Raw genomic sequence first — 72,089 nt, 5'->3', positions numbered from 1 at the left:
TATCTCATAATATGAAATTCTTTTTCTTACTTCGTTTCTTCTATGAGAAACTAGACTTAAATATATTTAATCCCATATTTTTTTCATCCTCTAATTTGATTTCCAAAATTTATGGTGATTTTTCAAATTTAGCCTACTGCTACTGTCCAAACAGCAAGCAATTTTGACTTTTCGCAGAATCCCTTATTTTTGTGTTTCGGGTACACACCTGGTTTTGTTTGATGCTAAAACAGTCCCCGAACACTTCAAAGCCTATAATTAAACAAATAACACAATAATCAGTCTTACCTCGCGATTAATCAAAATCCCAAAACCAAAAACTTACCCATAAAACGATGAACACTTACCGCAAAAACTTCAAATCGGTACATTTATGAAAATCACGAGGAGAGCCTTAATCCTCATGAAATGTTGCTGCCAACACCCCGAAATTAAACTATTGAACGCAAAATATTCTCTTAAATGATACCCAACAACTTACTGAATTTGCACAAGTGTTACTTATGAAATCAAGAGGAAAGAATGGTTTAGGGGGAACAAGGGAATTTTGGCAGTAAAGGAAAGGAAAGAAAAGAAAAGAAAAGAAAAGATAATCGAGTAAGAAGCAAGGAAGAAAAAAATCGGTAGAGATGGGAGAGAGAAAACGTCAAAAAGATGAAGAGATAAACAACTCTATTTTTTCCAAAAAAGAAAAAAGTGATCAGATGTTGGATATTCTCCCCCATAATCCCCTAATTCACTCCTGAAATCACCCCTCACTTCCCACTACACACCCACCATTCAGAAACCCAATTTAGCACAACTCTTACCGAAATTAGGAGAAAAAATACAACTTTTGCCGTCCCAGATATTCGAACCCATGACCTCCCTCACACCAACACTCCACTTATCCACCAGACCAGCAAGCCCATTCTATTAATTATTTGCCAACTTTTACTTAAAAGCCTACTGGCCAAAGATAGGGCTTATTCATAAAAATACCAAAATTTGCCTAAGTCCTGGCTTGAACTTAGGACCTCCCAAGCACTCTTAAAACACATAACCACTAAAGCTGGCAGATGTTTGTGTCATGCATTCACAATACCCAAAATTAAAATTTTGGGACGTTACAACATTAAATCTCAACTTTAGCTAGTGAGTATCTAATAAGAAATTTTCATTGAGAACAAGCAACAAATGAGAATTCTTTAAATTAAATAATCTTCTGGTTCTTTAATGAATGTCCATATGAATTCTTAATTAATTTTTGCATCTTATATGATCCAGGACGGTCTAATTGGTCACGCCAAGTAGTAAATGCATTTGTATTAGAAGACTTCTGGTTTACTTTAACATGCATTTCAATTGTACTGATAATGTCAATATAAATTGTGGCAAATTGATAATTTTATTGTCATTCCTTTTACTTTGTATCCACATATAAGTACTATTGTGACATTTACTACTGGAAATGTCCAAATCAATGTGAAGTTTATAATGCCACTAAGTCAACAAAATAAATATAATTTCCAAACAATTATATGCAATATTCACTTCAGGGAATATGTCAAAATCTTCAAATATCCAAAGAATTTATGATAAAATTTATTGTAGACATTCACTTCAAGGAATGTGCAAAAAGTAATTCAGACAATAATGTAAGAACATGTCATATTTCTTACTAATAAGATTATATAGATATCTTCTGCTTCAAAGAATGATAAATTAATATAAATCATTGAACATTTTGTACTAAGAATAAACATTTGACTACATTTTGAAATCATTCATCTTCTTTTTATCTATTTGTCAATAATGACAATAAGTTAAAATTTCATAATTGTTATGAATTGCTACATTCACTTCAGGGAATGGAGCAAAATTGGTGTAACAAATAACTTAATATTTTGTTTAGCCATAATGAGATATGAGATCAATTAAAAATACTTTTAAAACTCTTTTAACAAGAGTTTTGCATAATCAATTAACTACCAAGAATAATTGGCTAGGTCATGTATAGAAACAAATCTAAATTAAATATATCAATAAAAGTCACATCTCAAATATAAAAATATGACATAATGAAAAACTAGCAATTTTTTTCTTTCATAGCTATCATCATAAACATGCATGAAATTTAATTCAAAATCCAACTATTCATGCTCATAGAACTTTTCATTTACAATTGCTTATGTTATTTCTCTCAATAGTTAACACGTGGAATAATATAAAACGTGCGAACTACTACCTTTAACAATTCTTTGAACTAAATCAAATCTGAATAACTATAAAATTCATTAGTTTATTAACACAAATTTGCATACTAGATATGTTTTAATCAAATATATTATTTAATTATAAAACCTACTATAGCAATATAAATAAATAAGTTAATATTCATTTTCATGAACAAATGAGATGCTTAAAACAATATGTAACCATGTAATCAAAACTGAAACAGAAGACCATCTCAAACATTTACACCATATATCAAGTCGATTTAATATTTAAAAATGTACAATTTTTTTTTCTATGTTGAGTCTTAACGATTTTATCAAGAAGTAAGCAAATTAAACTCCAATATTAGACTTTGAATCCAATCAAAATCTATTAATAGCAAACTTTGAGAGTGAATCTTATTTTCTAGGTGTACAATATGTACATAACCAATGACTTTTCATACATAAGTTCTCCCTTGCAAGTTCTCATCAATAATATTTTTCCACATAATTTTAATTGAGTACTTATTCTGAATATTGTAAAGTTATACTCACAGTTTTAAAGAAAAACTTGCAACTTCAAGTGCATCCAACCATAATGAGCTTTAGATAGAATTACCATATTCTGTTGCTCATAAGTAGATCTTTTACAGTCAAATATTTTGCTTTCAACCCCTTAATGGGGATGATGACAAAAGAAGATCACAAAGATAGCCACAATCAATTCAATTTAATAACAAAAGTAATTAATAACTCAATCCTCCCTTTTTTTTCATCCTTTCAAAATATATATTTATAGCAATAGTGATTCATATGAAATATAATCTTTTCTTCATTCACAATATCAATATGATATCCATTATAATTAATATCTTTTAAAACTAATGCATTAACCATCACAAATTTTTTGCCTTATAGATATTGATGTATTAGCTCTTCTGAAGCTTTCAACTAATTTTGTATTATCAAATATTGGAATTACATTTGTTTGTTTCAGTACCAAATAAGATAAATATTTTCTATCCGTAATGATAGAATTTATTGCTATATTCTGATATCCTTCCTCAAAGAATATTAACAGAAACAAAATATTTGGGCATACGCCACATATGTAGCCAATAATATTTTATATCACATTGATAACATAAGTTATCTTTAGCCTTTGAAGAGTCATCTTGAGAACTCTCATTGTTCTCTTATTTATTACCATGTTCCCACTTTTAGTGGTCAATGATTATATTTTTTATTTTCTTTATGTTTGTATTCACTTCAGAGAATGCAACAAATCTAGCAATACATACTTCTAAATGCCTCCATTGATTTTTTATTTCATAATCACCATTGCAAACATACGTGGATTTCAAATTAGAATCTATCTATTCATGTTGTCATGATTAGTCTCCAATTATAATACACATGATATAATAAATAAATCATAGTAAAATATACCTGAATATCTTTAACATTATCTTCATCACCCACGTAAGGATTATATTAATTTCTTTGGATAATGATTACCTATAGTATGCAGGCCTCAATTGAAGATTGAAATTGCTATAGCTCTAGAAGGCAATTGAAGATTTGGAGTGATCGTATTATAAAATAAAAGAGAATCATGCTGATAACATGTTATAAAATAAAAGACAGAGAATAAAGAACAAAGTGAATGGGAGATCAAAGAGAGAGTGTATTTTATTGGTCAACTGGAATATTTACAATGCTTCTCCAAAGTCTATATTTATAGATATAAGAAGTATAAATGAAATAGAACTCTATTTCTAATTACTATTAGAATTTAAAGTATATTAAAACTTATCTAGATCTTGATGGACATCTACTTAATAAAATATTCATAACAAAAAATATTTTATTATAAATATAATAAATAATTAAATTTTATTGAAACTAATTTTATTTGAAATAATATTATGTATATATATAAATAAAAAATTATACATCAAATATTTCTATTATTTAATTATAAAATTTATTAAATTGTAATAATTATTTATCAAAATAAAAATTTAATAAAAAAATTTAATAAATATTAAAATAATAAAACATCTTTGAAAGATGAAATAATGAAGCAACTCTAAAATGAGATGGGTAAAAGAAGAAAAGAAAAAGCAACTGGAGTTAATTGGAGCAAAATATTCTAGTCTAAAATTCCAACTCCATTGCAATTAAAAAAAAATTATTGGTGGAAGTTAAAATGCCATACAAAGGGATGACAATGATGTGTTTGCACCAAAACCCATAACAATCATGCTGTAATGGAGGCTACTGGACTCCGAAAGGAAGCCTTAATCTCATATCATAAAATAGGCGAGTACCGTTGTAGTTAAACAAAAAAAATTTTAAGCGGTGTAGCGGAAGCGTGGTGAATAGGACATTCAACTAAATCGAAATTTTAAAATTTTTAATCGTTAGTTGAATCAATTTTTTTTAAAAAACCATTAATCAAATTAAATTAATTAGATTAATTTAGTTAGTTTATCGAATTAACTTGTGAATTTTTTTCTTTAATTCAAATAAATTTAAAAGAAGACAAAACAAAAAGTAACATCATCACAACACTAAATTAATATCATTATATTAAAAACATAATAACAACCATTAGATTAAAAAAATATTCATGACGACATTTGTAATACCCTAAAAATTTTTACAGTAAGATATTATATTTGATGTAGTAAGGAAATAAATTGAAAAAAAGGAGAATTTTGAGTTATGACAACATTGGGAAGTATATTATGACATATTAATTAAAGAAAGGATTAAATTGTAAAAGTGAGAAAAGTTTTGTTATCCAAGAGTAAATACTCAATTTGAGGGGTTAAAGTGTAAATATGAAAAATTTGAAGGACCAATAGTGTAAAAATTTTAAGGGTGGAATAATCTAGAAACTAAGAAAAATGGATGAATTGGGACCAAATTGAATAGATGAAGAATTATGAGGGACTAAATCGTAATTTTTCCAAATTAAGTGATGACTCAATGATGGAATTTTAAAAGATCTACAGGACAAAATGGTCAATTAGAAGAAAGAGAAATCTAGAAAAATAATGATGATGTTGGAGATATTTTAGATTAAATAAATAAATATTAGTTTATTAATATTTTAATTTGATTTTTAAATGACATTTTATCATTTTATTATTATTTTATTTAGTATATATATATGTGGAAGAAAAGATGAAGAATCATCTTCCTTTCCCATGCATTTCACGTTAGAAGAGAAGAAAGAAAGTTTTGCTTTCTTTACAATTTGGTCATTCCACAAAAAATTTATCATTTTCACCTAGAAATCAAAAGAATTTCCATACCTACCAAGAGAGAAAATTGTTAAGGAGACTATGGGGAGCTAGAATATCAAGTTAGATTCGAGAAATAGAAGCTGGAGGAGAGAGAAAATCAAGTTAAAGATTGAAATCAATAGAGCAAGGTAAGAACATCAAGATTTCAATATATTTTTAAGTTTGATATTATTGAAAAAGTATGAAATTGATGTTAATGTAGGGTTTTATTATATAAGGTTCTATATTCTTGATATGTTAGTGAAGGGAAATAAGAGGAATTGATAGAAAATATTATAGAGAAAGGAAATGAGGGTGTTATAAATTTAATTATCAACATCTTGCACTAAAACAGTTTTGCACAGCAGCAGTAGGTTAACTTTGAAAAAATCACCATAAATCGTCAAAATTGAATTAGAGGATGAAAAAAATATGGAATTAAATATTATTGAATCTGGTTTCTCATAGAAGAAATGGTGTAAGTAATGGAATTGTAAATCATGAGATAAAATGAATTTTGTTAGATAAGGTCAAAATGAATTCAGGTTCCCATATTTTGATTTGGAAAAATCATTAAAAATTGTATAAATATAATTGTGGGTTATAACTTATATATTTAAAATCCTTAATGAGTCTATTTTCAAAAAAAAAAACAAACGGGAACATCATCCGAATTCTATACAAAGAGATAATTAATTTTTAGTGAAGAGGGGTCAGAACTGTCGAACAGTGAAATAGGGGAATTTTAAAAAATAAAATTTACTTATTGGCCAAACAAAAAATTCTGAAAATTTTATGGTAAGAATATATGTGAGTCTAGTTTCAGGGAAAATTAACGGATCTTAATTTGGAGCTCTGTAGCTTGAGATATAAATAAATTAGTGACTCTAACTTAGACAGATAGCTTGAATTTACGTACAAGAAAATAGTGATTGTATGGATAATGTTGTTTAAATGTGTTATACACATTAAGGTTGTGGAATGGAGAGGAGGATGAGGAAAATTGGGAAATATATGAATTTTTTGTGTATAATTGGTCATATGCTTGATTATAATTGATAAACGATGAAATAGAAATGATGCTTATATTTGTGGATTATTGATCATGGTCTAAGCTCATGTGTGAAAATAAAGTTTCATAGAATGTGTGAATGGTATATTCGGTATATGATTTGACATGAAGTAATGTCATGAATGGTTAAGGAATTAACACATGTTGGTAAGTGTGATACGTGAATAAATGTTGTGCTCATCCATGCTTATAATGTTTATGCTATATGTGTATTTGGCTAATATATTTGGTGTACATGCTTAGGCTTTAGCCAAGTAGTGGTTGGATTATGCCACGTTAAATTTATAAGTTATGCATTGAAATGGTAAGTGCCTAATTGAAAATATGGTTGTGATCATGAAAAGGGAGGTAAGGTTTAAATTATGTAATCTCTAGTGAAATGGTTTATCATGTGGTTAGTTCCAAAAAGAGTTATGTTTAAATACACTAGCTTGCGACTATGGTTGAATGATATGTTTATATCTTGTGTAATGTGCATAGGAAACGAGTGTGGAAAGATAATGAAATAGTAAGTTCATATGTCTTAAATTTAATGATTAAATGTTAATTTCATGAATTATATAATGTATGATGAAATATATTTATTGTTAAAATGAGAATAAAATAAAAATGCGAAAACCGAATAAATGATCAAATTGAGCGAAACGCCGGATTTGAGTACTTCTGATTAGTGACAAGTGATAAGTGATAGCTTCAGCTACACTTATCTGATCAGTGAAAAGTAGCAAGTGATAAGTGATAGCTTCAGCTACACTTATCTGATCAGTGACAAGTGGCAAGTGATAAGTGATAGCTTCAGCTACACTTATCTGATCAGTGACAAGTGATAAGTGATAAGTGGTAGCTTTAGCTACACTTATCTGATTAGTGATAAATGACAAGTGATAAGTGGTAGCTTAGCTACACTTATCTGATCAGGGACAAGTGATAAGTGATCATACGTATGACCATAGTTATACTATGGCAAAGTGGAAGTGAAGTACTCAATTTTTCGTAACCGTTCCCTGATTTGATTAAGGATGGTAAGTGACAAATGGGCCCAAAAGAATTATAGTAAATGGATAAGTGGTAGTGAATTTATACCAGGATGATGAGTTGAATTGATGTTGTTATATAAGCTAAAGTGACATTTTCATTGCAAAAATTGAGAATTTCATAAATGTGTTAATGAATGGTATAATCAATAAATGTTGAGTTAAATGATAAATACGTATTAGTATTGAACTTAATGATTTGAATTGTGAACATGAGAAATTTCTGAATTGAATGAAATGGAAATGATGCATTGAATTATTAAGACTTGTGAATTGCATGAATATGTATCGGGTCTCGTAGGTCCTATTTATTATGAATATAATAATTTGAGGATATATTATGAAGAATTATAAAATCATATTAATAATTTGAAAGTTTTAATTTAGATGAAGTTTTATAACTCGGTTAAATACGTTTACAAGTGTATGTGTTTTGATAATGCCTCGTACCCTATTCTGGTGTCGAATACGGGTAAGGGGTGTTACATTTAGTGGTATCATAGCTATGGTTTAGTCGGTTCTCAGACTAATATAGTGTATGTGAGTCTAGCTATATATATGACGTATTATTACTTGTGATAGCGTGATATCTGGTAATGCCCTATTACTTCCAATCGAGCTTTTTTCAAAAAAATGCTGAAAATTTTATATTGATGTGATTGAAATGTGTTTATGATGAAACAAAACTTAGAAAAGTATGAATAGAAGTTCATGATAAGTATGTGTTAATGTACAAAATGAGATAACCATAAATTGATATGAGAAATGTGGAAACGTAGAATAAAATGAAAGTTTATATGGTGATAAGTCCATCCGTGTTTGTTTGGTGTGCATATGATGTTATGTCCTCAACATATTTGATTAAGTAAATATGGTAAGCAAATATACACAAATAGATGGAATGTGTGTTTATGTACACTTGCTTGAATAATTGTAATCAGTATATTTATTTGACAGAATCTTATATTTAATTGTTAAATTAGAAATAATATGATGTTTTGTTTATGTCTTTATTATTGAACTATAAATATTATAATAGCATGAAAATTGAATTGGAAGATCAAATTAAGTAGAACGTAGGAATAAGTACTTTCGTTCAGTGATATATGATGAATTGACGGAAAAGGCCATGGTTTAACTGTAACAGCCCGATTTTGGGCCTAGTCGGAACAGTGGTTTCGGGACCACAAATCTGATGAGGAAAAATTTATTTTTTATTATATTTTTATGGTCTACAATTTCACGGAATGATTTCGTCAAAATTTCGTTCAAAAATTTCGACGTTTGGGCACTCAATTTAGCCAAAAGGACTAAATTGTTAAAAGTGCAAAAGTTGAGTTCTACATGTTACAAGTTTCGAATTGTTATGAAATTTTAAATTGGAGGTCCTTAAATGGCAATTAGATCATTGATTACATTGTAGACAAAAATGGACATGAGATAAGTGAAATAGAAAAATTTTAAGTTAGGGGTATTTTGGTAATTTGGTAATTAAAATGTATTAAAAAGACAAAATAGGCCAAAAATCATCATCTTCAAGCCTTGGCCGAATTTCACAAGGGGGGAAGCCATTTCTAGGGTTTTCAAGCTTCCAAGTTCCATAGTAAGTGATTCCAAGCCCCGTTTTAGCTTATTCTAGCAATAATTTAATCTAGGGTTTATATTTGGAAAAATACCCATAGGTGAAATGTGTTTATTTTGATGTTTTATGGTAGAATACGAAGCTTTAAATTATGTTAAACAATTTTTGCTAAGCGATTTTAAGTGAAAACGAGTAAAACGACATAATCGGTAAAAATACCTAATGTTCATAAGTAAGTGTTAGAGTGGGAATTTGATGTTGCCATAGAAAGGGAAAATGTTCAGCATGTCATAAAACATAAGAATAAGAGATGAAATTTAATTTCCGAGCTTTGGGGAAAAAGTGTAAATATGCAAAAATTTAGGGGCAAAATCATAATTTTGCCAAAGTTTGAGTCAAGGACTGTTTTGATGAATGTGAGTGTTAAATAAGTTAAATGTGTCATTATAAGTCAAGAAAGACAAAGAATTGACTTTAATTAGTGAAAAAGAAAAGTGAGAAATTCTCAATTGAACCTTCGGAATAAATAGGGATACAAATGAAGTGACAGAAATTATCACATGTGTGGCACAGACTGTATGTAGGCCACTATGTGAAAGTGAAAGTGATGGTTATGTGTGTAGTACTATGTGCAGGCTACTACGTGTACCAGAAAGATAGGTCGCATGTGTAGTACTATGTGCAGGCTACTATGCGTACCAGATAGCTTCGATCACGTGTGTAGTACTATGTGCAGGCTACTACGTGTATCGGATAGTGATGGTCACATGTGTAGTACTATGTGTAGGCTACTATGTGAACCCGTATCATTGATTATAAGGTGGTTGCTAAGTGCTGATTCCACCGTATCCTTGATTGTGAAAGGGGTTGCTATGTGCTGATTCTCCGTATCATTGATTATAAGGTGGTTGCTAAGTGTTGATTCCACCGTATCCTTGATTGTGAAAGAGGTTGCTATGTGTTGATTCCCCGTATCATTGATTATAAGGTGGTTACTAAGTGCTGATTTCACCGGGATCCTTTGAACATGAGGTGGTTGCTAAGTGCTGATTCCACCGTGTAACGGTTAATATTCCGAAGTGTTCAACGGGGAAATTGGATAAGTGAAAATATATGTGAATCAAATAAGTTTACATGATGAATATTGGGTTCGATATTTAATCGACCCTTGAGTAAGATGAAAAGAAGTAATGAAATTATGAAAAGTAAAATGTGCAACAAAACTAGACAGTAACAATAGTGTGACTTTGAAAAATCACCAAAAAATGGTGGAAATTGAATTAGAGAGTGAATGAGATATGACATGAAATCTTAAGGAGTTTATTTTTACATAAAAGAAATAGAGCAAGTAAAAGAGTTATACATTTTGAGATATTTGAATCTTTGTGAGGCAGGGTAGGATTGATTTCGGAATCCCCTATTCTGATTTTGGAAAATCATTAAAAATTGTACAAAAATAATTACAAGTTATAATTTATATGCTTAGAATCCTTAATGAGTTTATTTTCAAAGGAAATAAACAAAAATATCATCCAAATTCTTTAAAATGAGATAATTCATTTTTAGTGAGGAGAGGTCAGAGATGTTGAGTAGTGAAACAGGGGTGACTTTAAAGAATAAACTGTACTAATTGGCTGAGTCAAAAATTCTGAAAATTTTATGGTAAGAATACATGTGAGTCTAGTTTCGGGGAAAATTAATGGATCTTAATTTGAAGCTCTGTCGCTTCAGATAAAAATGATTTAGTTACTCTAACTCAAATAGATAGCTTTGAATTTAAATATAAGTGAATAGTGAAATTATGTATAATGCTATTTAAGCATGTTTTATACATAAAGGATGTGGAATGGAGAGGAGGAGGAGGAAAATTAATTATATATATGAATGATTTGTGTATAATTGGTTATATGCTCGATTATAATCGATAAACGTTAAAATAGAAATGATGCTTACATTTGCATATTATTGATCATGATTTAAGCTCATACGGGAAAATAAAGTTTCATAGTATGTGAGTGTGGTATATTTGGTATATGATTTGGTATGAAGTAAGGCCCTGAATGGTTTATGGATTAACTCATGTTGGTAAGTTTGGTACATGAATAAATGTTAAACTCGGCCATACTTATAATGCTTAAGCTATATGTTTATTTGGCTAACATGTGTAGTGTACACGCTTAAGCTTTGGCCAAGTGGTGGCTGAATTATGCCATGTTAAATTTATAAGTTATGCATTGAAATGGTAAGTGCCTAGATGAGAATATGCTTGTGATCATCAAAAGGGTGGTAATTTTTAAATTATGTAAACTTACCTGAAATGGTTTATCATGTGGTTAATTCCAAAAAGAATTATGCTTAAATGTACTAGCTTGTGACTATGGTTGAATGATATGTTATTGTTTTTTTGTGATATTCGTAGGAAATGGGTGTGGAAAGGAAATGAAGTACTAAGTTCATACTTGAAGAATAAAATGACGAAAAAGGGGAAGATGAGTTGGTTTGATGTTGTTATTTAAGCTTAAGTGATGTTTTCATTGTAATACTAAGAATTTTATAAATGTGTTAATGAATGGTATAATCGATAAACGTTGAGTTAAATGGTGAATACGTATTAGTATTGAACTTAACGATATTGAAATGTACATGAATTAAATGGAAGTTTCTAGTGATATGATTTGAATTAAAAGAATTATTGTGGTATTGAAATATATATATTGGATTGAGAAATTGATTTGAATTGTGAACATGAAAGATTGAATTGAATAAAATGGAAATGAAGCATTGAATTACATGAGTAAGTATCGGGTCTCGTAGGCCCTATTTGTTATGAATATAATATTTTGAGGATATGTTGTAAAGAATTATAAAACCATGTTAAAAATTTGAAGAGTTTAAATTTGAATGAAATTTTGTAACTCAGTTTAATACGTTTACATGTGTAAGTGTTTTAGTAATGCCTCATACCCTATTCCGGAGTTGAATACGAGTAAGGGGTGTTACATTAACCATGGCAACATGTGGAAATGTGATTATGTGATTTTTGTGTAAGACCATATCTGGGATATGGCATCAGTGTGATATGTGATTCCGTGTAAGACCATAGCTGGGGTATGGCATCGGTAAGTGATATGTGATTCCGTGTAAGACCATAGCTGGGCTATGGCATCGGTATGTGATTTGTGATTACGTGTAAGACCATAGTTGGACTATGGCATCGAGAAAATGAAGTACTCAATTCCGTAAGACGTTCTCTAATTTGAAAAATGTCGGTAAGTAAAATGGAAGCCAAGTATTGGAATTTAATTAGATATTAATATTGAGCTCAATTAAGTAAATCCATTGTGTGAAATTGTGAGTGTCAGAAAACATTCGTAATAAATAGATGTGTTAATTTGCTTGGAATGAACTAGGAGGTTATGATGGTATTACATTGATGATGAAAGCTAAGTCATATATATATATATGTATTTATGAGAGTAAGTTAGAGGCTTTACGACCTCACTATCACCCCCTTATCAGTATTGCTTTATGACGAAATTTTTATGAGAATCATGTTGAATAAGCTCATAAATGTGAACTAAAGAAAAAGTTAAATTTGATGAGACAAAATATTCAGGTATGATACCTAAAGAATCTATGTATTAACTGAAATAATGTGAGGTTCATGATAACAAAATTTGTCAGAGAAATGATAATTAAGTGGTAAAGATGCCTGTGTGTGACGATTACAATTGAAATGAACACGATGATATTTTCTGGATATTATATAAATTCTTTTATCCTCAGAGATATGTGTATAATTGTTTAGTTTCTAATGGAGTTCTTATGTTATGAGAATGTTAGCTAATTATGATGTTAGACGAAAACCCTGTTGGTCTGGTTGGTTTATGACTAATTATTATTCTGTTTTGCATGCATATTTAAAAAGTGTATTGTTTTGCTACAATGAAATTCCAGAGCTGAAATGTGGTGATTTTGGTATATGAACTTTTCTGATTTTCGTGCAAGGAATTGTCATCAGTAAGGGTATAAATAATGAGAGTATAAACTTAAAATTGTATGATTGAATTTTTCCTCAGGTAAATTTGATTAAAGTTAATGAGTGCATCAAAATATATGTTTCCTTGAACTAATACTGTTAAAGGATCTTTGGTTTGCATGCTAAAAGAATGTTGAAAGATTGTGTGTTTGAGTTGTATCCTCAGCATGAAGAAAATAGTTTCTTGATATGCTAGTGTTTGATAGTTGAAATCAATACAGTTGTTTTATTAAAGTGAATTGAATTATCGAGATGTGATTTGAGTTATATGTATTTAAGCATGTCCTCAGCTAAGAGAATAAATTTTGTGCATTCATGAGTATGAAGATAGATAGTCGTAATGAAATAAAAAAATAAAAAAAAATTATATTTCGAAAAGTATGATATAGAGATATACGAGATTAAATTGATTAGTGATTTTGGAAAGTTAGTGAAAGTATTTCATGAGAGTTGGAAGTAATTTCTTCTGGTAAGTTTTTCGGGGACGAAAATCCCTAAAGGGGAGAGAGTTGTAACAGCCTGATTTTTGAGTCTAGTCGAAACAGTGGTTTTGGGACCACAATTCCGACAAGGAAAATTTCGAGGACGAAATTTATTTTAAGGGGGAGAGAAATGTAATACCCCGAAAATTTTTACAAAGATATTATCTTTGATATAGTTAGGAAATAAAGTGACAAAAAGGAGAATTTTGAGTTATGACAACATTGGGAAGTATATTATGACATATTAATTAAAGAAAAGATTAAATTGCAAAAGTGAGAAAAGTTTTGTTATCCAAGAGTAAATACTCAAAATTTGAGGGGTTAAAGTGTAAATATGAAAAGGTTGAAGGACCAATAGTGTAAATATTTTAAGGGTGGAATAATCTAGAAACTAAGAAAAATGGACGAATTGGGACCAAATTGAATAGATGAAGAATTATGAGGGACTAAATCGTAATTTTACCAAATTAAGTGATGACTCAATGATGGAATTTTAAAATATCTAAAGGGAAAAATGGTCAATTAGAAGAAAGAGAAATCTAGAAAAATAATGATGATGTTGGAGATATTTTAGATTAAATAAATAAATTTTAGTTTATTAATATTTTAATTTGATTTTTAAATGACATTTTATCATTTTATTATTATTTTATTTAGTATATATATATATGTGGAAGAAAAGATGAAGAATCATCTTCCTTTTCCATGCATTTCACATTAGAAGAGAAGAGAAGAAAGAAAGTTTTGCTTTCTTTACAATTTGGTCATTCCACAAAAAAATTATCATTTTCACCTAGAAATCAAAAGAATTTCCATAGCTAGCGAGAGGGAAAAATGTTAAGGAGACTATGGGGAGCTATAATATCAAGTTAGATTCGAGAAATAGTAGCTGGAGGAGAGATAAAATCAAGTTAAAGATTGAAATCAATAGAGCAAGGTAAGAACATCAAGATTTAAATATATTTTTAAGTTTGATATTATCGAAAAAGTATGAAATTGATGCTAATGTAGGGTTTTATTATATAAGGTTATATGTTTTTCATATGTTAGTGAAGGGAGACAAGAGGAATTGATAGAAAATATTGTAGAGAAAGGAAAGGAGGGTGTTATAAATTTGATTATCAACATCTTGCACTAAAACAGTTTTGCACAACAGCAGTAGATTAACTTTGAAAAAATCACCATAAATCGTGGAAATTGAATTAGAGGATGAAAAAAATATGGAATTAAATATTATTGAGTCTGGTTTCTCATAAAAGAAATGGTGTATGTAATGGAAATTTAAATCATGAGATATAATGAATTTTGTTAGATAAGGTCAGAATGAATTCGGGTTCCCCTATTATGACTTGTAAAAATAATTAAAAATTTTATAAATATAATTATGGGTTATAATTTATATATTTAAAATCCTTAATGAGTCTGTTTTCAAAAGAAATAAACGGAGACATCATCCGAGTTCTATACAATGAGATAATTTATTTTTAGTGAAGAGGGCTCGGAACTGTCGAACAGTGCAACAGGGGAAACGTTAAAGAATAAACTGTACTTATTGGCTCAACCAAAAATTCTGAAAATGTTATGGTAAGAATATATGTGAGTCTAGTTTCAGAGAAAATTAATGGATCTTAATTTGGAGCTCTGTAGTTTGAGATATAAATAAATTAGTGACTCTGACTCTAACAGACAGCTTGAATTTACATACAAGAAAATTGTGATAGTATGGATAATGTTGTTTAAATGTGTTATACACATTAAGGATGTGGAATGGAGAGGAGGATGAGGAAAATTGGGAAATATATGAATGATTTGTGTATAATTGGTCATATGCTTGATTATAATTGATAAACGATGAAATAGAAATAATGCTTATATTTGTGCATTATTGGTCATGGTCTAAACTCATGTGTGAAAATAGAGTTTCATAGAATGTGTGTATGGTATATTTGGTATATGTTTTGGCATGAAGTAATGTCATGAATGATTTATGAATTAACACATGTTGGTAAGTGTGATACATGAATAAATGTTGTGCTCATCCATGCTTATAATGTTTGTGCTATATGTGTATATGGCTAACATATTTGGTGTACATGCTTAGGCTTTGGCCAAATAGTGGTTGGATTATGCCACGTTAAGTGTATAAGTTATGCATTGAAATGGTAAGTGCCTAATTGGAAATATGCTTGTGATAATGAAAAGGGAGGTAAGATTTAAATTATGTAATCTCTAGTGAAATGGTTTATTATGTGGTTAGTTCCAAAAAGAGTTATGTTTAAATATAGTAGCTTACGACTATGGTTGAATGATATGTTTATATCTTGTATGGTGTGCATAGGAAACGAATGTTGAAAGATAATGAAATAGTAAGTTCATATGGCTAAAATTTAATGATTAAATGTTAATTTCATGAATTATATAATGTATGATGAAATATATTTATTGTTGAAATGAGAATAAAATAAAAATGCGAAAACCGAATAAATGATCAAATTGAATGGAACGCCGGATTTGAGTACTTCTGATTAGTGACAAGTGATAAGTGGTAGCTTCGGCTACACTTATCTGATCAATGACAAGTGGCAAGTGATAAATGGTAGCTTAGCTACACTTATCTAATCAGGGACAAGTGATAAGTGGTCATACGTAAGACCATAACTATACTATGGCAAAATGGAAGTGAAATACTCAATTTTTCGTAACCGTTCCCTGATTTGATTAAGGATGGTAAGTGACAAATGGGCCCAAAAGAATTATAGTAAATGGATAAGTGGTAGTGAATTTATACCAAGATGATGAGTTGAATTAATGTTGTTATATAAGCTAAAGTGAGATTTTCATTGCAAAAATTGAGAATTTCATAAATGTGTTAATGAATGGTATAATCAATCAACGTTGAGTTAAATGATAAATACGTATTAGTATTGAACTTAATTATTTGAATTGTGAACAAGAGAAATTTGTGAATTGAATGAAATGGAAATGAAACATTGAATTATTAAGACTTGTGAATTGCATGAATATGTATCGGGTCTCGTAGATCCTATTTATTATGAATATAATAATTTGAGGATATATTATGAAGAATTATAAAATCATATTAATAATTTGAAAGTTTTAATTTAGATGAAGTTTTATAACTCGGTTAAATACGTTTACAAGTGTATGTGTTCTGGTAATACCTCGTACGCTATTCTGGTGTCGAATACAGGTAAGGGGTGTTACAACATTAAATTAAAAATATTATATTAAAACCATAATTAGTGTACACTCCACATACATAACAAATTAATTGTCATAAATTAATGGTAGCATAAATATAAGATAGTAACAAAGTTAACAACAATTTTCAACATCAATCGCAAAGTTGTCAAAAAAAAAAGATAGCTAATTTGTGATGATATTTCAAAATGAAAATTAAATTGTTGAAGTCTTATTGTTGAACTTGACAAGAATGAAGGAATATGAAAGAAACAAAAGAAAAGTGATAGTTGGTAGGTTTAGGTGTTTTGTATTTCTATTGTCTAATTTTTTAAATTTTAATATTTTTTTCATAATATTTTCTTTGGTTTATTATATCAATAGTTATAGGTGAATTTGAATAATATATTATTATCTTGAATTAATTAATTAATTCAATTAATTATTCAGTTTCGAATCAATTTAATCAGTAATTGAATTTTTACAAAATCTTTACTGTTCTAATTAGATTAATTTCAATAACCGACCAATTAATTTCAAAAAGCCAAAGGGGAGATGGAATAACAACCTTGGTGTAATCAAAGTTTTTGAGTTGGCATGTTTGATTTTTTTTATTACATGGCTTATATTGAGCAGCAAATGTGGAATTGATTTCATGCTAATACATGTTATGACCATCATCTTTCAATCGACCAACTAGGAGGAGAAGGGAGAAGTTTAAAATGTTGAACATACTTATCTTTTTCCTTATCCCTTAAGAGAGTTTGAAGCTATTGGTAGACTTGTTTATGAAGACTTTCATGTACTAAATACTCAAGATAATTAATTAGATCATTTTAATTTTTAAATGAGAGTTTAAAACTTAATAAAACATTTTTGGATGATCAGTTGAAGAGGCCTATAAATGGCAGCGGTGTGGTGTCACTTGGGTGCAATTTTTGGAGTGACTTTTTCATTTTCTTTGTTGGATATTCTTGGTTGTATAGTTCGACACTCTTTTTAGGTATTCTTCGGAGAATTTAAATTCATTCTAAGTGAGGTATTTGGGAGTGATTTGTAACAATTTGGGATTCAATATTAGGTTGCAAATATTTGTTTGTGTAAAGGGTAGTTCGGCCTTTAGCTAATAATTGTACGGAACTAATTGTTGAATAAAATCATTCTTTAAGTGAGACTCTATATATGTAGGGTTGTTTATCCAAATTCTATTAACAAATATTACGTGTTACTTCTCTCTTTACTTTGTACCATACTTTACCTTGTTAAAAATTTGTTTTGTCTTAACATTTGTTCGAGTAGATGGAACGACGGAAATGTGCAAGTGTACACAATTGCAACAAGTAATAAAGTGACAAGTAAATGTCGAGTTATTGTACCCATAGGGATTGTGAAAGGAAAATATTTATGAAATGCAACTTTAGGCAAATTGGTGAATGAAAATATTTTGATTTTGAGGAAGTGATTTGAAAACTAAAACTTAACTAAGTAATTAACTAAGGAAAAATTAAAAGTAAAAATTTCAGTGCACAATATCAAAAAATTTGGTCTAAAGCAAGATGACTTAAATGTGTTGGATCAACCACATTCTTAAACTTAGAATTACTAAACTCATGCTCATGTTGTTATGAATAATTTTCATGGCAACTCGGTAAATTGCTAACTAGTGCACATACATACTTATTAAATTAACCAATCTCTTGAACATTTTCCAATGCCAATTCAAACAATTAATCAATATTCATAAGCACATATAAGTATAAGTGAAGTAACAACATATACCTATACTGAAACCGTTTAATCACAATAAACTTACAAGTTATGCAAGGCTAATGTATTGTTTAATACCGTCGTTAATTTAACCTTCAGCTACCTTAGAAGATTAAACATGCACCAATTAAGTACTGCACCAATTGTTACCTTACAATTATAATGCAAGCATAACATAAACATGATTTTACTTAATTGAACAACTTACCAAGGCTTATAACAACACAAACATGATTTCAGCAATTTAAGCTAACAGAATGCAATTAATCCAACACCAATTTAATTTAAGTCATTTTAATTAAATCAAGAATAACAACACAATAAATATTCATCATCATGCTCATAACATAAACAAGAAAATCTAAAGAGAAGTAAACTAGAAAGTAATCCCGGTGTTTCTCCATAGCCAGAATAATATGCTCCACTTCTTCTTTGCTCGTTCTGTTGATCAAGGTATGTATGAACACTTAAATTTTGCTAAAAGAAGGTGGATGGAAGCTCTTTTCCAAGAGGGGAAATTGACAAGAAAATGGACAAGGGAAATGGGAAAACAAAGTGAAATGAAAGAAAGGAAAGAAGAGATCTGTGGGAAATGAAGGTGTGTTGAATGACATAACAAAGGGGGTATTTATAGGTGGGAGTGGCTGCTAAAAATAGAAAATAATTAGTAGCCATACACTCTTCCTTGGTCAGCCACAAAAGAAGCAATTTTGAATAATTCAAACTTTGCTATATTTAGCTTGGGGAAAATATTCAAAGGCATAGAAAATGGAGGGGCTTGATTAGGATTTAGGGATAGCTCAAGGGTTATTTTGAAAGTATAAAAATTAGAAAAAATAAACTGATTGGATCAACTATAGGGATGTTTTGGACTGCAAATTTGCTTGGTGGATCAGTCTTCTATACATAGCATACTGGGCCATTTTCTCCTTTAGGCTTTATATTAATTTCTAACCTAATTAATTTTGGATAAAAATTAAATATAAAGTAAATAAAATAATCATCATTTGGACCATCCTTGGGTGGAAAAATATTCAGCTTTACTCTTCGTGCACTTGATGCAGAAATTACCCCAACAGTTCAAGCCTTTCGAGGTGTCTATTGAGCCAATTTTCACATTTTGTGCAAAGCTGTCGAAAATAAACTAAATTTGTGAAAATTTATTACAAAAATAATTAAAATTAAATATGTTAATAATTTAAGTGCAAATTAATTATTTTATAATTAAAGTATGAATTTCAACAAATTTTACTGCGAAATTGTAGGAATTAGAGCTAAAAAAGTGTTTAAAAAGTCTATATATTTTTGTGTTTCCACACCCCCAAACTTAATTCATTGCTCGTCCCAAGTAATCCAAAAATTGCAAACAGGAAGTGCTTGATATCACAATTGAAGAATGCCTTCAGAATACATTTCCCCCCACAATTATGAGTTTGGTGTAATTATGCTCAAGAAAAGAATTTTGCAATTATGCAACTCAAGCATACATATTGTTCGAATTATTCTCAATTGTTATCATGCTAGAAAAAATAAACTAATTTTTTTCTTAATAAAGACATACTAATTCTTACCACTTAATTTTTATTCCTTTATTTAAGACTAAACTGCAATCACTAAGTTTAACTTGTGTCTTCATATGTTGAACTTAGTAATTTCTCTCCACTAATGTAGGCAACACAGAAAACTGAATCGAAAGGTCTTTTAAATAGGTTGTAAAGTGGATGGGGTAGGGGTAGGTAAAAGATTGATAATTTTAAGCTAAAAACCCTATACTCAGCTTGCATTGGACCTTCGGAATAAGTACCTTCAATACACCAACTCATTTTGCTTTCACATGCTCTTTTGTACATATATTTCCTTTGAGTACATATTTTTTTAAACATGAGCATTTTATTGTATGTGCCACAATTTTTTTGAGCATTTGATATTTCTTTTCAATTCCCCCAAACTTATTTTCAAAGAATATTCTGGATAGACTAAGTCTAGTGTTTGAGACAATTTAGAGATAATTATGAGAGCAGTGATGGCTAAATATTGCAAAGGTTCAATTAAAATTAGGTCATATAGTCTCAAATTGGATTTTAAGGGATAAATATTCATTAAGGTTGGCTTGAAAGGCTCAAACGGTCCAAACAAAAGTTTGCCTAAGTCATTTTCAAAATTTAATGCTTCCTAAGATTTCGCCTAAAGAAATTACTAAGTCAATTCTAAATACGTAAACTTTCATGCATGTCTAGCTCTCCTAAAGAATTAAAATTTTTTTGGTATGATTCACAAACTTTATTAAGGATAACATTATGTCATAGTTTAGCTAACGTAGTACTTATTAAGAATAATATAACTTTATTTATCCTAGAAGTTAGCATAATTAATAAAAATTCAAATTTTTGAACAAAATATAACTTAATCATAATTATATGAAAAATGTATCTTTGAAAAAAAAATTCAATTTTTGGTCCGCCCTACTTAAGATGAACAATGTCCCCATTGTTAAAAACAATAGAGAATGAAAATATAGAAGTGAATAGATATTGTACACTAGGTAGGACCCTAGGGAAAGAAGGTGAGTCAAGTTTGACTGCTTAAATACCAAGCTTTTCCAAGGCAAATCCACTCATAGACATGTACATATTTATTTTCACACTTCTTATTTTGCAATTTGTTCCATTTTATTGATGATTTCCACCTCTTATTTTATTATGTGAGAAATAAAATCCTAAAAGAATCTAATCCTAAAACCTTTAAATATCCTAAGAAAGAAAATAAAATAAAGTAAAGATCCATCATTTTTATTTATTTGCAGATCCCTCAGAATCCGACTCATCTTTTGCTCCATCGTCTTTATTTTTGCTTGAATCGCTTCACTCCCTCTTCCATGTTGGACTCCATGGATTAAATATAAAATCTAGAAACTTAGGTACAAAAATAAACTGGTCATGGAATATTTTCGTAAATGCGCTTCTCATTAAGTTATCCCGTATTTTTGAATATCTCTAGTAAGCTTGTTGTTGCCACTGCATATGTTGAATTAGGTCCATCAATTTTGACAACTCATCACGAAGATTTGGGCGAGGCAAATGAGTTCTGAATGTTGAGGTCGCCATGTCAGGTTCAGTCATTGGTTTAGTTGGTTCTGCCTTATCAGGAATTTCAGCTGACTGCACTGGTTCGATCTTTGTGGGATCTTCTTCTTCTTCTTCGAGATCCTCACTCGATTCAAGTCGTTGCTACAAAACAAAATCTCGGACTACTCGGTAGAGCTCCCAATCTATAATTGTGCCTTGACTATAACTTGTCTTCTTTACGTCTACAAGAATTTTAGCTTTCAAGCACAAAATTGTTATCGTAAAGGGAAAGTATACTGGGTCAGAATGTCTAGTGCAACAATTCTGAATTTTCCTTAGAATGATTTTTCCCACATCAATGGTCTTTACCATTAAAATTGAGTATAACAAGACCATTTGCTCTAATGAAATTGTGGTCCTATGTGAAATTGTGATTATTCAACTTGGACAGAGGCACGAGTTCTTTTGCAAGGCATGATTAACCTGAACACAAGATGGAAACGAATATTTTCTCAAAATTTCAATTTGCATAAAATAATTCAATAAATTGAAAAATCAAATCATTAAATCAAAATTTAAATTTAAAAGAAAATTTTCTTACCACATTTGTATAAAAATTAAGAACTCAATAAAATAAATAAAATGCGAAGCTAAAGATGTCAATTTCGGATTTTTTGGAGAGGGTTGTCGAAACCCTATTTAAGTTTGAAAAACGGGGATCGACTTTTAAAATGAAAACGGGAGTCGCCACCGACCTTTTATTGAGATGTGATCGGATCACCTTGAAAATAATTTTAGGTCTGCGAATTTTGAGAAAATAGGTTCGGGAGTCGATTACATACGAGGAAGGGTTAACACCCTCCTGCCATCCAAAATTGGTACCGAATCGATTGTTTAATGTCTTAGTGTCGGAACTTTGAAAAGATTTCAAAATACAGTCCTTTTCTCTTGAATAAAAATGAATTGGATGATAAGGCTCATGAATTATCACACTGAGTAAGTTAGAGCGTAATATTTCAAATCCTCAAAATCAAGTTCATCTCCTAACTTTTAAAACCTATGCGTTTTGTGAAGGATATCTGATTATTTGGGTCAAATGAGAAAATCAAAACCCATTAAGTTAGGGTTCGATTTCACAAAATTCCTAAATATCGAATATTGCCTTTATTTTCATTTGTTAGAAAAATCCTCATCTTGAGAATACGACATGTCATATCCAATGCGTTAGGACACAACGCGTCAAATTCTCGAGAATGAGCTTTTTATTTATGTGTTTTGATTAAAGAATATTCTCGAGTTTTTAGATTCGACGAAGAGAATTGGAACACAATACGTTAGGGCTCAATTTTCGAAGATTCCAAATGTCGAGTATTTGCTTATTCAAAAGTCAAAATTTAAAAGGATATTTTGCTATTTAAGTTAAACGAGAAATCGATAACCCATAAGTTAGGGTACGATTTTCTCGAATTGCCAAAATGCAAAATATGGCATTGTTTTCGAAATTTTATTCTTGAATAGTTGCGAGTATAACACTTGAAGGCATACATTTATTTTGTTTGGGAATAAAATAACGTGATTATATCAAACAAAAATCGTTGGCACATCCACGATGCAATGACATGAAATAAAGTATAGTAGCATGCACGGAACAACAATATACGAATACTATATTTATGCAAGTGAATGCCAATGATATGTAAGCGAATAAGCGAACTAAAGTACACACAATAGCAATAGTCTCACAATATTCATCATCCAAATACAATCATTGATAAATAAAGACCAATTAATTAGACAACAATTTGGGGTAAATAATAAGGATTTAAAGTGAATAATGCAGGATATTCAAAATTAACGATGCACAATTTAACATAACTAGAACATATAATAGATTACAATAAACAATTTCAAACAATTTAAACAAACATTGCACAAGACAATTTAAAGGAAATGATCTGAAATCTAAAGAAATAACACACGCAAAACATTTAATAAAATAGCGTAGAAAGCAATTTAAATAGGTAATATATGAAATAACTTAATGTTGATAATATCAAACATTTTAATATGAACAATAAAATGAAATGAAATAAATAAAATATAAATGGATAAAAAGGGAATCATAAATATAAAAATTTAAATGAAGTAAAATTTATAAAAGCGTTAAATTCAAATCTGAATAAAATTCGGGCGTTTAAAATTGCAAATAAAGTGAAAAGGAACTCCGAATCGGAATGAAACACGTGCCATGAATGAGGGACCGATCTCGCAATATTTCCAAGCCCCAAAACGCGGTGTTCAGCGCGTATTAAAGTGAAATCCAAATTAAATCATTGGGCCAAAATGAAAAAAACAAGCGAACCGAATTGAAACAGGTGACAAAGCGGAAGGACCCGCAACGAAAATACCCCATTAGACCCAAAGCGTGCGGATCCTTCCCTCGGGTCCGGTCACCGCGCGGATCGCAGGCCCTTAAACGACGCCGTATTATGAAAACATTTTAAAACTAAAAAACCTAAATCTAAGACTTTCATTCGGATTTGCAGAAGAAGGGAGAGCACCACCTCCAACTTCCCTTGTTCTGCCGCTTCTCCTTTCCCTCTGCCCGTTCGACTCTATTTTGCTCAGAGGGAGGGCTTCTTCGGCGCCGACAACAAGGTAAATATCCCTCCTTCTCATTCTTTATTTTATATATACTTATATATATATATGAAATAACAAAACGCAATAAAGAAAAGCAATCAGAAACCGAATGAAAAAAGAAACCTATTTTCGTATTGATTCTATTTTTTTTATACAATCGGCGTAACCTCCATACAGGGTTTGAATCTTGGCTTATATAGCCGAAAATACAGAATATCAAATAAAATAAATGCAAAAGTCCCCCTTCTGCTATTTTGTTTCTTTTTTTTTTGTTTTTGTTGCGTTGTTGGCCTTATTTGCAGGTACGACGTACGGCGGGGAACGTGGCATGTACTGAGGCGCGGACGTGGCACGTACGTGGCGAGAGGCGCGAACGTGGCACGTACGTAGGGAAAGGCGAGCGTGGCAGCGGCGCAGGAGGCTCTGTTTGCTGCTAGGGTTTTCGATGTTTGGGGGGCATTTTTGGGCTGAGTTAGTTTTTGGGCTAGGTGTAATTAGGGTTAGGTTTTAATTGGGTTTGGTATAATTTTGGGCCTTTTATTTTTGGTTTGTAACTGGACATTTTTGGACATTTAATTATTTTTGGTTTTCATTATTTATATATATTTTTTATATTTTGTTTATTTATTTGATTTGGGTATGCTTTGGGACTGGTCAAAATATGTCTATTACAGCTGCCTCTCTTTGCTCGTTGTCGTGTAACGAGAATGAGGCAAAGACTTTAAAAATGGCCTATCTTGCCTGGCTTAGTCAAACATTGACCTCTTGGTGCTCATTTTCTTCAAGTAGCCTTATTCCGTCCTACTGCATATTCAGAGGTATAGGAATTGATGCTTCGATCCACTCCACCACAACGTTAGGGAGATAGGATTTGTAACTCGTAACTTTAATCTGTTTAACTGTGATGTCGAGGAAGTAAGATTCACTATTGTAGCTTTGATCTTTTTAACTGCAATATCGGGAAAGGAAGATACGCCGCCGTGGCTTTAATCTGCTCTACTGCATCGCTAGGGAAGTAACACTCGCCATTGTGGCTTTAGTCTTTTTAACTGTAATGTCGGGGAAGCAAGATACGCCGTCGTGGCTTTAATCTACTCCACTGCAGTGCCAGGGAAGTAACACTTGCCACTGTGGCTTTAGTCTTTTTAACTGCAATGTCGAGAAAGCAAGATTCACCGTTATGGCTTTCATCTGTTCTGCTGCATTGGCTGGCGATTAAGATTCACCGTTATAGCTTTAATCTTTTTAACTGCAATGTCGGGGAAGCAAGATTCACCAATGTGGCTTTAATCTGTTCCGCTACATCGCCTGGGGAGTAAGATTCGTTGTTGTAGCTTTAATATTTTTAACTGCAATTTCGGGGAAGCAAGATTCACCAATGTGGCTTTAATATGTTTCGCTGCATCGTCTGGGGAGTAAGATTCACTGTTGTAGCTTTAATATTTTTAACTGCAATGTCGGGGAAGCAAGATTCACCGATGTGGCTTTAATCTGTTCCGCTGCATCGCCTGGGGAGTAAGATTCGCTGTTGTAGCTTTAATCTTTTTAACTGCAATGTCGGGGAAGTATGATTCACTGTTGTGGCTTTAATCTATTCCACTGCACCGCTTGGGAAGATAAGATATGTAATTCTTCGGTCTATTCCACTGTAATCTCAGGGAGAAAAAACCTAATGCGATCTACTCTACTGTAACTTTAGAGAGATATGATCATTTATTTTAATCCACTCTACTGTAATCTCAGGAAGATAGGATTACTGGCTTCAATCTTCTCCGCTGTAATCTTAGGGAGATAAGATTCCTGGCTTCAATCTGATGCGATCTGCTCTACTGTAACTTCAGAGAGATAAGATCCTTTATTTTAATCCACTCCACTGTAATCTCAGGGAGATAGGATTACTAGCTTCAATCTGCTCCGCTGTAATCTCAGGGAGATAAGATTTCTGGCTTCAATCTGATGCAATCTACTCTACTGTAACTTCAGAGAGATAAGATCCTTTATTTTAATCATCTCCACTGTAATCTCAGGGAGATAGGATTACTAGCTTCAATCTGCTCCGCTGTAATCTCAAGGAGATAAGATTTCTGACTTCAATCTGCTTCACTGTAACATCAGGGAGATAAGATTCACCATTTCTGATTAGGAATTCTTTGGTCTAATCCACTGTAATCTCAGGGAGATAAGACCTGTGGCTTAAATATGCTTCCTTACACTTGAAGATAAGATTTGCAGTCTTCGATCTGCTCTGCTATTGCTTAGGGAGACAAGATCTGTAATTTCCCAGATCTGTTCTTTGGGGAACATGACCTGTATAATGAACCTAATTATGCCTAATGATTAGGATGGCATGATCAAAATGAATCAAATGCTCCTAACTAGACCTGTGAATAGTGTTTGCATGAATGCAGAGTTTTATTTTTTTTGAGAATAATCCCGCTTAGGTTGTCATTACTCAAAATTTATCAAGGCTTTAACACCAATATGCTACAACGCCCTCTCGCTTGACCGGCTTTTCTGAAGAAACATTTAGCCAAGTTGCCCTCCACTGTAAACCTTAAAGTTATATCCACTGAGGCACAAAATTTGTACCATAATTCTCTCACTGTAATCCAAGGGTAGAAATATATGGATTTTCCTCAATCCTCTTTTATCACAATTCAAGGATATAGGATCTAAATCATTCTAGTTCCTTACACCATTCTCAGGGTGTCGTACTAAAGACTCATGCGTAAATGAAAGCTCTCTTCTCCGAGGTAACCTCTTCCTATTACCTGGTAATCATTGTTTACTTGTCTATTTAAGCTTTATCGTCAATATGAAATCCTTGTCATTTTGTTCAATTAGTGCTTTCGACAATAAAATCCAAAGAGAAAGTCCAAATTTAGACTATTCCTTCTCAAATTTCCAACCTTTAAATTTGGTGTGTTCTAAACAATCGTCCTGTTTCAGGTTCCTGTGTTATTTAGAAACTTTCCAGAGTAATATACAAAACTTCCTTTGTGAAAGTTTTATTAGTCCATTAATCATTATTCCAATGCAACATGCTTGCAAAAAAGGGTCATAACAATGGATAAGAATAAAGTTGATTCTGAGCATAGCTCGAAAGAACAAGTTATCAAAAATAGTAAAGAAGGATGACAAAGAAATTGATTTGGAATGTATATCTTGGAAAAGAAAAAAATTTATTCCAAGAACAACAAATAATATGAGAATTGGGTGCCCCAGATATCGTAGCTTGAACTTCTCTGTACAAACTTTCTGAAGACCATTTTGAGTTTGACATGTGTTTAGGAGATCTACAGTGCTTTGTTAATGCCCCAAGATGTCGCCTACCCTTTCCTGTTGATTCAGGTATAACAAGATTACCACATGCCTGAAGATTCGAGTTGCTCTGATCACTTCATGCCCCATTCTGATCAATATTTGAGCCGCCCTTTTCAGCTTTTCAACTTAAATCCCCTTTGGCCTAAGGTTCCCTTTGCGGGTTTTCCCCTTAGCCTCTCCATTTTTACTTTTTCATTTTTTCATTTTTCATTTTCATTTTTCATATTTTTTTTTGAAATCCATTGTCTTGCAATACAGTGACAAACTGTGGTGTCTGATTTGAACTGATTACAGCCCTCAGCTATCGTGCTACCATTCAAGTTCAATGCAATTTCCAATACCATCCTCTCTAGAATTCTATATCGGCATATGATGACATTGACGCATGCAGTAGCCTCTATCTATTTGATGAAGTAATTAATGATCTCAATAGTGAAGCAATGCCCATTAGAAGTCTTCGATAATCGTGATGTCTATGCCCCATTTTGCTCAAAATTTGAGTCGTCATTTTCGGGTTTTCAACTCAAAACCACATTTGGTCACAAAGTGCCCCTTGCGGGTTTTCGCCTTGGCCTCTCCTTTTCCTTTCTTCTTTCGCTTTTCATATTTTTATTTTGACTTTGATTGATTTCTCTTTTCTACTTTTGACTTTGATTTTTTTTATTTTGTTTTTGATTGAATCTGAACCCTTTCGATCAGAATCAATGTTTTTATAGATAAAGTCTTCCATATAAGATTTCTCACTTTCATCTTATATGCGAAACCTTCTTTGGTATCAGATTTCTTTCATAGAGCCTTTTGGGGCGCAACTGCGATAGAAGACTTTGGATCCTCCTCTTTAATCAAAGTAGAATCCAACAACATCTCGAAGGGATAGAAACTCAACTTCGAATGGGCAAAGCTATAATGAATCAACGGGAGAGGCATTGCCCCGGCAAAGAATTGCATCGTTCATACAAATTTTGACATCGTGCTATTGTGCAGATTTCATTATCAGTGCTTAACCCGGGCATATCCTGATATGACCATACAAAGACATCTTAAAACTCTAGAGGTAACTCGACAAGGTATTGCTTCGTCTTTGCGGTCAGGTCAATTCTAATCTTTACCAAGCTCACAATTCCTAATGATTCCTTGAGAGGTAGGATCTGTTTATCCTCTTGTTCTACCATCCTCGATAAGTTCGGAGATAAGCTACGATCTACGTCATTTCCAAAGTCATAAGATCCATCTAAACACGTGCCTCATTCAAGAGGAAAATCTGAGTTTATAGTTGTGTCATTCATGTCATTGATATCTGAAGACCCATAGCAAGTACCAAAGAATATACAAAAGAATGTGTAAATTCATTATTTGTACCATATGATTGTGAATGAATGAATAATAATTTGGAAGAAAATCCAAAAGAATGAAAGAATCTGGAATTGTTTGTAAAGAATGAAAATGTTGGATCAGTAATAACTGTAAAGATGTATTTCATTAAAATAATAACGTTCAGACATGAGCCTATTTCACAAAGGAAATTTCTATCATTTTTAGGCTAAAAACAAAAATGTTCTAAACATTACTCTAAATAAGTTCTAAAAACTACAGGGCTTTCTTCCGCAGTCTAATTGTTTAGAGCACTCCCTAATTTATAAGGGCAGATATCTAACAAGGTCCCTCCTTCAGTTGCTTTTCATCGATGTGAACATTTTCCACTCTTCTTCATGCATTGCATTCACTCCATTATCAATTATGATTGGGTAACGAATTTTCTGCAGTGGAGTCATCAAACTTGACAACACCCATGTTAATGAGCCTTTCAACAAGCTTTTTAAAGACGGTATAATTTTCTATCGAATGTCCCCCAATTCCCGCATGATAATCACACTGTGCATTCGCATCATACCACTTGGGGTACGGAGGTTGCAGGGGCTTTGAGTAGAAAGGGGCAACAATGCGCGCATCGAATAAGCATTGATACAGCTCTTTATACAACATCGGAATTGGTGTGAACTGGAGTTTCTTAGTATTTGATTTCACTCCAGATTCTTGTCTCAATGAACCTTGTTGACTAGTGACCCCTTTACCTGGATGACTTACTGACCTTGAGTAACCTATGTTATTCATCTCATCTTCTTTTCTCCTTGAGACTGATTTTTTGTTACTCTCTCCACCCTCTATTCTACCATTTCTGATGGTGTTTTTGATCATTTCACCATTCATGATTATATCTAAGAAACTCTTTGAAGCACTTCCCAACATGTGCATGATGAACGGGGCTTTCAGTGTGTTGATAAAGAGCATCGTAGTTTCTTTCTCTAGGAGTGGCGGCTGGACTTGGACTGTAACCTCTCTCCACCTCTATGCATACTGTCTAAAGCTTTCATTCGATTTCTTTTCCAAATTTTGCAAGGTGATTCTATCGGGGGTCATATCTGTTACATGCCCGTATTGTTTCATGACTACCTATGCTAGGTCCCTCCATGAACCAATCTCGGTACGGCTCAACTGATTGTACCATTTCGACACTGCTCCAATGAGGCTATCCTGAAAACAATGTATTAATAGCTGATCATTGTTAATATACCCAGTCATTCTCCTACAGAACATGGTGATAAGGGCTTCGGGGCAGCTAGTCCCACTATATTTCTCAAATTCAGGCATCTTGAACTTGAGAGGGAGTACTAAGTCTGGAACCAAGCTCAAATCTTTTGCATCGATTCCATGGTGACTATCGGTGCTTTCCAGGGCTTTGAATTTTTCCTCCACCCATTTACACCTATCTTCCCACTGTTTTGGCAATTCCGCGTTCGCCTTTCCTTCCTCAGCTGGTTCGTCAAAATCTGGGACGGCAAGATTAACCAGATTATCACCAGGGTTAGGACCTGATCCGGTCAGAAAGTTCATCAGTAATGAAACATCGGTTTGAAACCTCTGAGGCCCAATTGAAATAGAGGATCTGCGTGGAGGTACCTCAGTCTGAACCTGCGCATACAGAGGCGTAAATCCTGGAAGATAAGAAGGTCTATCCTTGTCTTCTTCATCATGATTTATCATAGGGCCTTTCCCCTTATTTATTCCTTTTAGTAATTGCGTCAGTTCAGTCATCATGTCCTTTTGAGACTTCAGCATCCTTTCTGTCATGTCCTGTTGAATTTTTTCCAATTGCTCCTTCATTTGCATCTGTAACTGATCTTGCATATCCTTTTGCATTTGCTCCAATTTCTCTAATCTTTGATCCATTTCCTTAGTTTTGCGACGAGTACCGTAAGGGTGCTTGATTGGTTGGTTTTCCAGCTTAGCTGAAATAAATTTACTCTTTTAGACTCTTTCAATGGATTTTAATGCATATGATGCAGATGTATGAAATGCATGCCTAAAGAGACGTTGATTCTGATTCAATTACATTTAGGAAACTTTTCTAGAAAGCAAATTCCTTTACATAAAGTAGATGCATGTACGACCTCGCCCTTATATTCCAAGAGACAACATCGATCTTTTTCTTCATCTGCTTGTTTGAGACAATCTCGCCAATTTCCAATAGATGCCACTGCTAGCTTCTTTTCTTGATCTTGGTCGCGATCCATCATCTGCCCATATTCATAAGGCTCGTCATGGAGTTGGAACATCGAAGGCTCTTAAACAATCGCCTTAAATCCTCAGGCCACGAAGCAAGGTCACGAACTCTTCCACCGCCCTTCTTGTGTTTCTCAGAATATATTCAGGCAGCAGTGTTGTTTTCCACTTTATCAAGGAATCCGTATTCCATGACAAGCTTTCTAATTTAGCAATTGGATTTGAATCAATATCTCTTTCCTAAGATGCAAATGCAATGCAATCATAATCAAAACAAAACAAGATAGGTTAGTACAAAACAGAAGCAAACAAGGAAAACAAAAGTATCTAGTCGGATGACTACTAAGGGTTTGGAGTGGCTCTTCCTAGGTTAAGTTCTTAAGTCTAATATATGAGGTTTGGTTCTAAAGTCAAGGTACCCGAACCAGCAGATTCCTCGATCTTCACTCATTATAGGCTCATACAAACTGAGTTCGGTTCAGGGGAATACATTTCCCTATGGCTGCACGGAGATGAAGATCTCACGAAGACATAGGTACGGATGTATCCCGAAAGTGATCCAATATCCTGCACGGAGGTGAAAAGCTCACGAAGGAGTAGCTTCTCACTCCCACTAAAAAGGGAAAGACTAACAGTCTTTATGCAATATGATGTCAAGGTATAAAACAGTAATTATACAAACAAATGCAAAGAGAGGATCGTAATTTTTCAAATCAAATTTTCAATTTTAGATAATAAGACAAGAAACAATCAATTTTACGGCTTGACTCTCTAAATGCGTCCCCAGCGGAGTCACCAAGCTGTTGAAACCCTATTTAAGTTTGAAAAACGGGGATCGACTTTTAAAATGAAAACGAGAGTCGTCATCGATCTTTTATTGAGATGTGATCGGATCACCTTGAAAATAATTTTAGGTCTGCAAATTTTGAGAAAACAGGTTCGGGAGTCGGTTACGTACGAGGAAGGGTTAGCACCCTCGTCCCGTCCAAAATTGGTACTGAATCGATTATTTAATGTCTTAGTGCCGGAACTTTGAAAAGATTTCAAAATACGATCCTTTTATCTCTAATAAAAATGAATTGGATGATAAGGCTCATGAATTATCACACTGAGTAAGTTAGAGCGCAATATTTCAAATCCTCAAAATCAAGTTCATCTCCAAACTTTTAAAACCTATGCATTTTGAGAAGGATATCTGATTATTTTGGTCAAATGAGAAAATCAAAACCCAGTAAGTTAGGGTCGATTTCACAAAATTCCTAAATATCGAATATTGCCTTTATTTTCATTTGTTAGAAAAATCCTCGTCTCGAGAATACGACATGTCATATCCAATGCGTTAGGACACAAGGCGTCAAATTCCCGAGAATGAGCTTTTTATTTATGTGTTTTGATTAAAGAATATTCTTGATTATTTAGATTCGATGAAGAGAATTGGAACTCAATACGTTAGGGATCAATTTTCAAAGATTCCAAATGTCGAGTATTTGCTTATTCAAAAGTCATAATTTAAAAGGATATTTTGCTATTTAAGTTAAACGAGAAATCGATACCCCGTAAGTTAGGGTACAGTTTTCTCGAATTGCCAAAACGCAAAATATGGCCTTGTTTTCGAAATTTTATTCTTGAATAGTTACGAGTATAACACTTAAAGGCATACATTTATTTTGTTTGGGAATAAAATAACATGGATTATATCAAACAAAAATCATTGGCACATCCACGATGCAATGACATGAAATAAAATATAGTAGCATGCACGGAACAACAATATACGAATACTATATTTATGCAAGTGAATGCCAATGATATGTAAGCGAATAAGCGAACTAAAGTACACACAATAGCAATAGTCTCACAATATTCATCATCCAAATACAATCATTGATAAATAAAGACCCATTAATTAGACAACAATTTGGGGTAAATAATAAGGATTTAAAGTGAATAATGCAGGATATTCAAAATTAACGATGCACAATTTAACATAACTAGAACATATAATAGATTACAATAAACAATTTCAAACAATTTAAACAAACATTGCACAAGACAATTTAAAGGAAATGATCTGAAATCTAAAGAAATAACACACGCAAAACATTTAATAAAATAGCGTAGAAAGCAATTTAAATAGGTAATATATGAAATAACTTAATGTAGATAATATCAAACATTTTAATATGAACAATAACATGAAATGAAATAAATAAAATATAAATTGATAAAAAGGGAATCATAAATATAAAAATTTAAATGAAGTAAAATTTATAAAAGCGTTAAATTCAAATCTGAATAAAATTCGGGGGTTTAAAATTGTAAATAAAGTGAAAAGCAACTCCGGACCGGAATGAAACACATGCCATGAATGAGGGACCGATCTCGCAATATTTCCAAGCCCCAAAACGCGGTGATCATCGCGTATTAAAGTGAAATCCAAATTAAATCATTGGACCAAAATGGAAAAAACAAGAGAACCGAATTGAAACAGGTGACAAAGCAAAAGGACCCGCAACGCAAATACCCTATTAGACCCAAAGCGCGCGGATCCTTCCCTCGGGTCGGGTCACCGCGCGGATCGCAGGCCCTTAAACGACGCCGTATTATGAAAACATTTTAAAACTAAAAAAACCTAAATCTAAGACTTTCATTCGGATTTGCAGAAGAAGGGAGAGCACCGCCTCCAACTTCCCTTGTTCTGCCGCTTCTCCTTTCCTTCTGCCCGTTCGACTCTATTTTGCTCAGAGGGAGGGCTTCATCGGCACCGACAACAAGGTAAAAATCCCTCCTTTTCGTTCTTTATTTTATATATACTTATATATATATGAAATAACAAAATGCAATAAAGAAAAGCAATCAGAAACTGAATGAAAAAAAAACCTATTTTCGTATTGATTCTATTTTTTTTATACAATCGGCGTAACCTCCATACAGGGTTTGAATCTTGGCTTATATAGCCGAAAATACTGAATATCAAATAAAATAAATGCAAAAGTCCCCCTTCTGCTATTTTGTTTCTTTTTTTTTGTTTCTGTTGTGTTGTTGGCCTTATTTGCAGGTACGACGTACGGCGGAGAACGTGGCATGTACAGAGGCGCAAATGTGGCACGTACATTGGGAGAGGCATGCATGGCAGCAGCGCAGGAGGCTCTGTTTGCTGCTAGGGTTTTTGATGTTTGGGGGGGCATTTTTGGGCTGAGTTGGTTTTTGGGCTAGGTGTAACTAGGTTTAGGTTTTATTCGGTTTGGTATAATTTTGGGCCTTTAATTTTTGGTTTGTAACTGGACATTTTTAGACATTTAATTATTTTTGGTTTTCATTATTTATATATTTTTATATTTTTATATTTTGTTTATTTATTTGATTTGGGTATGCTTTGGGCCTGGTCAAAATAGGCTTATTACAAGGGTAATTGGTTGGTGTATTTGATGGTTATGGCAACTTGTGACAAATGTGTGGGGTGTGTGAAACAATGGAGCACGTGGTTAATGTAATGGTGCGCATGGCTTGAAGCAAGGAACAGCAGAAGTGCGCGAAGACTAGAGGGTAGCAGCGACGTACGTGGCTCAAGTAAGGTTGGTACGTGAGCAAGGGAAGTAGTAGCAGCAGTGGGCAAGGCAGGATGCAGGGTTGGTGCGTGAGCAGCAGGGAGCAAGGCAAGATACGGGGTTGGTGCGTGTGCAGCAGGACGCTCAAGAAGGTGATGGTGGCTTCTGGGCGGTGTGGCTACCGATGGGTGCGATTGGAGTTTACGGTTGTTGCTACTAGGGACATGTGGTGCTAGGTTGTTTGGAGGCTGAAGGGTGTTAGGGCGACGGTGAGAAGGGTGTATGGGGAGGTTGGTTTGATAAGTAGTAAGTGATGTGAATGAGAGGTGAGGGTTGTAGTATTTAAAGTGGAAGAAGGAAATAGTTTAACTTGCATTCTTAAAATAAAATAATAATAAATTTACATAAATCCTAATACTATATAAAGTGAATGAAATTTAATATATAATATAAATGTATTAATATATTATTTGCTATTACTTTATTTATTAAAATAAAATTAAAAATAATAAATACTGAAACAATTTTAATCCTATAACAAGTTGATAACAATTAATATATATTATAATAAATATAATTATATATTAGTTATTATCATCTTATTTATTAAAAAGAAATTAAAAACCTTTATTTTAACTGTTTTTTAAATATTTATAGAAACAAATAACTAATTTTTATATTTTAAAAAAAGAACAATCAATTTTTGCAAATAATTCAATTGAGTCCCGAGACTTAAAGATAATTTGAAAATTGAGCTACAAGCTAAAACTTGGATCAAAATTGACCCTCTTATTTGAACAATTAAAAATTTATTGTGTCACTTAGGAAATATTTTCTTAGAAGATTATGTTAAAGTCAAATCCTAGGAAAGATTGGAGGGGTCACAAGCGGTCTAACTAAAGTTCCAATCTCCTAGACAGAATTTATTTTAACGTACTAATACAGAAAATATGCCTAAGTCATTTATTTAAAATATACATAAAAAATTAAGTATTCAATAAAATGAACGAGGTTTTATCTTGTTCAATTTTATCCCCCCAATAATGTTTCAAGCGCTGAGCATTAACTCTGAAATTATCCCCTTTATCGTGTAGTTCAACAACGCCGTATGGGAAGACTTGATGAATAGTGAATGGACCGAACCAATGTGATTTTAACTTACCTAGAAAAAACCTTAATTTGGAATTGAACAACAAAACTTGCTGGCCTACTTCAAATTCCCGAACCCGAATGTGCTTGTCATGCCATCTTTTTAGTCTTTCCTTGAATAGTTTGGCATTTTCATATGAGAAAATTTGGAACTCTTCTAACTCATGAAGTTGAACAATCTGTTTCTCTTTAGCAAGCTTGAGATCCAAGTTGAGCTGTTGGAGAGCCCAGTAAGCTTTATGTTCTAACTCCAAGGGCAAATGACAAGCTTTCCCAAAGATTAACCAATAAGGAGACATCCCTAAAGGTGTCTTGTATGTTGTCCAGTAGACCCATAAAACATCATCTAGTCTTTTGGACCAATCTTGTCGGTTTGGACAAACTACCTTCTCGAGTATACCTTTTATCTCTTTATTTGCCAATTTTGCTTGTCCATTCGTCTGCGGATGGTAAGCTATGGCAAGCTTGTGTTTTACTCCGTGTTTATCGAGCAACCATTTCAACCATTTGTTCATAAAATGGGACCCTTCGTCATTGATTATAGCCCTAGGAGTTCCAAACCTTGTGAACACATGTTTCTGTAAAAACTTCATAATAACTTTTGCATCGTTCGTCGAATATGCCTCAGCCTCAACCTACTTGTGACCAACAGAAGGAGGGAATGGACCAAGAAAGTCAATACCCAAAACATCGATTAATTATACCTCAATAATGTTTGTTCAGGGCATCTTATTTCTATTCGTGATGTTTCCAACCCTCTGGCATCGATCACAACTCTTTACGTAAGCATGCACATATTTGAATAGTGTTGGCCAAAACAATCTGACTTGTAGTACTTTGGTCACAGTACGTGTACCTGTGTGATAATGATATAAAATCTTATGTACCTCATTTTCTACCACGCATCTCCTGATCATTTGATCTGCGCACTTTTTGAACAAATATGACTCCTCTTAGAAATAGTACTTCACATTGTGAAGAGAAATTTTCTTTTGTTAATACGTCTTATCAATCGACACTAAACCACAAGCTAAATAGTTAGCAAAATTAGCAAACCAATGGGTGTTATGGACATGATTTACCTTAAGTATGAGCTCGTCTGGAAATGTCTCCTAGAGGGGTACAAGAGATGAGGTTACTTCTTATGGCTCCAGTCTCGATAAGTGATCTGCTACTTGGTTTTCTACCCCTTTTCGATCTTGAATTTCTATATCGAATTCTTGGAGCAAAAGTACCCATCAGATCAATCTCAGCTTGATGTCTTTCTTGGAAAGTAAATAGTTAATTGTCGAATGATATGTATAAACAGTTACTTTGGTACCTACAAGATACGATCGAAACTTGTCAAAAGCAAATGCAATAATAAGTAACTCTTTTTTTATTATCGTACAATTCAATTGATCTCCCTTCAGAGTCCGACTTACATAGTAGATGGGATTAAAAACCTTGTTTCTTCGCTGGCTAATCACTGCTCCTATCGTGAAGTCACTAATGTCACACATTAACTTAAATGGTAAATCCCAATCTGGTGTGACGATAATTGGTGTTAAAACTAACCGATTCTTCAGAACATTAAATGTTTTTAAGAATTCTTCATTGACGTTCAATACTATATCCTTCTCCAATAATTTACATAAGGGTTTAGCAATTTTAGAGAAGTCATTGATGAATCTTCGATAGAAACCGGCATATTCCAAAAAGCTCCTAACACCCTTTTTAGATATTAGAGGTGGGAGTTTATCAAGAACATCTACCTTTGCTTTATCTACCTCGATTCCAGGTCTTGTTATTCGGTGCCCCAAAATAATACCTTATCGTTCCATGAAATGACACTTTTCCTAGTTGAGTACAAGGTTTGTTTCTCCGTACTGTCTTAGAACCTTATCTAGATTTACTAAACAATCATCATAAATGTCTCCAAACACTAAAAATTTTCCATGAAAACTTCCAAATACTTCTCAATCATGTTAGTGAAAATAGCTATCATACATCTTTGACATGTAGCAGGTGCATTATAAAAACCAAATGGCATGCGTCTAAATGCAAATGTACCGTATGAGCATGTGAATGTTGTTTTATGTTGATCCTCTAGTGCTATTATGATCTGATTATACCTTGAGTAACCATCGAGAAAATAGTAATAGTCTCGCCCTACGAGTCTATCCGGCATCTAGTCTAAGAACGACAAAGGAAAATGATCTTTCCTAGTCACCTTGTTCAACTTCTGGTAATATATGCAAATTCTCCATCTTGTAACTATTCTGGTCGATATTAATTCGTTATTTTCATTCTCAAAAATGGTAATACCTTCTTTCTTTGGAACACATTGGACTGGACTTACCCATGAACTATCTGAGATAGGATAAATTATACTCACATCTAACCATTTTATGATCTCTTTCTTTACCACGTCCTTTATAATGGGGGTTCAGTCTTCGTTGTCCATCAATCTTCCCTTTCTTTCCATCTTCTAGGATGATTTTATGCATGCAAATGGATGGACTAATACCATGGAAATCATTTATGGTCCATTCAAAAGCTTTCTTGAGTTGTTTCAACATTGAAATAAGTTTCTCTTCCTGCTCTTCAATTAACCCTATTGAAACAATCACAGGAAAAGTTGAAGTGTTACCTAAATAAACATATTTTAAGTGTGAATGAAGTACCTTAAGTTCTAATTTATGTAGCTCTTCAATTAACGCTTTTGGTTGAACATAATCTCTACTTTCTAATTCCAAAGATTCAAAAGAGGATTGTGGATTAAATCTCTTCTGATTAGCATCTAGCAAAGCTAAGTTTTCCTCCCCCTCTTCATCACTTAGAGGGTCTAACATCAAAACTTGTTCCAATGGGTCCTCAACCGAGTTGAGTTCCCATTCTACAGCTAAATCCTCTAACTCAGATACTGTAGAACACTCATCAACTGTGTCAGGAAATCGCATATACTTAAAAACATTAAAAGTTACCTGATCATCCTGAACACGTATAGTAAGCCCTTCTGCATATCAATAAGGGTCTTTCCAATTGCTAGGAAAGCCTTCCTAGGCTATTTGGTACCTCTTTATTGTTTCAAAGTCTAAGATGATAAAGTTAGTAGGAAAAATAAATTTTTCTACACGTACCAATACATCCTCAATTTCTCCTTCTAGATGTGCTAAGGATAAATCTGCTAACTGAAGTGTAACCGTAGTTGGTCTAACTTCACCTATCCCCAATTTTCTAAATATGGACATGGGCATCAAGTTGATGCTTGCACCTAAATCACATAGTGTCTTACCACAATAAGTTGATCCAATGTTTCAAGGTATGGTAAAACATCCAGGGTCCTTCATCTTTGGGGGAAGTTTATCTTTTAGATATGCACTGCATTCCTTTGTCAGAGCTACCATCTCAAATTCTCCAAGTCTTTGTTTCTTGGACAGGATATCCTTCATGAATTTGATGTAATTTGGCATCTACTCAAGAGCTTCTACCAACAGAATGTTGATATGAAGTTGCTTGAGTACATGTAGGAATTTCTTGAACTAGACTTCCTACTTTTGCTTATAAAGTCTTTGAGGGTAGGGTGGTGGAGGATTCTTAACTTGAATTGGCTAATTCGTCTTTTGTGGCAATTCTGTGTCTAACAAATTTGTTAGTTTATCGGAGTTGACTAGTTCAGAAGTTACCTTATTGGGTTTTGCATATTCTGCTGGGATCTCAACACTTGGTTGAACTTTCACTTTATCTCGAGCATCAGCTTGCTCTTCTTCAACTTCGACAGTGTTGGGTTCTAATGTCTTTCTGCTCATTAGTGTCAATGTTTTACAATGTTCTTTCCCTAAATTTAATTTTGTATCTAACAAAGTTGTTAGTTTATCAGAGTTGACTAGTTCAGAAGTTACCTTATTGGGTTTTGCAGATTCTAGTTCTGGTGAAGCTGAGATCTCAGCACTTGGTTGAACTTTCACTTTATCTCGAGCATTAGCTTGCTCTTCTTCAACTTCGACAGTGTTGGGCTCTAATGTCTTTCTGCTCCTTAGTGTCAATGCTTTACAATGCTCTTTCCCCAAATTTCTCAAGTTTTCTATATAACTAGGCAAAGCACCTTGTGGTCGGTTCCTAAGTTTAGTTGCAAATTAGGCCATTTGGTTTTCCAGGTTTTTCAATGTGGTTGCTTAACTTTATATTAAGGTATCATTTTTTGCTATGTATGTCTTCAATAGGTTTTCTAAGTCATTGGAAGGTCCAACTTGAGGTTGTTTTTGAACTTTTTCGGTAAATATAGGTGGTTGGGTCGGTCTAGGTTGTGCATAAGTGTTACTGGGTCTAACCCCTTGGTTACTCCAAGAGAAATTAGGGTGGTTTCGCCAAGATGGGTTATAAAAATTAGATTGCAGCCTTTGCCTTCCTCGGTTCTGGTTTTGGTTACCCATGTAATACACGAATTTTGGGTTTAATGGACATTCTTTGAACAAGTGCCCTTCCCCACAATAAACACATGCTATATTTTCAAATTGATTTAGTGTTGAGTTACAAAATTATTAAACCCATTAGTAGTAAATTTTTTAAGCATTGAGGATATCAAAAATACTTGAAATGTAAGTGAAGTGAGAGTGTCTACTTATCTACTCTAGCAACTCATCTTCTTAATGCTACTTGATTAGTTGGCCATTGATAATTGTTGCTGGCAATCCTCTCGATGATTTCATAAGCCTTGTTATAAGGCTTAGAAAGGAGAGAACCATTAGTAGAAACGTCTACTATCATCCTCGTGTGAGCATTGAGACCATTGTAGAACGTCTCTAATTGGATGCGATGCGGGATTCCATGATGAGGGCATCTTCGTTATACTTCTTTAAACCTTTCCCATGCCTCATACAAGGACTCATCATCCATTTGTTGGAAATTAAAGATCTCATTCCTCAACTTAGCATTCTTGCTAGTGGGAAGTACTTCATAAGGAATTCTTCTGCTAACTCTTGCCATGTGGTAATTTAATTTGGTGGCAATAACTTCAACCAAGCTCAAGCTCTATCCCTTAATGAATATGGGAATAGCTTTAATCATAGTATATCTTTGGGTACTCAGACTAATTTGAAAGAATCGTTCACCTCTATTAACAATTTTAAGTGAATGTGAGGATCTTTAGTAGGCATTCCACTAAATTGGCCCACTGTCTGAAGCATCTGGAACATGATTGGCTTCGGGTCTCCTAATACTCAGATTAAGTTCATGAAACACTAGCACGACATACTGTCTTATAGCACTATCCCCATCATCAGCAATAAGGATAGGATTTTGATCATGATTTGCTCCATTTCCTTGATTTGGATTTTCAAATTTCATCTCTTTGGTCCTTCTCTAACTTGCCTATCTTCTTCTCTGTCGAAAAGTCCTTTTAATCTCAGGGTCTACCAGAAGTGAGTTGATAAATCTATCAATACTCATAAACACTTGAAACAATCACAAAAAATAATGGAATTAATTTCATGCTCATGTTGTTACGAATAATTTTCATGGCAACTCGGTAACTTGCTAACTAATGCACATACATACTTATTAAATTAACCAATCTCTTGAACATTTTCCAATGCCAATTCAAACAATTAATCAATATTCATAAGCACATATAAGTATAAGTGAAGTAACAACATATACCTATACTGAAACCGTTTAATCACAATAAACTTACAAGTTATGCAAGGCTAATGTATTGTTTAATACCGTCGTTAATTTAACCTTCAGCTACCTTAGAAGATTAAACATGCACCAATTAAGTACTGTGTCCATTAGTTAGAATTTCAATTCTTTTAAATAATTAATTCAATTGTTACCTTATAATTATAATGCAAGCATAACATAAACATGATTTTAATTAATTGAACAACTTACCAAGGCTTATAACAACACAAACATGATTTCAGCAATTTAAGCTGACAGAATGCAATTAATCCAACACTAATTTAATTTAAGTCATTTTAATTAAATCAAGAATAACAACACAATAAATATTCATCATCATGCTCATAACATAAATAAGAAAATCTAAAGACAAGGAAACTAGAAAGTAATCCCGGTGTTTCTCCGTAGCCAAAATAATATGCTCCACTTCTTCTTTGCTCGATCTGTTGATCAAGGTATGTATGAAAACTTAAATTTTGCTAAAAGAATGTGGATGGAAGCTCTTTTCCAAGAGGGGAAATCGACAAGAAAATGGACAAGGGAAATGGGAAAACAAAGTGAAACGGAAGAAAAGAAAGAAGAGATTTGTGGGAAATGAATGTGTGTTGAATGACATAACAAAAGGGGTATTTATAGGTAGGAGTGGCTGCTAAAAATAGAAAATAATTAGTAGCCACAAAAGAAGAAATTTTGAATAATTCAAACTTTGCTATATTTAGCTTGGGGAAAATATTCAAAGGCATAGAAAATGGAGGGGCTTGAATAGGATTTAGGGATAGCTCAAGGGTTATTTTGAAAGTATAAAAATCAGAAAAAATAAACTGATTGGATCAACTATAGGGATGTTTTGGACTGCAAATTTGCTTGGTGGATCAGTCTTCTATACATAGCATACTAGGTTATTTTCTCCTTTAGGCTTTATATTAATTTCTAACCTAATTAACTTTGGATAAAAATTAAATATAAAGTAAATAAAATAATCATCATTTGGACGATCCTTGGGTGGAAAAATATTCAGCTTTACCAAGAGGGAAAATCAACAAGGAAATGGATAAGGGAAATAGGAAAAACAAAGGGAAACGAAAAAGAGGAAATAAGAGATTTGTGGGAGATGAAGGTGTGTTGAATGAGGTAACAAAGGGGGGTATTTATAGGTGGGAGTGGCTACTAAAAATAGCAAATAATTAGCAGTCATACACTCTTCCTTGGCTGGCCATGAAAGGAGCAAGTTTGAATAATTCAAACTTTGTTATATTTAGCTTGGGGCAAATATTCAAAGGCATAGAAAGTGAAGGGACTTGAATAGAATTTGGGGATAACTCAAGGGCTATTTTGCAAGCATAAAAATTAGCAAAAATAACTGATTGGATCTACTATAGGGACGATTTTGGACTGCCAATTTGCTTGGTGGATTAGTCTTCTATATTTAACATCCTGGACCACTTTCTCTTTCAAGCTTTATATTAAGTTTTAACCCAATTAATTTTGGATAAAAATTAAATATAAAGTAAATAAAATAGTCATCATTTGGACTATCCTTGGCTGGAAAATTAATCATCCTTGCTCTTGGTGCACTTGATGTAAAAATTACCCCAACGGTTCAAGCCTTTCATGGTGTCTGCTGAGCCAATTTTCATCTTTTGTGTAAAATTGTCAAAAATAAACCAAATTTGTGAAAATTTATTACAAAAATAATAAAAATTCAATATGTTAATAAAAATAAACCAAATTTGTGAAAATTTATTACAAAAATAATAAAAATTCAATATGTTAATAATTCAAGTACAAATTAATTATTTTATAATTAAAGTACGAATTTCAAAAAAATTACTACGAAACTGCATGAATTAGATCTTAAAAAGTGCTAAAAAAGTCTATATATTTTTGTGTTTCTAGTAGAAGATTGAACAGAATTGTTTTAAACGAGTGCAAATCGAAAGCTTTTCAGTTTCCATCCAAAAGTACACTTGAATCGAGCTATGTTAGACAAGTAACGTCCATCTACCCTATATTTATTTCGTAGCACCTAAACCCATAAAACAAACTCATTTGGCATGATATTGAACTGCATCTTAAGTAGGAAAGAGTTGTTTTGTTCTTGCAAATTTTGAAAACATGGACCCTTATTCTCCATTGAAATGTAGCATTGATCCCATTACGCTAAAGAAAGCTTCCTATTATCCCTTGACAATCCCTAAATTGAACATCTCTATAACTCCTCAAAAAAATTAAATTTCTGGTTTGTTAAATTTTACCATAAATTAATTATATGTTTCAGTGGTTAAGGACCTTAATTGTGTGTTTAAGATCATAGGTTTAAATCTTACTCTTGGAGAATTTGTTATTTTTATCCCTATTCCTATCTCTGATATTTTGACTTAAATATTATTTTTTGTCAATTTATGATAGAATGAGCTTGTTGGTTTAATGACAAGGTTTTAGCTTACCCTTTGGTTCTATGTTTGCATCCTAGCGTATGCAAAATGGAAATAAATTTTTGGTCCCATGCGTGGTGCTGCCTAATGTTTGTAGTTGAGTTAAATTCAAACTTTGGGGGAAAATATGATAAAATATCATAACCAAATTTGTTGGTTGGATATTACCTTTAGTTATTATTAATAATATTATTATTTTGATTGGTTTTATTTTTTTAATTTCCCAAAACAAAACAGTTTTTGTACATTTCCTCACCCCTTTATTCTTTTCTTTTCTTTTCTTTTCCTTTCTTGTTCTTCTTTCTTTTATCACACATTTCCCCATTTGGCTTTTCTGTTAGTTTTTCTTTCTATCGCATCTCCCTCCTATTTGGTTTATTTTTTGGGCTATTACTTTAGTTCCTATCATCTTCAATTTCATCATTCTATTGCCAATTATTCTGTGACGACTTTGGGTGGTAAGTAATTTGGAATTTGGATTCGTCAGTTCGTTGTGGTTTAAAATTTTGTATGTTTTCTTAGAGTGTTTTCTATTGTTGAGTTATTGAGGTTATTGAACATTTTGTAATAATGGTTGGGAGACGAACGTGGATTATCGGATCCTCAGGGAATTAAACTTTCGCCAGATGTTGTGATCGTTTGGATAAGTGGTTGAGCACCCAAAAAGGGGTTAATTTTTAGTTTAGTAATGCATATGTTTTAGTTTTTGATTGGGGTTTTCTTGTTATTTAACTTGTGTGTACTTTTGATTTAGGTGTTAGATTACTCGTTATTGAATCAACATAAGATTTTGACTAGGTGTATAATGAAAACCTGAGAAAACAGCAAACAGTGAAAGACGAAACCTGAAACTTTCAAATCCACATGAACGTATGGGCCCAAAATTTTATATCTTTTTTGTAGGGCTATTTTCATCGTACAAGTTAAACGTAAGCCTTCCGTAGGGTCCATAAGATACTAATTAGGTTGTAAATCACAATATCTGATAATTGTTTTGCATTAAATATGATTTATATACGCATGATTCATTTTTTATATGCTCTGTATGATCTGAATTTTAATAAGTATGATCGATATTATGATACGTATAATTTTATTATGATGTAAAAGCATGTATGCCATATACATTTTTTATATCTGTTAGCTCTACATGTGCATTAAGATAGGAAAAATATTATAGAGGATGTGTGGGCAATTTTAATTTATTTGCCATGCCTAGTGGCACAACCACACGTATATCTGTATTTGGCGGTATATCGCCTACTGATCTGGCAGCTTAACTGCAGATATTCTGAAAAGTGTCATACCAACACTAAGCAGTGTGGAGGGGTGGATGGGTATTTAATACCGTATATGGTGTGTAGGGATGGTTAGAGATTGATGTGTAGCAGATGGGGGTAGGATTTTGAATATGTATCTTATATGTTATAATTTAGTTTCTGATTATGAGATATGTCTGACTGAGATCTGAAAGCATGTTTGAATTGTATCTGTTGATTTGATTATATGTTACACACTGAGCTTGTAAGGTCATTTCTATTTGTTTGATTCTCAGGTAATCCTCAGACTTAGGCGGCTCGGTGCCATGTGAGCTCCGTTGAACATATTTTTGTTATTTACTTTATTATAATCTACTTTATACAGTTTTGGTTTTGTTGGACTGTTTTAATTTTCAAGTATTACTTTTCGCTAAACCAAGTTTTATTTGATAAAATGTCTTGTTATAACAAATTGAAGTCTTTTTGAATAAAAGTTAAAATTGAATAAAATTAACAAAATGATTGAAGTCTAAAGAGATAAAAAAATTTGAAAATCTACTTTAATCTCTTAGAAATTTTTTTAAACAATTTTAAAATCAAGTTAAAATAATTTTGACTAAGTAAAAAAGTGTTTTATCAATTTATCAAGTCAAAATAATTTTCAAACAAGTCAAAATTTCTCCAGGCCAAAAAGTATCGATACCTTTTCGGCCCAATATTAATATTTTATGAATTATCGATACCCTTCTTAAAAGCGATACCAAAACGGCATTCTATTTTTCACAAACCCAATTTAGTATTGATACCTTTTGGTATCAATACCCCATCTTAAAAACTGTACCAAAATAGCATTATATTTCTCACAAAACTTACAAAATGTCGATATGGTATCGATACCTTTTTATAAGTATTGATAAAAATTGTTTTGGTTTCGATAACAAATCTCTAACGGTCACTGAATTTAGCATTTATTGCAACAATATCGATACTCTTTTATATGGTACCAATACTCAGTGTTGCAGGTAAATTAAATGCTCTGGTTTTTACATCCTCAACGGCTCTATTTATGATACCAACAACCTCAATGTTTTGAAATCAATTAGGGGGTATAAATATCAACTTCTAAAGTTCCTATAACAATAAAAAGTACTTTCAAGCTAAAATCATCAATTAAACAACCTTTGAGCTTACTATTTCCATATTCTTCTTACATATACTTGTGAGCTTTACTTCTATTATTTTGCTCAAGTGTATTTCATTGTATTTGAGCTTAATTTGCAAACACTTTGATCTTGTCAGAATTATTTGTATTTCCTTGAGAGGGTTTGTGTCTTAGAATTTGGGGTAGAAATCTTAAGGGAGTTGTAAGGTAGTAGAGCAGGCAATTAGAGCTGAACCACTCTAAATCATCGTGTTCATCTTTCAAATTTCTTTCTCTCTTTTTCAAAATTCTTTATAAGCCAATTCATCCCCTTTTGGCAATTTCAGTTTGATTTATCGAGCTAACAATTGGTAGCAGAACTAGTCTTTAAAATATGGTCTAAGAACCAAGAGAATATCCTCGAGGTAGCTCAAATCTCATCACTTCAACCCGCATAAGATGACATCTTTTTCCAACTCCATTATGGTTAGTGAGTCTTAATTTATCTCCAAACCTTTTTATTTCAATGGTGCACATTATTCATACTGGAAGACTAGAATGACGTTGTTCATCCAAACCAATGATCTTTTCGTGTGGGACGTCATCATGGATGGTTCATCCATTCCTCAAAAGCAAGGAGATAAATTAGTTCCAAAGAGCAAGAATGAATGGAATGAGAAAGATAGGAGAAATGTTTAACTCAACGCAAAGGTTATGCACACTCTCTTTTGTGCACTTGGGTCGGATGAATATAGTAACGTTTCTTCATGTTTCAATGCCAAGGAAATTTAGGACAATTGGAGGTTACTCATGAGGGTACTGATCAAGTTAAGAAATCAAAGGTGGGAATTCTCACTCACAATTATGAGGCGTTCACGATGAAGCCTGAGGAGGTCATCAAAGCTATGTGTGATAGATTCAGCATCATTATCAAGGAACTCAAATCATATTGAAAGACCTATCCTAATGAAGAAGTAGTTCAGAAGATGCTTAGAAGCTTGCCTATGTCTTGGGATGCTAAAGTTACAGCCATAAAGGAAGATAAAAACTTGGAGACTCTTTCATTAGATAAGCTTATTGGTTTCTTGCTCACTCATTAAATAAGACTCGGAGTGAATAAAGGAGAAGAAAAAGTTGAAAAGAAGAAGGTTGGTGTTTCTCTCAAGTCCACAATAGAAGAGAGTAATTCTAATGAAGATGTGGATGAGGATGAAAAGATGGTCATGTTTGCAAGAACGTTCAAGAGATTTATGAGGTCCAATAAAGGAAGAATATTTTAAAAGAAGAAAGGACTCAAAATTGAATCAATCAAGGAGAAAGATCCCATTATTTATTATGAGTGCAAGAAACTGGGACACATCAAGTTTGATTGTCCTCAATGGAAGAAGAATGGGTCTAGCAAACAAAAACACAAGGCCAGTATTGCTACTTGAAGTGACGAGGATTCATCCAATGAAGAAATTCAAGAAGTATCCAACTTATGTCTCATGGCCATTAATGATTCTCAGGTAACTTCTAACTCATCTATTTCAAATTCTTATTCTTTTGATGAGTTGTAAGATGAATTGGGTTTGGATTTTGAAGTTATGAATTCAAAACATAAGAAAAATATTTCAAAATTGAAAAATGAAAATGACTTGCTTTCCAAAACCAATCATGAACTTGAAGAGAAAGTAAACATAATGCAAGAAATTAATGGTTTTGAGAAGAAGAATTTAGATTTGCACAATTCACTTTCTAAAGTTCGTGATAATCATGAAAAACAACTTGAATTGCTTAAGAATGAAAAGGCTCACTCTAACAAAGTTTTTCAAAAAAGGAAAAATTCAAAAAAATTATTAAAAATAATTTTAATTTCTACAAACATAAAGGTCCTCAAAATTTTTACAAAAGAAAAATTATTAAAAGCGTATGGATCCCTAAAGGACTCGTAACATCTCAAGATCGAAACTTGATTTCAAAATGGATACCTAAAAGGAATAAAATTATAGGAACTAATGCTTATTGACCCAAAAGAATTTGGGTACCAAAAATCAAAGTTTAATTCTATGTTTGTAGGAAAAATGAGCATTGCTTTGAGGTGGACTACTCAAGGAAAAACTTATGGTGCCTTGTTAGTGGATGCTCAAGACACATGACCGGTGATAAGAGTCACTTTATCAAATTGAAGCCAAAAAGTGGAAGAGAAGTTACATTCGGTGATAAATTCCCAAGAAAAAAAATGAAGGAATAGGCTCTAATGGTAAAAAGTCTTCAATTATAATTGAGAATGTCTTATATGTCAATGGTCTTAAGCATAATCTTTTCAATATTAGTTAATTATGTGATAAATGTTTCAATGTCATATTTGAGTCTAAAGGTTGTAAGGTTATTGACATTGCTTCTAATAAGATTGTGCTTGTAGGACATAGGATAGAAAATATATATAGGGTGCATTTTATATTATTTGCATAATTCTAACATATGCCTTGTTAAAAATGAAAATAGTTTTTTTATTATGGCATAGAAAACTAGGACATGCTAGCATGAGCATATTACATAAACTAGCTAAAAATCACTTAAGAAGAGGTTTGCCTAAAATTGATTTTGAACTAGATAAAGTTTGTGATGCATGTGTTAAGGGTAAACATAAAGAGTTTCTGTTAAACCTATTAATGATGTACGGTCTAGTAGAGCTCTTCAACTATTTCACATAGACTTATTTGGCCCTATTAGGACAACTAGCTTGGGTAGAAACCAATATGATTTTGTGTTTGTTGATGACTCTTCTAGATTTACTTGGGTTATTTTCTTAAGTACTAAAGATGAAGCTTTAGAAAAATTTATCACGTTTTCAAAAAATAAACCAAAATGAAAAATGTTACTTTATCACTAGTGTTAGAAATGATGCTAAAATTGAATTTCAAAATCTTAGTTTTGAAAATTTTTGCAACTCAAATTGATTTAGCCATAATTTTTCTGCACCTAGAACCCCTCAACAAAATGGAGTTGTTGAGAGGAAAAATAGAACTTTAGAGGAAATGACTATAATTATGCTTTGTGAAAATAATTTAACAAAATACTTTTGGGAAAAAGCCACAAATACCGCTTACTATGTTGTTAATAGAGTGATGACTAGGCTATCAATATTTTCAAAAATATCGATACCCCATCTTAAAAATGATAACAAAATAGCATTATGTTTCTCACAAAACTTACAAAATGTCGATACGGTATCAATACCTTTTTATAACTATCGATAAAAATTATTTTGAAGTCGATAACAAATCTCTTACGGTCACTGAATTTAGCATTTATTGCAAAATATTGATACTCTTTTATATGGTATTGATACTTGGTGTTGTAAGTGAATTAAATGCTCTGGTTTTTACATCCTCAACGGCTCTATTTATGATACCAACAACTTCAACAGTTCGAAATCAATTAGGGGGTATAAATACCAACTTCTAAAGTTCCTATAACAACAATAAAGTACTTTCAAGCTAAAATCATCAATCAAACAACCTTTGAGCTTACTATTTTCATATTCTTCTTACATACACTTGTGAGCTTTACTTCTATTCTTTTGCTCAAGTGTATTTCATTATATTTGAGCTTAATTTGCAAACACTTTGATCTTGTCATAATTATTTCTTTGTTTGCTTATTTGTATTTCCTTAAGAAGGTTTATGTTTTAAGATTTGAGGTAGAAATCTTAAGGGAGTTGTAAGGTTAAACTTTGTCCTCAAAGGTTATCAAATTAGTCAATTTGGGGAACTCCTTAGTTGTGGAAAGCTAAGGTAGTGGAGTAGGCAATTGCGGCCAAACCACTCTAAATCATCGTGTGTATCTTTCAATTTTCTTTTTAGCTTTCTCAAAATGTTTTATAAGTCAATTCAACCCCTCTTGGCAATTTCGGTTTCATTTATTGAGCTAACACTTTCATTTTAAACTGTTTGAACATTTTTAAATTATATCTACTTTGATTGCAAAATATCGAATTTCCAAAATCAAAGCGTGTTTTCTAAAACTCCTGTTAGATAAGATATTCTGCTGCAGAACTAACAGATTTTATAAGAAATTATCCGCAAAAACTTAATGATTTCATAACGAAGAAGTGTTTACTTAAATAATTGAGAATCTAGTTTATCGAAAGTGTTTCTGGAATTATGAACGAACTTAGGTAACCTCTCCCAATCTGGTCATAATGTCCAAGCCAGGTTTAGGGTATTACATTTGGTGATACTAGAGCCAGGTTCAAAGCTCGGGCTGTGATTTTGGATAATTTTTTTGTGAAAAGTATTTTACAAAAAAAATTTATTTCTGCATCAAATTTGAAAAAAATGAATTCATGGAATACAGAGTCTCCAGCGCCGGTCCTGTAAGTACTTCTGCCTTAGTTATACAAATTAGTTAGAAAAGCATTGTAGTATTAGGAATACTTTTTTTTAGTTAAAAACTATAGCGACATTGAAAAATATTCTGATAGGAAATTTCAAACTAATTCATAAAATTCTAGTAATGTAGATCATTTATAATGAGTGCGCGAGGAACACGTGGACGAGTTACTCGTAGGCATGGTGAGCAGCGAAGAGGGGCTCGAATTGAGCCATCCTCAATGGGCAATATGCCCAATTTGGATACAAGCGAAACTCTGGGTACGCCTACTGTTGAGATAGGGTATCAGACTTAGACTGTTTGGAACGATGCATTGTCTCAATCTATGTTTAGGGTTCATGATAGGGTCATTGTGACTCATTCTAGATCTGGGAGCTGAGGGTCGATAACTGAACAACTCTGAGCCAATGGAGCAGAGGTATTTAGGGGTGTCACTAAGGTTGCACTGACTGTGGCCGAGTAGTGATTAGTGGCCATAGAAAGGATTATGAATGATATTGACTGCACTCTTGAGTAGAAATTAAAGGGTGCAGTGTCTTTGCTTTGCGATGAAGCTTACAAGTTGTGGCTGACCATTGAGGAGGGTACTCAGCCTGAGAGAATAACTTGGGATTATTTCTGAAATGTCTTCCAGAACAAGTACGTGGGGGCGAGTTATGTGAAGGCTCGTAGACGGGAGCTTATGGGTCTTACTTAGAGAGATAAGACTTTGGCTGAATATGAGGATGAATTTTTTAGGTCAAGTAGATATGCTCATGGGTTGGTTGTGACTGATTACGATAAGAGCGTTCAATTTGAGGAAGGTTTGAAGTACGATCTCAAGGTTTTGATAGCTCTCTAGAGAGAGCGAGTTTTTGAATCCTTGGTGGACAAGGCAAAAATTTTTAAAGAGGTTAAGCGCACTGAGCGTGAAAAGAGAGAAAAAGAGAAGGGCTAGAATAAGAATAAGAGGGATTTGGGTCATTAGCTCTGTTCAGCAGCTTAAAAAATGAACCAAATTTGATGGGCCTTCGTGGGTTGAGGCACCGATTGTTTCTACTAAGGTTCAATTATGTGAGGACTATGGAAGGTGTCCTCCAAGCAAGTGTTGGAGGAGACTGGGGGTTTGTCTATGGAGCACCACATTAGGATTGTCCACTCTGATTTGATCAGGTACAAGCTCTAGCTCTGGGTTTGGTTCTGCCCAGAAGGCAGTTCAACAGCCACCTAAGGGCCGTGGGCAGGCTAGAGGTGGTAATGGTTTAGGTAGGGGTTAGAGAGTACTGGGCAGAGGTGTAAATCAGACTGAGGCTAGGCAACCTATTTTGGTGTATGTGATAAGGCACCGCAAGAATAGAGACATCGCTGATGTGATAGCCGATACGTTCTTCATTAATTTTGTTCTGTATTTTACATTGATAAATATTGATTCTACAGACTCTTATATAGCTAGTTCTATTTCTGTAAATTTGGGAAATTCTGTTAAGAGTACTTCTAGTGAGGTTTTTGTGATTAGTTCGTTAGGTCAGTCGGTACAGGTTAATAATGTTTATAGGAGGGCTTCATTGGAAATACAAGGTGTTATGTTTCCAGCCAATCTAATTGAATTACCATTCAGAGAATTTGATTTGATATTGGGAATGGACTGATTCGTGGAGCATCGAGTCAGCTTAGACTATGTTACAAAAAATGTGACTCTAAGATCTGAGGATGATTTGGAGATTGTCATGGTCAACGATCGTCAAGATTACCTCTGTAATGTAATCTCCACTCTGGTAGCTAAAAAGTTAGTTTGGAAAGGGTGTGAGACATTTTTGACCTTTTTGCGTGGTTCGAGTTCTGTGGGATCATCTGTTGGAGATATTCGGACAGTTAGAGAATTTTTAGATGTCTTTCCCGAATTAGTAAGGGGGTTGCTTCCAAATAAGTAGGCTGAGTTCAGTATTGAGATTTTACCAGGTACAACTCCAGTGTTCATTGCTCCCTACCACATTGCTTAATGGTTAAGGGCCTCAATTGTGTGTTTAAGGTCATGGGTTCAAATCTCACTATTGGGGAATTTTGTTATTTTTGTCCCTATTCCTATCTCTGATCTTTTAACTTAATTATTATTTGCGATCAACTTATGATAGACTGAGCTTGTTGGTTTAGTGGTAAGGTTTTAGCTTACCCTTTGGTTCTATATTTGAATCCCCGTGTATGCAAAATGAAAATAAATTTTTAGTCTCATGTGTGATTCTACCTAGTGCTTGAAGTTGAGTTAAATTCAAACTTTGGGTGAAAATTTGACAAAATATCATAATTAAATCTATTGGTTGGATATTACCTTTTATTATTATTATTATTATTATTATTATTATTATTATTATTATTATTATTATTTTGATTTGTTTTTTTAATTTCCCAAAATAAAATAATTACGGCACGTTTCCGTCACCCCTTTATTCTTTTATTTTATTTTATTTTATTTTCCTTTTTTTTCTTCTTTCTTTTCCCACACCTTTTCCCCATTTGGCTTTTCTGCTACATTTTCTTTCTATCGTATCTCCCTCCTATTTGGTTTTTTTTTTAGTTGTTACTTTAGTTCCTATCATCTTCAATTTCATCGTTCTGTTGCCAATTATTTTGTGACGACTTTGGGTGGTAAGTAATTTGGATTTTCGATTTGTGAGTTTGTTGAGGTTTAAAGTTTCGTACGTTTTCTTAGAATGTTTTCTATCGTTGAGTTATTGAGGTTAATGGACATTTTGTAATAATGGTCAAGTGATGAACGTGGATTTTCGGATCCTTCAGGGAATTAAACTTTTGCCGGCTGTTGTGATCATTTGGGTAAGTGGTCGAGCACCCAAAAAGGTGTTAATTATCAGTTTAGTAATGCGTATGTTAGAATTTTAGATTGGGGTTTTTGTGTTATTTAACTTGTATGTACTGTTGATTTAGGTGTTGGATTACTTGTTATTGAATCGACATCAAATTTTGACCCGGTGTGTAACGAAAACCCAAGAGAACAACAAACAACAAAAGCCAGAATCAAAAACTGTCGATGCCACACAGCCATGTGATAAACTGTATGAGCCACACAGTTTGGGCTAATTGGGTCATGTGGGCCACACAGGCGTGTGAGACCAAAATTTGAAAAAAATTTCCCTAGGGCTATTTTCATCATGTAAGTCAAACGTAAGCCTTTCGTAGGGTCCTGAAGATACATATTAGGTTGTAAATCACGATACCTAATAATTTGTTTGCATTAAATATGATTTATATGCGCATGATTCATTTGTTATATGCTCTGTATAATCTGAATTTGAATAAGTATGATCGGAATTATGATAAGTATAATCTAATTCTGATGTAAAAGCATGTATGTCATATACATTTCTAATATGTGTTAGTTCTACATATGCATTGGGATGGGAAATATATTATGGAGGAAGTGTAGGCAGTTTAATTTATCTCTCATGTCTAGTGGCACAGCCACACGCATATTTGTATTTGGCGGTATATCATCTATTGATCTAGCAGTTTGGCTGCAAATATTCTGAAAAGTGTCATACCAACACTAAGCGGTGTGTAGGCTGGATGGGTATTTAATACCCTATATGGTGTGTACGGATGGTCGGAGATTGGTGTGTAACGGATGGAGGTAGGATTTTGAATATGCATCTGATATATTCTGCTTTTGTTTCTAATTATGAGATATGTCTTATTAAGATCTGAAAGCATGTTTGAAATTGTATTTGTTGATTTGATTAAAATTTGAGTGTTCTTTAATTCACGATTTGTCTCGTTAAAGTATATCTTTTTTCTCACTTTGGTATTTAATTTTTTTTGTCTCAATTTGGTGCTTAAAGAACATTCAAATTCCTAATTTGGTACCTAAAGTATGCCTCCATTATATATTTTTAGTCCATTTTTTACAAACATTAAAAAATTTTCTTATAGCCAATCACAAAGTGTCATGTGGTGTCTTTATGTAAAAAAACAAATATATTCTTTTATTAAATGTATTTACACATTAAAAGATATAAAAGATGGAAATAAATATATAAAAATTTCAATATATATAATCTAGAAAAAACATATAAATTATAAAAAAAATTTACAAAAAAATACATAATTGTAAATAAATTAGTTGAAATTAATAAATTGTTACAAAAATGTAAAAAAAAATAAAAAAATTAGAAAATAATATAAGGGAAGGGATTCTAACACAGATAATTAAGGACAGCTCCACCACTACTCAATCATTATACTTTATACTTATTTCTTATCAAATGAGCAAAAGATCATTTAAAAAAAATTCATGCTTGACTACTATCGGTTCATTAACCCAATTTCTACTTAGTTTTGGGGATGTGACAAACACGCCCGTGTGGCACATGATAAATGCTAGAACCCACTATTTATTTATCCATTTCTATTTACTTCATTATTTTAGTTAACATGATTTTTTGATACCTGGTATCAATACAATTTCTTATTTCAAGGCGAAATGAAATGCCTAGAAAAAAGGAAAAATTGTGGTCGGGACGGTTAGAGTAGCAAAAGCCATTGAAATTTTAATTTTATACATTGGAAGAATCTGTTTTGTTACTAATAGACTAGAACGGCTTCAATCTGTTACACGATCCAAGGACACAGCAATATGACTTTCTTTTACATGATTTCAGTTTGTTACACGGCCTGGCAACACGGCTGTGTTAATCTGACACACACGATCACAACTTGTCACACGGCCTAGCTACACAGCCATGTGACCCTTATTTTCCAAAATTTTTATACTTTTCATTTAGTTTACAATTAAGTCCTTACATGTTCCTGGTTTGATTTAAAAGCTTTTGTAAGTCTATTTGAGATCTAGTTTGGTTACAATTGATGTGAAACAAGATTATTCGTGATGTTGTATGAAATATTTAAATTTAAGCATGCTTTCAACTGTTATATGTTCTATGATCTATTGTGGCATCCTATAGCTCAAGTCTGGTGACTGGACCGAGTTAGGGATGCTTCAATTGCGTTATATTCATATGCCAATAATGTAAACCAGATTGATTAAGAACTAACTCAATGGCGACCCAAGGTAATTAGGTATATTCTTATCCTAATTACAAATCACAAACTGGTCCTTCTAATTAAGACCAAGAGTTGTTCATTCTAGACCAAAAATGAAAAGTCCTCTTCCAATTTCTTTAGGTTTTGTCAAACTAATAGTTGGTCAGACTATTATCAAAGAAGAACGAGAATGACTAAATAATTGAAACTCTATTAACAATAAAAAGAGATGGAAATAGATAGCATTCAATTAACTAAGCTTGAAAACCATTGTATCTCTAGAAAAGAGATTTAATTCATGGAGAATTTGGGAAACTTCTTTAAATTAAAACAGTAACTACACATAATAAAAGGAAACAATAGGGAAATAAGGGAGAAACTTTGTCTTCTAATTGAAATCTGTCAATTCTTAATGCATGAAAGCTTAGGTGGCTCATCCTGTTTTTCGTCCTCCCTTTCACTTTTTGGTTTCTTTTTTCTCCCTTTTATAACTCCTAAAAATCATAACTTTTACTCCAACCATGGGAGAATCCAGGAAGGCTGGCAAAGGTCTTAACCCCCTAATATTTGTAAAATTTCTTTTTAGGCCCTTTTGAGTTTTGAAAAAAATTTGTTTTAATATTATAATTAGTATTTAAAAACATGAAAAAATTGTGTTTGACTCCCCAAAGTTTTTGAGATTTTTATAATTTGTTTTCTTTTATAGGATTTATAATTTTTAATGTTAAATTAGTAATATTTTTAGTTTAATTTGACAAACTAATACAAGGTAGTATTCTAAATATTAATTTGATAAAGTAAAGTTTAATAATTGCAATATTTAAGTATAAATAGTATTTAAATATTAATTAGGTAAAAAATAAATTTAAATAATTATAATATCTAATACAAATTAAGCGTTTAACATACTTTGTTTTTACTAAATTTTGGTAATAAAAATTATCCCAAATTTATAAATACCTTGTCGAAAGTAGACCTGTAAGAAGTTGGCATCCCATCCATTTAAGCAATTTCAGATTTTGTCGATCACAAATTGATAAGTTCCATTGATAACTCTATTAAGTTTTCAAACTTCACTGATATAAGACTAATATCAAATAAATAAATGTCAAATAAGCACAAATTTTGATAATTGACAGAGGAGAATGGAGTTACTTAGGATTGAATTCAAATTTTCATGCCTACAACATAATGCTCTTGTCATTAAGTTAAGAGGTTGTTAACAAGTAAGGATGAATTTTAAATACACACTTGGCTTAATTTCAACACTCTTTTTAGCACATTAACCGTTGTTACATTTGTGAATGTGAAGTGTGAATGTGTTAAGCACAAGGTTAATTCTAAAAAAAAAAAACCAAAGTTTATTTCCTAGACAATACTAAGAATAATATAGCAAAGATGATTAGCTGGAAACATGGAATTATAGGGTCTAAGAAGCTAGGAAAATACCATTGAATTTCGTTGTTTCATAAAAGAAGGTGTTATCGGAATTAAACCAAATGCTTTTGTCAAATAAAAGTATTACTAGCATCATGACGAAAATATTTTCTTTTCAAGCTTATCAACGCACAAGTGAATAAAAAGGGACTCATCATGGCTATGAAAACCAAGGGAAAATTAGAGAAAGAAATGCCTTAATTGATGTTCTTTAACTAAAAATACGAGGTTGTAATAATTGAAGTTAAGAAAATAATTTTAATTAATAAATTATTATATATAAAATTAAAATAATGTTAAAAATAGTATATAATTTATTCAGGTCATTTGTCACCATAAATCTTTGACATGTGACAAGATAGTTGTCAACTTTAATTGTATACTTTGAATATAATTACACAGAATAAATGATTTAGTATGTAATTATCTAATTAATAATATAATTTTACGGAACCTAAAACTTATATAGCGTTGGATATCTAAGAAAGTAGGACATAAAATTTATACTTTGTAAGAACAAAATTATTTTAAAGTAGTAAATTATAATATTCTTAATGTAACTTTTTCACAAAGTTTTTTTCCCGCAATATAATTATCCACTACAATTTAAAATTTAATTTTCTAAATATATGGTACTAGGGTGAGCAAAACTCAAAAAAAAATTTAAATTTCGAGTTAATCGAATTAATTCGAATAAGTAATTCGAGTTTCGAGTTCGAGTCGAGTTGAATTTTACAATCCGAATAATTCAAATAATAGATTGGTGTAAATACTCTTTTGGTCCTTGCCAATTTTAAAAATAAGCAAACTGGTCTCTCTCTCAACAAAGAATTCAAAATAATTTTTAAAATTCAAAATATTTATAAAAATTACAAAAATTTATATATATTTTTAAAAATTCTAAATAAAGTTAGAATTTTAAAAATTTTCTTAAATAATAATTTTGAGATCTAAATGAGTTAATTAATGATTTGAGTTTATCATACTAAAGTATCTTATTTTTCAAATTTATGTGCTATAACATGAGAATAATTATATTGTAACAAGATTTAATTTGACATGTTTACTTTTTTAATTTAACTCGAAAAATTTTACTTGATTCGAAAAAATTTTCAAATCGAGTTAGGATGATAAAATAAGACTTTTCAACTCGATTAATTCAAATTTTTTTTACTCTATTCGATTGAATGCTCACCCCTATATGGTACCAAAATACTATATTAATTAAAGATTGATTTTTTTCGGTGAAAATTAAAGATTAATTTTAAATATTTTATATTTACCTTTTCTATCAACTTTGCACTACCCTAAATTGTACCTTTGTTTTATAAACATTCTATCTAAATATATGGTAACAAAATAATATATGCAGAGAATATACTTAAATACTCTACAATTACCTTTTTTTTCATAAAAATTGCAAATATCTTCCCATAATTTTGGAACCTAACATTTATATGGAGTAAAATTATAAATATCTTCCAATAATTTTGGAACCTAACATAAACATTGGCATTCCTTAAATTTTAATGTTGACATTTATTTTTGTTCATTTCTAAATAATATGTTTTTTTTAAATCTCAACTATTTATAAATGGTAATAGTTTAATATTATGGATAATCAACAATAAAATTTAAATTTTCATTTCACATCAATTAAATTAAACATGAAATTTACATAATGAAATCCCTTTTTGTCTTTAGTTAAACCTGCATGTAATTTTAAAAATTTCAGTGAAATATCATTGAAGGATATAATAATTCCGTTTAAAATGCAATTAAATAAAAACATCATGTGATGACTTGATGGTCAAGGTATTCACCGCTCCAGATGTGATTTGGGTTCAAGTTGCGCTAGGCGCATTTGTTGTTCGGGCTTTACCTTATTATTGTAATTTACCAAAAATAATGTAAGTAAATAAATAAATAAAATTAAAAACAAAATTCTAAATAAATAATTTTAATTTATTATTTATTAGGGACTAAAACAAGAAAGTTATTGTATTTTCTAAATAAATAATTTTAATTTCGATTGAGTTTTAACTCAGATTGCATCGAAAAATGATGTCCATATTTGTGGCATACTTACTAGAACGACACATGACAAACCCAATAGTTAACATTTCTTCAAATTCAATTTATTAAAACAATCTCTAATATATATTGTGGGGATAATGTATAAAAATAAATAATTTTAATGCCAATTGAGTTTTAACTCGGTTTGCATCGGTATTATTGTTTGTGCAGGAGGATGCGGGTTTGAGCATGCTGAAGCATGTTTATCCTCCTATTTAAAAGTTGGGAAAAAATTATAGATAAATTCAGCTATTGTATAAAAAAACAAATAATTTTAATACAGAATGATTCAATTTATCATGTTACGGAGGATTTCTTATCTCAAGACAATTATTATTTTATTTTTTTCGATATCATACCAAATTAATAAATATTATAAATTAAAGGATAAACTACACAAATAGCCACTTTTGTTTACTTTATATTACATTTTAGTCACTTATGTTTGAAATGTTACATTTTAGTCATTTACGTTATCGTTTTATTACAAAGTAGTTACTCTGCCGTTAAAACTTCGTTACCTCCCTAACGACAATCCTACGTGGCAATTCAAATGAGTTTTAACTGTCAACTTAGATGTCCAACTAGGATGAGATAGGTTTTTAATTAAATAAATTTAATTAATTCAAGTTTTTAAATTAATTACACATTGAATTGGAAAAGAAAAGTTTATATCCTTTTTATTTTAGTTTTGTTTTCCATTTTGATTGAAAAACTGTTCTCATCCCAGTTGAACATCCGAATTGGCATTTAAAATTCATTTAGACTGCCACGTAAGATTGTCGTTAGGAAAGTAATAGAACTTAACGATAAAGTGACTACTTCATAATAAAACGATAGCATAAGTAACAAAAATATAACATTTCAAATATAAATGACTAAAATATAATCTGAACCAAACAAAAATAATTATTTTTATAATTTACCCTAAAATAAACAATTCGAGATACCATATTAATAAATATTGCTTTTAACAAACACTATGTTTTTAAGCTTTTTGAAAGGACTTCCGAAGGAAAAAAAAAAGCTTTGCAATTTTTTTTATTTAAAATCAGAACTAAAAAATTTTAGTTTTTACTCAAGATGCTTTTTGGCCCAAAAACAATTTAAGGAGCAATGCAAAACTAGATGGATTATATAATCTCACTTACCGATTTATTTAACGTAAAGCTGACGCGATCTTGTCTAGTTTTCCTTTCTCAGCCATTCTCCACCTTCTCTCCAGCGGCAACGGTCACCGCAGCACTCAACCATCCTCCTCCTTTTTCTGTTTTTGAAGAAATTTTTTTTTTGCGTTATTGCATAATCAATTAGGGTTTCAGCGGTCTCTTTCATGATCGGATTCTTTCGCTCCAAGAATTCCCAGACGCTTAATCCGAAGCTTCTTCCATCTATCTTCTGTTACCGATACAAAAATTGGGGATTATGGATTTAGACGGCGGCAACAGGCGCGTTTTTAACCGACTCGGAGGTTCTTCAGCTGCCTCACCCGACTCCTCAAAAAACCAGAAAGTTTGTTATCATTGGAGGGCCGGTAAGTGCTCCCGTTTCCCATGCCCTTTCTTGCACCGTGAACTGCCTCATCCTTCTGGCCCCGCCGCCGCTACCTCTAATGGATCCGGTGCCCCCAAACGTTTCGCCGATGATTCTGGGTTTTCGGGTCCGGCCCTACGACGAGGCCCCAACTTCAATAATAATCATAACAATAGTTGGGGGAGAATGGGGGCTAATAAGGTGGTTCGGAAAACGGAGAAAGTGTGTAATTATTGGGTGCAAGGGAACTGTAGTTACGGAGACAAGTGTAGGTTTTTACATTCCTGGAGTTTAGGGGAATGCTTTACCTTGTTGAATCACCTTGATGGACACCAGAAAGTAAGTGTATTTGCCTTCTCTTTTTTCTTTTATGCTGTTAATTTTGGTATGAACTTTTGAAGTACCTCACTGCAAAAGCTAGCTATTAGGTGGGTAGAGTCTGCATTCATATGAATCTCACTAGAAAATAACATGCTTTCCATGTGGAATCAAGCCTCACGATTGCCACAAATACTTATGGTGAATGACTCTGATGCCAATTGATATAAACCTGTGGGGAACCACACGGAAAAGCTAAGTGTTAGGGTGGGAAAGCATAACATCTCATACTTTGGATGAGGGATTCAAGTCTTTATCATGTTGTTAGGCACATAACATATTCTTAGCAGTGTATGATGATGGGTTTGTTTTCTGCGCAGGTTGTTACCGGAATTGCATTACCGGCAGGTATGGATAAGCTCTATACTGGGAGTAAAGATGAGACTGTGAGGGCTTGGGATACCAACACTGGTCAGGTGTGATTCTCTCTCTCTCTCTCTCTCCCTCTCTCTCTCTATGGCAGTTTTAGTTAGTCTTCTGCTTCTTGGAATGAAAAGATGGGAATTTTATGTTTGTCTTCAAACTTGATTATTCATGAGACTTTAATCAATTTCCAAGAACAGGAATCTCCTTAAAACTGTTCTGAGATTTTTTTATTTTATTTTATCCTGTCCTGTGTGATCAAATTATTAAAGAAAAGGTACCTAGATGAATTACTTTTTATAAGTGTCCATGTGAATAATAAGATACTTCAAGACAGACTATTTATGTTTCTTTGTTGCTAAATACCCAAGGGTCACGAAGAGTACCTTCTATTTCTTTGTACCGTGAAAGTAAAACGAGAGTCACTTTTAGCTGGAAGTTACTTTCAGTAGTCTTCTTGTTGTAGTGTTTGTTGGCAGTTTTTGTTTAAGTAAATCCTCTTAATTATTATGTTTTTGGCTGATATTCCCTGTGGCCTTTTATGTAGTGTATGGGTGTGATTAATCTTGGTGGTGAAGTTGGTTGCATGATCAGTGAAGGTCCTTGGCTGTTTGTTGGCATACCTAATGTTGTCAAGGTAAGATTCAAGGCAAATTCTCTAGCAATTGTTTCTTCTTTATTATGTTATCTCTTTTGAAATCAGAAGAACGATGATTTCCTAATTTTTTACTCGATGACAATCATTTTGCAGGCATGGAACACCCAAACTAATCAAGAGCTCAGTCTTAGTGGACCTGTTGGGCAAGTTTATACTATGGTTGTGGGTAACGATTTGCTCTTTGCTGGTACACAGGTAATGTTCTACATATTAGTATATATTTTTTAATTTCTTTTCATTTAAATTCCATGTTCTGTGTATGGTCAGTCATGTTTTCATCATCATGTTTTTTCTGTTTTGGCTTCTGCCATAGTATTTTGCAAAAAAAAAAAAAAAACTCACTAGTTGAGGCAATTTTCTGTTTTGGTTGTCTGACAGTCATCATCTCATAAAATTGCTACTTACCTTGAAATAGCTCTTGTATGTGAAATGAGTTTTCTCTGAAAGAGCCATAGATCTGAGGAGGAATTGGAATTTGTGTAGGATGAGTCTCACTCTGGGTCATATATATGTCATACTTATATCATTTACTACCATCTCTCTATTTCTCTAGCATTCCAGTCCGGATCCTCAGGAAACAATATCTGTTTATTGCAGGATGGTACTATTTTAGCATGGAAATTTAATGCCGTCACCAACAACTTTGAACCAGCAGCATCACTTAAGGGTCACACCCTTGCAGTTGTATCATTAGTTGTTGGGGCTAATAGACTGTACTCTGGTTCCATGGACCATTCTATAAAGGTAAAAGTATTTTAGTCATCCTGGTTTAGAAATGTTGTAGGTTAAAACCACCATTATATTATGTTTTGCTTTAGTCCGTTATTTTCATTTTTTTCTTTCAGAAAATTATCATTTTTGCTAACATATAAGTTGTTTTCTTTCAGGCCTGGAGTCTAGAAACTTTGCAGTGTCTACAGACTTTGACAGAGCACACTAGTGTTGTGATGTCCTTGCTTTGCTGGGAACAATTTCTTTTTTCTTGTTCATTGGACCAAACAATAAAGGTTAGTGCTATTTTATGGTTTATTATTAATCCTTTCTATTTTGTTGTCCTGTTTTCCTGATATTAAAGATGTTTGGGTTATCTTTTTTTGTGCAGGTGTGGGTAGCTACTGAGAGTGGAAACTTGGAAGTAACATATACTCACAAAGAAGAACATGTATGTTGTTTCATTACTACATATGCATGCTGCATTTTGATTTAATGAAATTAGCTGTAAATGGGAAGGGGCTTGGGGACACAATGGGAGAAGTAAAAACTGAAGGTAGAGGAGATAAGATCGGCAATGGTCTTTATTATTATTATTATTATTATTATTATTAAATCCCAAAACTATACATGAATTATGGTTTAATGTGCAATTATATACATGAAATTTTGATTTGATCCAATTCTTTTAAATTATTAACACAATTATTGATATAACATCATTTTATGTTTATATATTGCATACATAAATAATTATATTTATCCAATATAAAATAATTTGATGGATTTATTTCTTTAAATGTGTATAATTAGATTAAAATTAATGTTTCAAGTATATATTTGAACCACAATTAGAGTTTCAATTGAATAATTGCACCAAATTAAAATTCATGTATACAATTGCACATTAAATCAAAGTTCATGTATAATTTTGAGATTTATCTCTTATTATTATTTTCTTAGGATCTTGTGAAGTTTTTGAACTGTTTCCTACTTTTTAGGGCTTGCTGAACCTTCGTGGAATGCCTGACTCGGAATCCAAGCCTGTATTGATGTGTTCATGCAATGACAATTCTGTCCGCCTCTATGATCTGCCCTCGTAAGTTAACGGAGACTTGGCCTTTGATCTTAGTACACATCTATTTGTTGTTTCACCCATCGGGGTCCTTTCATGCTGCTTATGGGAATATGAATTTGCTATACTTGTGATTGAAGGTTCTCGGAGAAGGGTAAAATATTTGCAAAGCAGGAGATTCGTGCAATAGAGGTAGGCCCTGGGGGGCTGTTTTTCACTGGAGATGGAACTGGTTTTATAGTGTGGAAATGGGCAGAAGCGGTTCCCAAGCCCTGATGTGTTGCAGCAACGGATAACATATTAGTCAATCGATTATGTATTTTTGGTGTTGATCATTTTATTTCTTGTCATCCATCCGGTGAGGGGTCATTTGTAGGTTTTTTTAAGTTTGCGGGAGAAATTACTTGAGTTAGAGAAAACAATTATGGGGTAGTGGTGGAATGTTTAATAGCACCAACCAACCAACCAACCGACCGACCAAGCCCTTCACCTTAAGTGTGTGTCAATAGAACGCTCATAAATTTCTAGCAGTCACTGTGTTGAAGTTGTAGGGGATGAAGCTACATTACATTACATCTCATATCTGTCCCTGCCTTTTTCTATGGAAATCAGCTGATGATTGTTGGCGTTGAGTTTATTAAATTGCCTCAGCAATTCTTTTACTTGTAAACAAATGGGAGAAGGAAAACCCTGTATAATAAAATAAAATTGTTGGATGTCTTCTGCTTCATCTATTTTATTTTCTTTTCTTTTTATACTACTTCTGCTTCATCGTGTTCTTTTAACTGAAAATGAATATCAAAATTAACTTCATCGTTCCCTGCGTTGTAGAACAAAATATTCAGACATTAGTATCAAGCCATGAAAACAATTCAAATTCTAAGGATTTCGGTTTTTTTTTTCCTTTTGAAATTCTGGTTAGGAAATTTTTGGGTTCTGGATTTAGATGCAATCCATCTGCCTTGATGAATTTATCGAAACATCTCTCTTTTTTAATTTTATAAATTTTAACTATTTTTTAATGTTTATAAAAGGTCTATATCATTTTAATTATTTTTGTATATTTTAATCAGATATTCTTAAATTTTTATATATTATGTGATATTTCAAAATCGATCCACGGATTTAAGTTTGATTGTTAAAAGCAAAACTTTTGTTATTTTTCTTAATATTCCCTAGGCAACAGGAAAACCCTGGATGTCCACTGCTTCATCTTTTGAATTGCACTCTTAAATATTCTTTTTCTTTCCTAAAGGAACTTGTAGCTTTCAGTGAAAATAAGTGGTACTTCCCAGCGTCTTATACGCCAAGAAAGACAGATATCTCGCATAAAAGGATTGCAAGAGCATCAAATACCTCCAAGTGATTTAAAACAAAGTCCATTGTGTACATACTATCCACTGATATTATTTTATTACAACATGCAATCTTAGATGCTGATAAACGCTTATTCTTTTTATGCTGTTGGAAATCACAGATTAAACATGACCTTAATGGCACTGCCGCCACCAGCACTGGTTTCAAAAGCTTCTTCCACTTCTTTCTGAGAAAACCCAAACCTGTGGGTTATCAGAGGCTTCACATCAATCTTCCCACTTCTTAGAAACTCAATGCACAAAGGCCATGTATTCCGATACCGGAAGATTCCGATCACATCTACCTCCCTGCATTTTAAACCATCAACCCATGATTGGTGTTCAAAGCATATAGCAAGTGCTCCATAAAAAAAAATTTTCACCGCATCATCAAAATAAGTACCTTGCAGCAGCTGGAGTAAGCGGGACAGTCATCTCATGATGGCCCATTCCCACAAGGCAGACCCTGCCACCAGCACAAGTGGCACTCAGAGCAGTTGACATTGTTTTGTTAAAGCCTGCACAGTCGAAGCTTACATCCACTCCTCCCATTGCTTTACATATTCTTTCAACTTCTTCAGCTACGTCCTGTAATATATAATGAAAACATGAAACTCTCTAACAGTCTGACAATGGAGTAAAAGAGCCTCGTGGCAAACAATAATGATTCAATTTCTTGACATATTTAGCTAGGAAAAGCAAAAGTGGACTTCAAGGATGTTATGAACCTGCATATTAGTTGAAACTTTAACAATCCCATCAGCACCAAGATTCTTAGCAACAGATAGGCGATTATCATCTACATCTACAATGACGATCCTAGGTGCCCCAAAAGCACGAGCTGCCATCATTGTAACAAGACCTATAGGTCCTGCCCCATAACCAACACGTTTGTCTCAGGGCCGATATTAGCTCGGCGACAAGCATGAACCCCCACACTCAAGGGCTCGCACATGGCCCCTTCTTCCAAGCTCACATTGTCTGGCAGTTTGAAACACAAATCTGCAGGATGCACAACCTACATTGACAATCAACTTATATATTACCTCAGCAGCCCAAAAGATTTGATTCCATCAAATTTATTTCCAATACAAGGAAAATGCAAAAGAAAATGACCAACATGCACAATAAGCTTCTCATCACAGCTGCCAAGTATGATGTCAGACATGAAGCCAAAGCTTCAAACCAACTTGACTGTAGGTCAGATCTCCCACCTTTATGCTAGCTTTGAAGAAGATCGCATAGTTAGATATCTTTTATAACACTTCCTTTTTTTTCGGTTCTCATACTCTACACAATATGGAAAGTCTTAGCTTGCTAATGTCGTAAAGTCTCACATCATGCATCACTTTAGATGTAATAAATGGCTTTTAGAACTACAGCAAACATTATATTCAATGGAGACCACAACAGAAACAACTAAATGAGTTAATTATAACAATTGTATCCTGGAAGCCTTTTGAATCTGAACCTTGAAAATCACCCATTAATAAACCTCGAAAATAAAAATTGAGGATTTTTGTATCAAGGTCCCCTAAGAAAATATTAAGTCACTGTAATGAGTATGCAGCACTCTTAGTTTCACACTATTGATAGTTTATTTAATAAGCATCACTTAATCGGTATTGTAGTTGGGTACTATAAACATGCTATTTTAGTAGCAAAATAAGCACTGAAAAGCAAACTAGAACCTATGCTGAAATGCAGCTTAAAGGTTAACCTGATGGGCAAGAGAACCATGAACTGGTGGAGTGGCAAAAAACTTCATTTCAGGGCATAGATTGTATCGACCATCTTTGCAAAGATCACATCGCCAGCAACTGATCCCCGGTTCCAAAGCCACACGGTCTCCTGGCACTAAATTCTTGACTTCACTCCCAACCTCCTCTATGATTCCAGCACACTCATGCCCAATCACCATTGGTTCTTTCACCACAAAATCAGCACACCTCATTGTCTATAAAAAAACAGAAAAGAAATACAAATAAAACTAATGGCAAAGATGAGAGAAACAATACAGAAATCATTTTAGCTATTATCCTGGTTCCTTTTTATCACTAACTATTTGATTGGCAATGAAATGGAGGTAAGGGATCGAAAAAGCAGCAATCCTAACTACTGTTGCATACTGTTGTTTGTAAAAGGAGGCCAAGCAATATACTCAAGCCAAGTACTTGTAAGAAGATCAAAATTCAAGAAGACCAAAATTCTGTCTTTAATTCATTTGTTAGAGTTCAGTATGAAAGGGCAGATCTTAGTAGGAACAATATCTGATTAATCCATATTAGAATTAAGAAGAGCAAGAACTTGCTGGGAAAAGGATATACCTTTAGGTAGTGAACATCACTTCCACAGATACCAACAGCCTTCATCCTAACTCTGGCATCATGGGGTCCTTCACAAATATTTATCGCAAATTTAATCAATAAGAAAGAAAGCGAGAGAAAGTGTTACAAAATCTAAAAATAGAAACCAACATAAAGAACCCAGAGTAAAAAATAGATGGTGATAGTAAATATGGATTGGATGGCATACCCAGTGGAGGGAGCTTGAATGGTTGAATCTTGAGGGTGTTGAGACCCACAAGCCAAGCAGCCATGTTTTCATCTTCTCCACTTTTGGTTTCTTCGTGAGATTTCCCTCCTTTACCCATCTTCTTGCTTTCGTTGGATAGACACACACAAAGCTGCACTTTGCCTAAAAAGAAGTGGATTTTATATGCTTAAAAGTTGAAACCTTTTAGCATCCCTCTTCAAAATGTTTGTGAATAAGAATCAGAGGTGGTGGATAAAATCAATAATTTATATACGAAATAATTGTTTTCAAGTGTCAGCTGGTCCCTTTGGGCTGTTTCTCGTTACGATCAGTAGCATATTAAAATTATTATTTGAAATTTTTTATTTAAATAATTAAATTATTCAAAAAAAATTATTTAAACTATTAATTTTTTAAAAAGTTTGACTAGTGAGCTCCAAGTAACGGCTTCATAATCGGTATGATGGATTGGTTAACATACTTTAAATCTAAATCTAAATCTATCTCACGGTTAATTTTAAGAACTAAAAAAGAAAATTATTTAGATCTTGTTTGTGGATTCGTGATGGTCAAAATTATTTTATAAAAAATTAAACTGTAGAAATAAAATGAATGAAGAGTTTTCGATTGATGTAGGTGGTGTGACTAAATAATGTTATACATCAACTATATCAACAGTTCAATGAGTTAAATATAAATTTTCGAATATTTTAATAATTATTTTGTAACATTTTAAAATTAAATAGTTAAAACATAAACTTATTAATAATTTAATGATATTAAATGTTTTCGATGATATGATTGCATTTATCACTCATCATTATTTATTTATTTATCTTATTTTGGAGTAAGACTTAATTTATCAAAATGAATTTGGTATGGACCATGACTGGAATGGACGATCGGCAATAGAATTGAAAGACAATTAATACACATTTATCAACCATGACGTGTGAAAGCCATCTGCTATGTGCCATATTCTCTTATTTATAGTCTAAACCGCTTATCCAAATGTTATGGGTGCCATGCCATCCAGTTTAAGTAATGATAATTTGAAGTTAAATTTACCATTCATATAAAACTTAAATATTATTCCCATTCATTAAATGTCATAATTTAATTAGTTAATACTTAATTACAAAAGAAAAATTAATATTATTGGAATCCGAATCATTAAATGTCTTAACTCTACTAGATTCATAGAACAGTTAATAGGGGGACTCATAAATTTGTTAGAGTGCTTTGTTGCATGTTGACTATAATTTGAGTGATTTTATTCATGCTTGTATTAGAGCCTAATACTAATAGTATTATTCTTGTTGAATATAGATGTAGGATTGGGTGTATAGGGTATGTCTAATGGTTGGAGTTAGTGTACTTTATGATTCTTTAATGGTTCGACGCTTTACTTGTGATTTGGGTTATTTTCTTAATACTATTGGTTGCTTTTTAAAAAAATTAAAAATAGATAATGAATTTAGATATCATTACCAGTATAGCAAATATGAATATCTAAAAAATGAATTAAAATGAAAAACAAATAATAGATTTGGATATCCGAATTAATTAATAATAGATTCGTTATCTACAATGGTATAACATGTTTGAATATCTCAAACAATTATTTACAAAAGTAAAGTGAATTTGGGTAATAAACATGCAAGAATTGATATTTACATACCTACATTATTTATCACAATCTATCTTGTTACAAGATACGAGGAATGTGCTATGATCATTGAGAACTACCAAAAGAAATCCTTAAAGGTTGGAGCAAGCGCAACACTAATGATTTTATTTAAAGACCGAATAAGAGTTTTATAAATCATCGGCTCATTCTTCAATAGCCACATAGTCAGAACCCTGGGCTTCTTCCACTGCTTGGGAGTTTACGATTTCATGTTCTGTTTCACTCCCCGACGGAGGTTCTTTTCACCATTCCCTAACAATACTACTTCGCTAGCGGCCATCTAGGAGTATTTATCCTTGTAAGGTGGTCCTTGCTGATTCACACGGGATTCCACGTGTCTTATGCTACTCAGGTCAGAGTGTAAGCTAGTGATGCTTTCGGCTACTAGACTATCACCATTCAGGGTTCGACACTCCACCACTTCGCCTAGCAGCACGACACTTTTATTGCTCTCCCACAATCCTATTTTCACAGTTTAGGCTGCTTCCATTTCGCTCGTCGCTACTATGGGAATCGTTTTTGCTTTCTTTTCCTCCGGCTACTAATATGTTTCAGTTTGCCAGGTTGTATCTTGTCTGCCCATGGATTCAGCAACAATTCAAAAGGTTAACCTATTCGGGAATCTCTAGATCTATGTTTATTTTTAACACCTCGAAGCATTTTGTTGCTTACTATGCCCTTCCTCGTCTCTAGGTGCCTAGGTATCCACCGTAAGCCTTTCCTCGTTTGAACCTCACCCTTAACTTTACTTTACTTTAATTTAAGGCTATGCCATCCTAAGGTGCTACTAAATGAAATGGAAGGATTTTTTCAACGTCCATGAATGATAAATCATTGATAAACTAACTACTAAATCAAAAAAATTGGGTACTATCATATAGCTTTGTTTCAGCTAAGTTCATGAGTTGAAGATAAGTGGACTCGAACCATTGACATATACCATAGGGTAAACCACCACCTCTTAGGCCCCCAACTGATTCTACCATATAGGCCAACGATAGACTGTAACTCATTTCCCGAGCACAGCTTTCAACTTTCATCGTACTATACTCTCAAAAAAGTAACTCTTCTCAAAATCTCAAAAGGTGTTGAGTTGGAATCCCATTCTAACTAAGAATTCTTATGGTTTCAAAGGATCCTGCTACATGAGAACTAGGATGGTAGAGAGCTTTCCCCTCTCTGACTCCTTGGTCTTAAGAATGTCGGTTTTTAGAATGAGTGATTACCCTTCTCTACTGCTCAACCTGAGAGTGGATAACTAATGCATTTCACTTATTGAACATGGTTCTATGGTTGGTTTGTAACCCCTGGATACCGAAGGTGTCTTTGGGGTGATCTCTTAGTTCTTACAGGGTGGAGACGATGGGGTTAGTGCATGGGTTTTCCTGCCTTTTGTTACATTTTACTTAAAGGGTTGAAAGGAGATAGTGCATCAAGCTGTTCGCAAGGGCCAACTTGATCCTCTTTCATAGGGATCCCAGATGGGGGAACCTAGGGGAGCCACTGGCTCCAACTATCATCCATGTACGATTCATACTAGATCTGACCAATCGTCCATCCTACCTCTTCTACGTTCTTGACAACCCATCTTTATCTTAATAGAGTCTTTCAGTGGCATCTTTCGGTCATCTTCCCTATTACTTAGAAAAAGTGAGCCACCGATTCAAGTACAAGATACTGTCATTACCATCTGGTCAATTAGACACCCAACCTGTAATCGCAACAACCCAATTGTAAGAGCGGAGCTCTACCAACTGAAATATATCCCTCGAGCTAAGTGGAGCATGCATGAAGGAGTCAAGATGCTTCTTCTATTCTTTTCCTTGGCCCAGCTGGGCCATTTTGGACTTTAACCAGAGACTTCACCCATGAAATAAATCATTACACCTACAGTCCAACCAATTGGGAGAGAATCAATAGATACCTTTTCAGGAGTGATTCATCCTTCCCGAATGCAACATACAACTCTCTGTTGTACTACGCTCTTTAAGTGTGCTTGTTCCCCCATTCTTCCTTACCATGGCAAGTATTTTTGAAATAAGAAATAACTCTAATGGGAAGAAAAAAATGTGTTAAGAGACCCTCTTTGCCTAACCCTAAACACTCTAAGATCCTTTTTCAAACTTGCTCCTTTTTCAAGTCAAGAGATAGATAAATAGACACATCCCATTACACTAATCGAGAGCATTTATAATGACTGAGAGAGTCGAAGACCAAGAAGTGAATTATTTATCAGCCAAACGTTCTTCTTACGGCTAGATCCTATTGATTGTAACTTTCTTCAGACCTCTAAGAAAAGCATGAAAGAAAAGGCTCGAATGGTACGATCCCTCAATCACCTTAGAATGAAAGGGGTGATCATGTAGTTGGTCTATAAAGATACGGTATTAGGTGCTCTATTTTATTTTCC

The 72,089-nt window shown here is 32.8% G+C and overlaps 2 protein-coding genes and 1 non-coding gene across 3 annotated transcripts; 2 read left to right on the top strand and 1 right to left on the bottom strand.

Annotated features, from left to right (window-relative positions):
- The first annotated feature begins 40,765 nt into the window (after positions 1–40,765).
- On the top strand, positions 40,766–40,872 carry LOC121221410 (small nucleolar RNA R71). The gene has a single exon (XR_005918802.1). It is a non-coding gene; the product is annotated as a small nucleolar RNA R71 (small nucleolar RNA).
- A 19,500-nt stretch (positions 40,873–60,372) lies between these two features.
- LOC107892057 (zinc finger CCCH domain-containing protein 48) lies at positions 60,373–64,815 on the top strand. The gene is made up of 9 exons (XM_016817028.2): positions 60,373–61,253; positions 61,613–61,708; positions 62,203–62,292; positions 62,407–62,508; positions 62,911–63,057; positions 63,201–63,320; positions 63,416–63,475; positions 64,026–64,123; positions 64,240–64,815. Exons 1-9 carry the CDS (start codon positions 60,807–60,809, stop codon positions 64,373–64,375), a joined length of 1,296 nt encoding a protein of 431 aa, XP_016672517.1. The 5' UTR covers positions 60,373–60,806; the 3' UTR covers positions 64,376–64,815.
- A 608-nt stretch (positions 64,816–65,423) lies between these two features.
- LOC107892058 (sorbitol dehydrogenase) lies at positions 65,424–68,250 on the bottom strand. Its single transcript, XM_016817029.2, is given in 7 exon segments — positions 65,424–65,763; positions 65,858–66,042; positions 66,183–66,328; positions 66,331–66,472; positions 67,175–67,411; positions 67,782–67,849; positions 67,990–68,250. Coding segments are annotated over 7 exon segments (1,089 nt in total). The 5' UTR covers positions 68,108–68,250; the 3' UTR covers positions 65,424–65,570.
- Positions 68,251–72,089: the final 3,839 nt, after the last annotated feature.

The sequence above is a fragment of the Gossypium hirsutum genome, chromosome D09 (assembly GCF_007990345.1).
Source record: "Gossypium hirsutum isolate 1008001.06 chromosome D09, Gossypium_hirsutum_v2.1, whole genome shotgun sequence".
In the NCBI taxonomy this organism is placed as follows: domain Eukaryota; kingdom Viridiplantae; phylum Streptophyta; class Magnoliopsida; order Malvales; family Malvaceae; genus Gossypium; species Gossypium hirsutum.
The sequence above is the reverse complement of the archived record's forward strand: the minus strand, read 5'-3'. Positions and strand labels throughout refer to the sequence as shown.

Coding starts and splice junctions, on each gene's coding strand:
- LOC107892057 (XM_016817028.2), top strand. CDS start 60,807: ATGGATTTAGACGGCGGCAACAGGCGCGTTTTTAACCGACTCGGAGGT. Junction 61,254..61,612: donor ACCTTGATGGACACCAGAAA/GTAAGTGTATTT, acceptor TTTTCTGCGCAG/GTTGTTACCGGAATTGCATT. Junction 63,058..63,200: donor CCATGGACCATTCTATAAAG/GTAAAAGTATTT, acceptor GTTTTCTTTCAG/GCCTGGAGTCTAGAAACTTT.